Source organism: Labrus mixtus, chromosome 19, assembly GCF_963584025.1.
Source record: "Labrus mixtus chromosome 19, fLabMix1.1, whole genome shotgun sequence".
Taxonomy (NCBI): domain Eukaryota; kingdom Metazoa; phylum Chordata; class Actinopteri; order Labriformes; family Labridae; genus Labrus; species Labrus mixtus.
This window is the reverse complement of record NC_083630.1, coordinates 5,122,931-5,186,669: the sequence shown is the minus strand read 5'-3', so window position 1 is coordinate 5,186,669 and position 63,739 is coordinate 5,122,931. Positions and strand designations below refer to the sequence as shown.

Here is a 63,739-nt window from a genome sequence, read left to right as displayed (position 1 = left end):
AGAAGAAGTTTCTGTAGCAGTCACATACAGTACAAGAATATCAGCAGAGCAGGGAGCTCTGATGAATGTTTGTTTGGATGTAATGACAAATCTCGGATGTTAGATTGTGACAGCAACAGTTATGACTTTTGTTACAACAATGTCAGCACTCCTGTCTCAGGTCCTTGGTCCTCCAGAGTAGGAGTGTACCTGGATCACAGAGCAGGTATTCTGTCCTTCTACAGCATCTCTGAAACCATGACTCTCCTCCACAGAGTCCAGACCACATTCACTCAGCCTCTACATGCTGGACTGGAGTTTAACTGGTCTCCTGGAGACTCTGCTGAGTTGTGTAAACTGAAATAGACAGAAGTCATTAACGAGACAGATGTTTAACTTGCTGTCTTTTAAATCTTCAACTTGATTTTAATTCATGCTCGTTGCTGAGATCTGATCGTCGTCACTTGTCAATCAAACTTTATGGGCAGTACTTCGACCTTGTCTGGTCTGTTGTGTAAATTATACATTTTTTTTGTTGTATTGGCCATTTTGTCACCTCTGAAGACGATTAAACTGCTGCTCTAAATCTGAATTTGACTTGTGTTGCTTCTTTGGGAGTGGGAAGAGTGGGGTTCACTCATCATGTTGTATTCAGGTTCCTCTAGAGCGGAGACATAACACGCCTAACTGAAACAGCTTTGTCTCTGAGGAATGAGCAGAGCTTTTCTTTCCTATATTTCACATGTGACCTGATTGCATCATTAGATTTACAGGTTGTTGAGACTCGTGTGAACAAACTGACAATGTGATATGACAGATATTTAAATCTGTCTTTACTGATGTCGTCTGAAGCTGACAAAAGACTCACTGAAGTTTTTACTCATCTTCCTGCAGTAAATATCACAATAGCAGCTTCTCAACACAAGAGGGTGCCCAACCCAAGAAGCTCACCTAACAGACAGCTAGCAGCTTCCACCTGTCACTCAAAGAGGCCACACCCCTAATTCTACACCACTTTAAGCCTTGATATAAAGTAAACAGGTGAGTTGCATAAAAATCCTGTTGTTGTGAAGAGAGAAATGAGCTTTAAAGACCAACACTGTTTTTGAACGAAGCTGTAAACATCTTTATTTCTGATGTAATGATGAACATTTTCATCTCAATCAATCAATGGAACAATCTTTATTTGTATAGCGCCACTTCATAACAAATGTGATCTCAGGACACTTCACAGAAAGAGCAGATTAAGACCTTACTCTTTGTTATATTATGTTACAAAGACCCAACATTAATCCACCACGAGCACAGCACTAAGCAACATTTAGCAAAGTTACAGTGGAGAGGAAAAACTTCCTTTAAGAGGCAGAAACCTCGAGCAGATCCAGACTCATGATGAACAGCCATCTGATGAAACTGTGTCCGGGTTGGAAAGTGGGATAGAGGGAGATTCAGGAAGAAGGAGAGAGACAAACAGAGCAACAACAACAATGAATAAAATAGATTTAAAGCTACAGTGTCAGTAATAATGGTAAAAGTATGCTATAAGCAGTAACAGCTAAATGTGATAATAGACTCAGTCAAATATCAACCACTGTAATGATGATGAAACAAGGAGGAGTGATGATGTTCATTATAAAGGTTGAAGTTGAACAGCTTTTATATTTACATTAATATTTATAATAATGATAATAGATGTAAGGCTGATATTAAAGAGGACATATTATACCCCTTTTCTACCTTTTCAAACAGTCCCCTGTGGTTCAAATGAAACATATGTGCTGTGCTTTGGTCAAAATATAACATGAATCAAGCACCAGAGGAGGTTTGTGACCCTCTTAGAACACTCCGTTTTGGTGTATGTTTCTGTGATAGTTTTAACCCTACTCTTAAAGGTACAGAATTTACTTCACTACGTCTTCAGCGTGAACCTGAGTCTTCAGAGGGTCCCTGTGATGTGGAAGACGTTCTGGATCGTTCCTGTTCCGAAGGAGCCCCACCCCAGCGACTACAAGGACTACAGACTGGTGGCACTGATGTCCCACATCATGAAGACTCTGGGGCTCCGGCCGATAGTCAGGCACCAATCAGATCCTTTCCAGTTCGCCTACCAGCCCCAACTGGGAGTGGAGGATGCCATCGTGTTTCTGCTCAACCGCGTCTATGCTAACCTGGACAAGCCGGACAGCGCTGTGAGGGTTATGTTTTTTGGCTTCTTCAGTTCTATCGACACCGTCCGTTCGGCTCTACTGGGTGAGAAAATGACAACAGTGCAGGTGGATGCTCCCCTCGTGTCCTGGAGTGTTGACTACCTGACTGGAAGACCACATTATGTTTGCCTTACACACTGTGTGTCGGACAGAGTGGTCAGCAAGACTGGGGTCCCATAGGGGACGTTCCTGTCTCCATTTCACTTCACCCTCTACACCACAGACTTGATCATCAACACAGAGTCCTGCCAACTTCAGAAGTTTACAGGGCTGTTGTGGGTGACTTTGTTACATGGTGTGAGCAGAACCATCTCCAGTTCAATGTGACAAAGACAAAGGAATTAGTGATGGATCTGAGGAGGAAAAAGGCACTGGTGACCCCTGTTTCCATTCAGGGGGTCAGTGTAGACATTGTGGAGGACTGTAAGTACCTGGGATTGAACTTAAACAATAAACTGGACTGGTCTAAGAAGACGGAGGCCATCTGCAAGAAGGGCCTGAGCCACCTCTACTTCCTCAGGAGGCTGAGGTCCTTTAACATCTGCAGGATGTTGTTTGCTGAGTCTGTGGTGGCCAGTGCTATCCTGTTTGCTGTTGTGTGCTGGGGCAGCAGGTTGAGGGTAGCTGACTCCAACAGACTCAATAAACTGATCCGCAGGGCCAGCGACATTGTGGGGGTGGAGCTGGACTCTCTGACGGCGGTGTCAGAGAGGAGGATGCTGTCTAAGTTGCGTTGCATCTCGGACAATGTCTCACCCACTCCATGGCATGCTAGCAAAAATAGTATGAAATAGTGTCCTCGCTCAAGTCCAACTATAATTACTGTTTGTTGTTTATGAGACACACCCTGTCTCTTTAAAAAGCTGCTCTTTGTGGAACGCAGTCAAACCTGAACATCCATCCTTCTGTCAGTGATCTCCACCCGATGAAACTATTTCCCTCTTCCCTCCCCGTCACAGACCTTCAGGTATGACGATGGGTGTGAACTATATACTGTGAATTACTGGAACTGAAAAACCTCATTCACTGCAGCAAGTCAACAAGAGCAGACGTTTGTTGTCCATCAGAGCTCTGACTGTGTTTCTGTCCAGAGAAAGAGGAACTATTTGACGGTCACGACCACTGAGAGGAGAAATGGCTCAGCAAGGAAACCAACTGGACCGTGAGAAAATCTGCTGTCCCATCTGTCTGGATCTCCTAAAGGATCCGGTGACTACTTCCTGTGGACACAGCTACTGCATGAAGTGTATTAAAAGCCACTGGGATACAGAGGATGAGAAGAAAGTCTACACCTGCCCTCAGTGCAGACAGGACTTTATACCGAGGCCTGACCTGAGGAAAAACACAATGTTAGCAGATTTAGTGGAGGAGCTGAAGAAGACTGGACTCCAAGCTGCTCGTGCTGATCACTGCTATGCTGGACCTGAAGTTGTGGCCTGTGATGTCTGCACCGGGAGGAAACTGAAAGCCCAAAAGACCTGCCTGGTATGTTTGATCTCATTTTGTGAGAAACATCTTCAGCCTCATTATGAAATACCTGCTTATTCAAAACACAAGCTGGTGGTGCCCTCCAAGAGGCTCCAGGAGAACGTCTGCTCTCGTCATGATGAGGTGATGAAGATGTTCTGTCGTACTGATCAGCAGTCTATCTGTTATGTCTGCCCTGTGGACGAACTTAAAGGTCATGACACAGTCTCAGCTGCAGCAGAAAGGAGCGAGAGGCAGAGAGAGCTCGAGGCGAGTCTACAAAACATCCAGCAGAGAATCCAGGACAGAGAGAAAGATGTGAAACTGCTTCAACAGGAGGTGGAGGCTATCAATGGCTCCGCTGATAAAACAGTGGGGAACAGTGAGAAGATCTTCACTGAGCTGATCCGTCTCATGGAGAAAAGACGCTCTGATGTGAAGCAGCAGGTCAGATCCCAGCAGCAAACTGAAGTGAGTCGAGTCAGAGAGCTTCAGGAGAAGCTGGAGCAGGAGATCACTGAGCTGAAGAGGAAAGATGCTGAGATGAAGAAGCTGTCACACACACAGGATCACAACCAGTTTCTACGCGACTACCCCTCACTGTCACAATTCAGTAAATCTACGCACTCATCCAGCATCAACATCCGTCCTCTGAGGTACTTTGAGGATGTGACAGCGGCTGTGTCAGAAGTCAGAGATAAACTACAGGACGTCCTGAGAGAGAAATGGACAAACATCTCACAGACAGTGACTGAAGTGGATGTTTTACTGTCAGGACCAGAGCCCAAGACCAGAGCTGAGTTCTTAAAATATTCATGTGACATCACACTGGATCCAAACACAGCACACATAGGGCTGTTATTATCTGATGGGAACAGAAAATTAACATCAATGAGTAAACATCAGTCTTATTCTAGTCACCCAGACAGATTCACTAATTACCGGCAGGTCCTGAGTAAAGAGAGTCTGAATGGACGTTGTTACTGGGAGGTGGAGAGGAGAGGAAGAGGAGTTTGTGTAGCAGTCACATACAAGAATATCAGCAGAGCAGGGAGGTCAGATGAATGTGGTTTTGGACGTAACGACAAATCTTGGGAGTTAGATTGTGATAAAAACAGTTATAAGTTCTGGTACAACAAAGCCCAAACTCTTGTCTCAGGTCCTCAGTCCTCCAGAGTAGGACTGTACCTGGATCACAGAGCAGGTATTCTCTCCTTCTACAGCATCTCTAAAACCATGACTCTCCTCCACAGAGTCCAGACCACATTCACTCAGCCTCTACATGCTGGACTCGGGTTCAATTATGTTGGAGCCACTGCTGAGTTGTGTAAACTGAAATAGACAGAAGTCATTAATGAGACAGATGTTTAACTTGTTGTGTTTTAAATCTTCAACTTCATTTTTATCCATGCTCATTGCTGAGAGCTGATCGTCGTCACCTGTCAATCAAACAGGCTTCTACTCGTCTGTTCTGTAAATGTTTGAGTGTCTTTAAGTGACATTCCTTTCTGTGTAAGACATGTTAATACTGTGAACTTTAACAGCAGTGTAGGAGTGAGTAGCCTTTTTGTTTGTTCCTTTGTTTTCTTCTCTTCATGTGTTTAGGAGCTCAGGTAAGAAAACTGTCATTTTTTTGTTTTCTGTCAGGGAAGATTAGGGATTTGATTAGTTACATTCTGTTTGTTGTTTTGTCCATTTTCTCATCTCTGAAAAGGATTAAACTGCTGCTCTAAGTCTGAATCTGACTTCTGTTGCTGGCTTTCTTGGGGAGTGGGAAGAGTGGGGGTCACTCATCATCATGTTGTGTTCAGGTTCCTCTAGACCAGGGACATAACACTCCTCACTGAAACAGCTTTGTCTCTGAGGAATGGGCAGAGCTTTGCTATCCTATATTTCCCATGTGACCTGAATGCATCATCAGAGTTACAGGTTGCTGTGACTTGTGTGAACAAAGTGACATAATGTGATATACCAGATATTTTAATCTGTCTTTGGGTTGTTGACAAAACAAGGGTAAAGAAATGTTTTTTCGTAAAAAAACATTTATGTACAAAAATTATACAAATCAATCTTGAGGGAAGTCTGATATTTAGAAAATATAAATGATCACCACTTTTTGAATGTTCTTCAACATATTTTTGAACACTTCATCTGCATTGCACCATAAACTTGTCCTACAGTGTGACATTCAAGAATTTCAGAAAGAAATAACCAGATAATAGCATTAGACATATTGTTCTTGATAGTAAGACACTTATTTTCTTAGTAAGTGTGTCATTTAATTTGAATTATGAGAAAAACATTTTTCTCATCATGACTTGTTGGACCCATGGGATTCTTTGCAATAAATGCAAGTCAAACTTTGCTGTTTTTCTTTCAAAACTGATTAAACTTAAACCAATTTTTAAGTAGTTCAAATTAATAATTTGCCTTAATTGCGATTCTTAACAGCTTTTTGGGATACTATCATGTAAAAGTGAATTTTGGCTTCTTTTATGTGTGTCACACCGTAGGACATTATGTCACACTACAGGACAAACATGCAAGTTTTTTCTTTATTATTTTATTCAATTGTTGTTGTTTTTTACAAGGTTTTATTAGTGAAGGAAGAAATAAAGAGATTACCTCTTGAAAAAAATCAAAAAATATCTAAAAGTCCAAAATACTTTCCAATGTCAACATGGTTCTCCAGATAATGTGTTTACATGTTCGATGTAGAGGACAATAATCCATTAAAATACATAATGTATCATACTGTGATATCCTTACAGTAATAACAATAAATATGATTTATGTTTTAACTTGTTTTTGTTTTTTGTTGGCCAATATTATACTTTCTGACTATTGGAGGGTTATATAGGACACTTGAGTATTTGTATTGTGCCTCAGCTCACTAACTTTATTCTATGTGGATCCTTGATATAGTTAACTCTTTGGTGTCCTTTCTCTCTTACTTATCCCCCTCCTTAGTTGTTTCAGTTTAAAAAAAAGTGTGAAAAATAGTTTGGAGTCTGACCCTGTTTGGCATCTGCTAAGCTAAGATGAAGTGGAAGCTGTGTATGTAAGCTAAAGTGGTGTAGAATTAGAATTAGGGCCCCTTTAAGTGACAGGTGGAAGCTGCTAGCTGTCTGTTAGGTAAGCTTCATGCCCGGTTAAGAAGAGGAGGGCGCCCTCTTGTGTTGAGAAGCTGCTGTTGTGACGTTTACTTCAGGAAGATGAGTAAAAAACTTCTGTGAGTCTTTTGTCAGCTTCAGATGACATCAGTAAAGGGGTTGTTGACGTGACATGGCCTTTTCATTGTCACATGAGATGAAAATTCATATAAATTGTGCTTTTATTATTTAAAATTAGGGCTGGGCAACGATTAAAAGTTTTAATCGCGTTAATCGCATGAGTTCCTGTGATTAATCGCGATTAATCGCATTGTTATACGCAAAATCCAATAATGAATTAAAAAGTAGTGTATAGCGCACTTTTATTGTAAATGTACTTCACAACTTAAACAATGTAATCAAAGCAAATAGATACAAAACTAAAGCTTATTGCATTCGTTGCAGTCTGGATGCAGAGTGGTGTGGGTCTCCTCTCTGCTCTCTGACTGCAGCTGGGTCTGCTGCGCGAGGCTAGACTGACAGCCTGTGAGAGCTTTTGGAAGGGGGAGGGGCTCACGGCAGCACCCGCTGCTCATTGAGGACAGTAACTGCAGAGCAATACATGCTTTCACGTCAGTTTCTTACACCAAAAAAGTCTCCAATAACACCAGAAAAAGTCGCTAGATTTGTCGCTAGTAGCTGTTGACAAAAAAAGTCGCCAAGGGGCTTTGGAAAGTCGCCAGATTTAGCGAGAAAGTCGCCAAGTTGGCAACACTCTTTCCTCTTTCCTGTGAGCGCCGCAGCAGTAAGCAACATACTAGGCTCGCTCACGATGGAATTTTACAAAATAAAAGCCAGTGAGCAACAGACTTTTACAATAAGAAAATAAATAATAAAAACTGCGTTAATGCGAGATGAAATAATTGTCGGTGATAATTAATTAATGAGTTAACGCGAAAATAACGCGTTAATGTGCCCAGCCCTATTTAAAATGCATTAAATGGTTGAACATTACCTTGTTATACATGAAACTGCTGTTATTAAAGCTGCTGTGTTTTTAGATTTTTTACGCTTTTGAGCCAAACCTCGAAATTGTCCTATGGTGTGACTGTAACCAACATGCTTCAATATTTACAACTTCTATAATTTAAATAAAAAGGGCAGATGTGAGAAACACCTTTCATGATTTCACGGCAGTTTAAAGGTTACTATCAGTAACAGGAAAACAAGAGGCAGAGAAATATGGAGCCATAAACAAAAGAGAGGAGTATGGAGCAACTTTTAACCGAGGCTTTTTTGTCAATGAGGAAACAAAGTTGAATTCATCAGCGCTGCTCCTCTTCCTGGAATGAATACTTTGATTGCCCCTCCCTCTTCTTCCTGCTCTCACACAAAGCCTGCTGCACTCTGTCTCTTCTACTTTCTGGTTCCCTCCCCTTAGATCTACACTCTGAGGATGGGTGTAACCAACCAGAGCTGCACATTCTCTGCACAGCTGCATGTTTTGTAGCTCAGAGGTGAAACTAGTCTCAGTTCTGAGGAAGTGAAACTCTAGCAGTCGTTACTGAGAGGAGAAATGGCTCAGCAAGGAAATCAACTGGACCGAGAGAGATTCTGCTGTTCCATCTGTCTGGATCTACTGAAGGATCCGTTGACTACTACCTGTGGACACAGCTACTGCAAGAAGTGTATTAAAAGCCACTGGGATACACAGGATGAGAAGAGAGTCTACAGCTGCCCTCAGTGCAGACAGGACTTCATACCGAGGCCTGACCTGAGGAAAAACACCATGTTAGCAGATTTAGTGGAGGAGCTGAAAAAGACTGGACTCCATGCTGCTCCTGCTGATCACTGCTATGCTGGACCTGAAGATGTGGCCTGTGATGTCTGCACCGGGAGGAAACTGAAGGCCTGTAAGTCCTGTCTGCAGTGTTTGGCTTCTTACTGTGACAAACACCTCCAGCCTCATTTTGAAGCAGCTCCATTAAAGAAACACAAGCTGGTGGAGCCCTACAAGAAGCTCCAGGAGAACGTCTGCTCTCGTCATGATGAGGTGATGAAGATATTCTGTCGTACTGATCAGCAGTCTATCTGTCTCCTCTGTTTAATGGACAAACACAAAGGTCATGACACAGTCTCAGCTGCAGCAGAAAGGACCGAGAGGCAGAGAGAGGTCGAGGTGAGTCGACAAAACATCCAGCAGAGAATCCAGGACAGAGAGAAAGATGTGAAGCTGCTTCAACAGGAGATGGAGGCTATCAATGGCTCGGCTGATAAAACAGTAAGGAACAGTGAGAAGATCTTCACTGAGCTGATCCGTCTCATGGAGAAAAGACGCTCTGATGTGAAGCAGCAGGTCAGATCCCAGCAGCAAACTGAAGTGAGTCGAGTCAGAGAGCTTCAGGAGAAGCTGGAGCAGGAGATCACTGAGCTGAAGAGGAAAGATGCTGAGATGAAGAAGCTGTCACACACACAGGATCACAACCAGTTTCTACGCGACTACCCCTCACTGTCACAACTCAGTAAATCTACGCACTCATCCAGCATCAACATCCGTCCTCTGAGGTACTTTGAGGATGTGACAGCGGCTGTGTCAGAAGTCAGAGATAAACTACAGGACGTCCTGAGAGAGAAATGGACAAACATCTCACAGACAGTGACTGAAGTGGATGTTTTACTGTCAGGACCAGAGCGACATGCCAGAGCTGAGTTCTTAAAAATTTCATGTGACATCACACTGGATCCAAACACAGCACACACACAACTGTTATTATCTAAGAGGAACAGAAAAGCAACATTTATGAGTGAAGAACAGTCTTATTATAGTCATCCAGACAGATTCACTGAATACTGGCAGGTCCTGAGTAAAGAGAGTCTGACTGGACGTTGTTACTGGGAGGTCGAGAGGAGAGGAGAGGGAGTTTGTGTAGCAGTCACATACAAGAATATCCACAGAGCAGGGAGCTCACATGAATGCTGGTTTGGAGGTAATGACAAATCTTGGAGGTTAGATTGTTACAACAACAGTTATTACTTTTGTTACAACAATGTCAGCACTCCTGTCTCAGGTCCTCAGTCCTCCAGAGTAGGAGTGTACCTGGATCACAGAGCAGGTATTCTCTCCTTCTACAGCATCTCTAAAACCATGACTCTCCTCCACAGAGTCCAGACCACATTCACTCAGCCTTTACATGCTGGACTCAGGTTTGTTTATGATGGAGACTCTGCTGAGTTGTGTAAACCGAAATAGACAGAAGTTTTTAACAAGACAGATGTTTAACTTGCTGTGTTTTAAATCTTCAACTTGATTTTTATTCATGCTTGTTGCTGAGATCTGATCATCGTCACCTGTCAATCAAACTTTATGGGCGGTACTTTGACCTCTTCTCGTCTGTTCTGTAAATGTTTGAGTGTCTTTAAGTGACACTCCTTCCTGTGTCTGTTTAGCCGTGGACTCTTTCACTGCTCCGGATGACTTTTGTTCACCTGAACTGATATCTCTCTGCATAAAAATGTCAACGTCTCTCCGCTCTCCATGTTTGATTATTGGTATTCATACATTTATATGCTGTTGTTTCTGTTCTGATTCATGAGTCTGAAGAGAGAGAGCAGCAAACTTTTCTTTAATGTTGATTTTCTCTTCTCACCACTTTGTACATTTGTAGAAAATCTATAAAATCACACTTAAAGAAATTAGTTTGTCAGAAAGAAATGTTCATATTCAAATGGATGTAAAAATGTCCTCTGAGCTTTGTTGTATTGGCCATTTTCTCACAACAATTAAACTGCTGCTCTGAATCTGAATCTTACTTGTTTTTGCTGTCTTTCTTTGGGAGTGGGAAGAGTGGGGTTCACTCATCATGTTGTGTTCAGGTTCCTCTAGAGCGGGGACATAACACTCCTCACTGAAACAGCTTTGTCTCTGAGGAATGAGCAGAGCTTTTCTGTCGTATATTTCCCATGTGACCTGAATGCATCATCAGAGTTACAGGTTGTTGTGAGTTGTGTGAACAAACTGACATAATGTGATATGACATATTTAAATCTCTCTTTACTGATGTAGTCTGAAGCTGACAAAGTGTTCATGTAGAAAAAAACAACTACTGAAGCTCACCACAAGAGGGTGCCTTCATCCTGCCAACCAGGGAAGTAACAGCACGATTGAACCTTTGAACCCTGCTAAGTGTGTGTTTTAATGAATCATGGGAAGTCAAAACACTGAAAGTGATCTCCCTCTCATCTTCATTCATTAAAAGCTGTCCCTGAATGAGTCCAATCTTCTCTTAGGAGGTGTCACACTACAGGTGACACAAAAACAAAGTAGTAATAATTTCATGTTCAGTGTTTTTGTTTTAAACAAAAAAAAAAGGTTAGGAGGTTTAAGATTGATTAAAAGGAAACAAACCTAAATTAAAACCGCAAGCGGTGATGAAGGGCCTTCGCACCCCTGTGCATGTCGGGGTGTGTTGCGACCGCGGGAGTGCAGCAGCAGCGGAACGTGGCTAAGCAGCAGACCGTGCAGTTCGATTTGTGTAAAAGTCGTACTATGGTATGCTGAGATAAGCAGCGTAATGAAGATCACAGAAAATTTTGAAGTAGAACAGTTCAGGTTGGCACTGTCATGATAGTTATGAAAGATGGAGCAAATTGAGCATTGTGTAGTACTTATTCCTTGCAGAAGGGGGCGCTATGGTTAAGGCAAGGCAAGGCAAGGCAAGTTTATTTATATAACACATTTCAACAACAAGGCAATTCAAAGTGCTTCACACAAGACATCAAAAGCATCATGTCAGAGGAAAGAAAAGAAACATTAAAATAGAACTTTTTTTTTTTTAAATCACTGGAATTATTGAATCTGAACATATGTTCAAGTAAAAATAATTCAAATGAAATTAATTGAAATAAATAAAGTAAAAATATAAAAAGAGTTAAAAGTTACAGTGCAGAGTTAAAATTCAAAATCTTATTAAACCTGTTTAACAGGTGTGTCTTCAACCTCGATTTAAAAGAGCTGAGAGTTTCAGCAGACCTGCAGTTTTCTGGGAGTTTGATCCAGATATAAGGAGCATAGAAACTGAACGCTGCTTCTCCGTGTTTGGTTCTGACTCTGGGGACAGAGAACAGACCTGTCCCAGACGACCTGAGCGGTCTGGATGGTTCGTAATTAATCAGGGGGTCACTAATGTATTTTGGCCCTAAACCTTTAAGCGCTTTATAAACCAGCAACAGGATTTTAAAGTCTATTCTCTGACAGACTGGGATCCAGTGTAAAGACCTCAGAACTGGACTGATGTGATCCATTTTCTTGGTTTTGGTGAGGACTCTAGCAGCAGCGTCTGGATCAGCTGCAGTTGTCTGACTGATGTATTAGGCAGACCTGTAAAGACACTGTTGCAGTAATCAAGACGACTGAAGATAAAAGCATGGACAAGTTTTTCCAGGTCCTGCTGGGACATAAGCCCTCTAATTCTTGATATGTTCTTCAGGTGATAGTAGGCTGACTTTGTAATTGTCTTAATGTGGCTTTTAAAATTGAGGTCTGAGTCCATCACTACGCCCAGATTTCTTGCCTGGTCTGTAGTTTTAAGTCTTACTGACTGAAGCTGATTGCTGACTCTTAGTCGCTTCTCCTTTGCTCCAAAAACAACAACCTCAGTTTTGTCTTTGTTTAGCTGGAGAAAATTTTTGCACATCCACTCATTGATTTGCTCTATGCATTTACTCAGTGCTTTTATGGGACCATGGTTGCCTGGCGATATTGTAATATATATTTGTGTGTCGTCTGCGTAGTTATGATAACTTATTTTATTGTTTTTTATAATCTGAGCATGTAGAGGTTAAACAGAAGAGGCCCCAGGATGGAACCTTGGGGAACGCCACAAGTCATTTTTGTTTGCTCAGATTTGAAGTTACCTATAGACACAAAGAAGTCCCTGTCCTTTAAGTAGGATTCAAACCAGTTTAGTACTGTGCCAGAAACTCCCACCAAGTTTTCCAGTCGGTCGAGTAATATATTGTGGTCAACTGTGTCGAACGCAGCACTGAGATCAAGTAAAACTAAGACTGAGGTTCTGCCACTGCCTGTGTTTAAACGGATGTCATTAAACTCTTTAACCAGAGCTGTCTCAGTGCTGTGATTTTGTCAAAAACCTGACTGGAAGACATCGAAACAGTCGCTCAATGTCAAGAAGTTATTTAACTGTTGAAAAACAGCTTTTTCGATTATTTTACTTAAAAAAGGAATATTTGATATAGGCCTGTAATTGTTCATTATTGACTTGTCTAGATTGTTCTTTTTTAATAGTGGCTTGATGACTGCTGTTTTCAGGGCCTGTGGGAAGACACCTGAGAGAAGAGACAGGTTTACAATTTGTAACAGATCTGGAGCAATGACTTGGGAAACTTTTTTGAAAAAACCTGTTTTGGAATTTAATTGTTGTATAATGTCATCCAGGTTTTTAAGGTTGATTTGATTAAATTGTGTCATGGTGCTTAAGTTGGTTTTAAATGGACACAGCACATATCCTGATCCTGATGATGAGTTACTGACAGTTTGTCTAATTTTCTGGATTTTTTCAGTAAAGAAGGTAGAAAATGTATTACAGGCCCTAGTAGAATGAAATTCAGATGCTATTGACACAGGAGGGTTTGTTAGCCTGTCGACAGTAGCAAACAGGGCACAAGCATTATTATTGTTTCTGGTGATGATGTCAGAGAAGAAAGATTGCCTTGCATTCCTCAGTTGTGAATTATAAGTGTGAAGTCTCTCTTTGTAGATGTCATAATGAATCTGGAGATTAGTTTTACGCCACCTGCGTTCAGCTTTTCGACAATCTCTTTTCCGTTTCTTACCAGTGTTGAATTTCTCCATGGAGATTTTTTCTTACCAGAGACAACCTTCACCTTAGTGGGAGCAATGGAATCAATAACATTTGTGATTTTAGAATTTAAGTTATCTACCAACTCACTGACTGAGCCCCAGGACAGGGCAGCTGTGGAAGAGAAAACCTGGTTAAATATTTCACTGGTGTTTTCAGTGATTCACCGTTTTGTGATCACTTTTGTTTGAATACTTTTGTACACTGACATAGTACTCTCAAATAAAACACAGGAGTGATTACAGAGGGCAACATCTGAAACAACAACCTTGGAGATGTCCAAGCCCTTGGAGATGATTAAGTCCAGAGTGTGCCCTCTGTTGCGTGTGGGCTCTTGAGTCAGCCCAAAGCTATCAAGAGTGTGAAACAGTTCTTTAGTCCCTCTGTCCTGGGGGTTATCAACATGGATGTTAAAATCACCAACAAGTCAACTACCTTGACTTGAGAGAGCGTACCAATGGATGCAGTATTTCGTGCTGTTTCATTTGATACCTGTATAGCCCCTCTAGCTTTAAAATTGAAAATAGTAACATTTATTTATTTTTATAAGTTTAGCTAGTTAACCGTTAGCTAGCAAGAGTTACAGCCACTTCCTGTTTATGGCGATGTGATTTGTGGACTTCCTGTTGGATTTTGAGCATGGGTGCAAGAGGGTTTATTGTAGGTGTTGTCAAGATGGATACGCATAGTAAAATCCTGAACAGTAGGTTCAACGTGCTGTTGAACGTTTGAAATATTGTAGGGGGCGCCACTGAACCATTAAGCCACGCCCACTCATTTAAACGGTATCAAATGTTGACTTTACTACCAGGATCATATGTATGAAGTTTCGGGACTGAACGACAATGTTAAGCCCATGAAAAAACTACTTCCTGTTCAATGGCGACAGCGCGTCCGTATGGCGACAGCGTTGGACATAGGCGTTTGAGCTTGAAAGTCTTGTATGGCCAAGGTGTTAGCATGGTCCACACCAATTTTGAGCGGGAATTGAGCTACCGTGTAGCAATGGCTAATGCTAATTGAGTAGAAGTAACTTCCTGTTGTCAACAGGTGGCACTGTGACTTATCCAAAAGTTTCAAACATGGATGTGTTCAGGGCAGGGTCTGTATCATGTATAACAAATTTGTATATGATTGAACCATGCATGGCAGAGATATAGGCATTTACTTTTTTGGCAAGTTGCCAAAATGCATATCAAACTTTGCATGCACACCACGGCCACGCCCTTTGACGAAATGACGTGCAGAGCACAACGGGATATGTTGAACGTGTCTAGAACACACTGACACTGAGTTTGCGCCGATCGGATGAGTGCCCTCGGCCAAGATCCTTCAAATAGGAAGGCTGAAATCGCGATTTTGGGCCATTATTTTGAAATTCAACTTTAATTTGTGGACTTCCTGTTTTGTTTTTTGAAACGCTGCAAGAGGATTTTTTGTCCGTCCTGACAAGCTTAATATGTTTAACAATTTTCATGAATGTACGTGAAAAAACCCTCTATGGGGAGGCCATTTTTAAAATTTGAAGGGGGCGCCACTGAGCCATTAAGCCACGCCCACTTACTTAAACGATATAAGATGTTTGAGTTTAGTACCAGGATTATATGTATGAAGTTTCGGGTGTGTACGACTATGTTAAGCCCATGAAAAAACTACTTCCTGTTTGATGGCGTTCCTGTCCGTAAGGGAACAGCTTTTCACGCAAGACTTTGTGCTTGTAAAGGTTGTATGGTCAAGGTGTTTGGATGGTCAACAGCAATTTTGAGGGAGATTCAAGCAACTGTGTAGCAGTGGCTAGTGCAAAGGAAACAGTGCTCAGACAGAGTGACCTCCTGTTGTCAACAGGTGGCGCTGTGACTAACAAAAAAAAATTAAATCATGGATGTGTTCAGGGTGGGCTCTTTGTCATGCATGCATTTTTTGGTGATGATTGAACACTGCATAGTAGAGTTATAAGCATTTACTGTTTTTGGCGTGATGCAAAAAACGACATCAAACTTTGACATCACGCCACGGCCACGCCTTATTTCGAAACCTCGTGATTTGAGCACAACTTTTATTCTTCAACTTGTCTACTTTCATTTGACACCAAACTTGAATTGATCAGATAAACGCTCTCAGGCGGATGCTTTCAAACAGGTACCCTGCAAACGGTGAAAATACAGACTTTTTAGACATTTAAAAAATCATAGCAGACTTTCACTGACTTTTTTGTAGGTCTCGGCCTGCTCTAACATGTAAAAAAAAATTCATGTATGTAGGCAAAAAACCCTATTCGTAAAAATCAAAAGGGGGCGCCATCGAGCTAATTTGCAAACTTTGTTCATGAAAATGCCAAAATATTTTTTTTTTCGCCAGACCCGATGGCCGTGCAAATTTTGCTGAGTTTTCGGGCACGTTCAGGCCCTCAAAATTGGCTGCAAAGTGGTGGAATAAAAATTAAAATTAAAACCGCAAGCGGTGATGAAGGGCCCTCGCACCCCTGTGCATGTCGGGGTGTGTTGCGACCGCGGGAGTGCAGCAGCGGGACGTGGCTAAGCAGCAGGCCTTGCAGTTCGATTTGTGTAAAAGTCATAGTACTGACATGTTGAAATAGGCAACGCAATGAAGATCACGTAAATTTTTGACATAGAGCAGTTCAGGCTGGCACTGTCATGATAGATATGACATTTGGAGGAAATTGAGCATTGTATATAGCATGTAGTACTTACTCTTTGCAGTAGGAGGCGCTATTGTTGAAGTTGACTAATGTTATGTCAATGTGTTCAGAGGCCAACCCTGATCATACAAGTGAAATTTCAATCAGATCAGACAAAGTATATAGGATGTATTACTTAGTAATTGCAGTAGGGGGCACTATGGTTGAAGTTGACTATTGTTATGTCAATGTGTTCAGAGGCCAACCCTGATCATACCTGTGAAATTTGAAGCAGATCAGAAAAAGTATCTGAGATGCAGTACCGCCTCTTTCCAGTAGGGGGCGATATGTTAATTGAATAATTGTATTAGGTTAGATGTGATCATGTTAGTACTGACATTGTTCATGTGAAATTTTGATCAAATCTGACATTGTATATGGGAAAAAGTACTTATACTTTGCAGTAGGGGGCGCTATAGTTAAACTTTATTATTGTTTTGGGATGGTGTTCAGAAGCGAACCCTGATTATACCTGTGAAAATTGGAGCAGATCAGACAAAGTATATGAGATGTAGTACAGTGTCTTTCCAGTATGGGGCGCTATGTCAGTGGCCCAATTGTATTAGGTTAGATGTGAGCAGGCCAGTACTGAGATGATTCAAGTGAAAATTGAATAAAATTTGAGATTTTATATGGGAAGTAGTACTTAGTCCTTGCACTAGGGGGCGCTATGGTTAAAGTTGACTATTGTTATGTCATTCTGTTCAGAGGCCAACCCTGATCATACCTGTGAAATTTGAAGCAGATCCGAGAAAGTATGTATGATGTAGTACTTAGTCCTTGCATTAGGGGGCACTATGGTTAAACTTTATTATTGTTTTGTGTCACTGTGTTCAGAGGCCAACCCTTATCATACCAATGTAATTTCAAGAAGATCAGACAAAGTATATAAGAGTTACAGCCACTTCCTGTTTGATGGCGATATGATTTGTGGACTTCCTGTTGAATTTTGGGTGTGGGTTGACGAGCCTTTTTTGTAGGTTTTGTCATGTTGGAAATGCATAGTAAAATTCAGAATTGTAGGTTCAACGTGCTGCGGGGGCTGAATGTTTGAAATATTGTAGGGGGCGCCACTGAGCCATTAAGCCACACCCACTCACTTAAACGGTATAAGATGTTTGACTTTACCACCAGGATCATATGTATGAAGTTTTGGGACAGTATGACTATGTTAAGCCCGTGAAAAAACGACTTCCTGTTTGACGGCGAGCGACGCATCCGTATAGCGACAGCGTTGGACGTAGGCATTTGAGCTTGAAGGTGTTGTATGGCCAAGGTGTTAGCATGGTCCACACCCATTTTGAGCGGGAATTGAGCTACCGTGTAGCAATGGCTAATGCTAATTGAGAAGCAGTAACTTCCTGTTGTCAACAGGTGGCGCTATGACTAATCAGAAAATGTCAATCATGGATGTGTTCAGGGCGGGTCCCGTATCATGCATGAGAAATTGTAATATAATTGAACTCTAGATGGCAGAGATATAAGCATTTACTTTTTTGGCAACTTGCCGAAACGCTCAAAAAACTTAAAACGCACGCCATGGCCACGCCCTTTGACGAAATAACGTGCAGCACAAAACAAGATATGTTGAGCCTGTCTAGAACACACTGACACTGAGTTTGCATCGATCGGATGAGCGCCCTCGGACAAGTGTGTTCAAATAGGAAGGCTGAAATCTGCAATTTTGAGCGATTTTGGGCCATTATCGTGAAATTCAACTTTAATTTGTGGACTTCCTGTCGGGTTTTATGAAATGCTGCAAGAGGATTTTTAGTCTGTCCTGACAAGCTTAATATGCGTACCAATTTTCGTGAGTGTACGTGAAAAAACCCTTTATGGGGAGACCATTTTGAAAATTTGAAGGGGGCGTCACTGAGCCATTTTTGCGAACTCCGTTTACGAAACCACCAAAATATCAAATTTTTCACGAGACCTGATCACCGTGGAAAGTTTGGTGAGTTTTTGGGCACGTTCAGGCCCTCAAAAGTGGCTGCAAAGAGGCAGACTAAGAATGAGAAGAATAAAAATTATAATCGCTAGGGTTTCAAGAGGGTCCTCGCACGGTTCGTGCTGGGGCCCTAACTATAATAAATTATAATAATAATAATATTAATGATGATAGCAACTGTGGGTAAAATATTTAAGTAAGGAAATTCAAAGCAAAGGCAATTGGATTAAAACATAAATCAGAAGACAGTTACTTGAAATTAAGAACAATAAGTGCAGCCTATAAAAATACAACATAACTAGTAACTAAATATTTGGGTGTAAACAAAAAGATAGCCATTATTAATGTTGGTCAGAATGAGTCAGGCTTGTATGAAACAATGCACCTGTGTGAGTAACATGTGCATGTGTCTGCCCATGTCTCTGCAGACCTCACAGGCTGCTTCAAGTTTAATCAGACACTGATTTAGCCCCGTGTAAGCAGGTGGCACAAACCTCCAGCCAATCCGAGGTACACAATTGCTTAATTAACAGGTGTACTGAAAGTCAAATCCACTGTGGGAAAGCCGAACAGCATGAATAGTTACCTTGCTTTGAAAAGAAATCTATGTATATTAGCTGTAGATGCAGTAATCTTCATACGCCTGGGTTGTACCTTTGTGGCTAAACTAGCTCATCTATTTAACACAAATGCAACGTGAGTATTAAAGTCCCCTTAGCATGTCTCCTATAATGCACATTTCTCTTAAATTAAAATGATACAGATGAGAGGTGTTAATAACTAAACAGTCCCTTGGCTCTTGTTCATGATGGTGTGTATTAGTGTTTATCCATACATTATAACCGTCCTCTGTGAGTTTGCCTCTGAATGATGTTTATGAGTGTGTTTATTGCTATAGTCATTTAGGCTCACATTAATCTATTTAACACCCTCCTCTGTCCAACTTAATGGATAGTTAGACAGTAATGGTGCAAGACCAGAATGATGATGGTAGCAGTTTAGGGGAACGGCTATCGACATCCCAAGGGGAAGCATAGATGTCTTTACTGACTCGTTCATGTCAGGTGTGCTCTGTGTGTGTATGTCTGTTTTAGTTTACATGCCTCTGTGTGTGTGTCTGTGCTTGTGAGATGTTCATTAAGACACCGTGTTCATTAGAAGGTTTTAATTAGTGAAGAAATCAAACGAGTTGAAGGTTGTTTCAAGAGCGGCGTCACAGTCTGAACGATTAACGTGACATTAGTGGCTTCCTCCAGGCGTCGAGATATAAACGTTTGTAAAAGAGATGAAAACAGCCTCTTTTATTCAAAATGACTTCAGTGAGTTTGACTTCTGTTTGTCCTCACTTATTTTCTTTTTTATTTTATTTCCTATCTCCTGATGCTTAATATATACTTGATGCCACCCCTCACTGTTTCCTTTATTCCTTCCTCCCCCTCCTCCTCAGGTGCTGCCGGGGGGCAGAGGGGCTTCCTGGGATGTATCCGAGCCCTTCGGATGAACGGCATCACCCTGGACTTGCAAGAGAGGGCCGAGGTCACGCCTGGGGTCAAACCTGGATGCCAAGGCCGATACCAGACTGCACTGACACCGTAGACGAAGAGGAATATTTAGACAAGACCATTTAAGTTTCTGCATCATGGCGCTAATGCTACTAAAAGTGATTTTCATCTTCAAAATTCTAACAGAAAGACAAATCTAGCTCCCATTGTGTGGTTTTTCAGGTATTACTTTTACTTTTATTTCCATTTTCCATCCCTGCAGGTTTTTTTTTTTTATTCTCTAAGGTTTGTAGCAGATATCTTATTTTTCCCCTTTGTGCAAACACATTATCATGTCGAGTCCCTCTTCAGCTCACAGAGCCAGAGTCAAATAGCACCAGAATTACTGCTGGAGTGTTTATGTTTCAATGAGCCTCACTGCCTGACAACCTGCTCTGTTTTTTTGCTGTGCTCCATGATTGTCCACACTTCCTATGCAGTTTGGAACTGCTGGTGTTCAAAGTGTTTAGGTGTATGGTAAAAAGCATTGAGATTGATATTGTGCTTCCCTACCGATTCTCCTCGACTTTAGAACGCTCTCGCTGAATGCAAAAGCTCTGCAAATGGGAGTGGGGAGAACAAACCGACAAACAAAATACAAGACCTCTTAACTGGCAGCGTGTCGAAATTCAGAGACGAGAAATGTCACAATGTGGCTCTGCTCCTGCACTGTCACATACTGCTTAAACATCATTTTCCTTTCAAAGGGATTAATTAGAAACTGTATTAAAGTCATGCATCCCAAAAATGTAAAAATACATTTCAATATAATCCTTAAAAGCAACAAAGGAGTGTTTGGATTGCTATCCAGCTGCATGCACACTCCAATCAACAACTTCATGATCACACAATCTGAGCCAGTGTTAGCTCGACGGTCTGCAGCATCCTTTCCCCGAGATGAAACTGCTCATCTCCTGCCACTGTTTATCCACTTCCAGTAGACAGCCGTCTACTAAGTATAGTAGCAGAAGGGCAAAGCATGGTTGTTTGTGTGTGAGACAGAACTAGAGAGACTGCGCTTGTTTGCACTTGTGTATGACGTTGCATTGGAACATGAATGTGTGTGTGTTTTATTGTTTGTGCACCCTTGAGTTGTATGCAGGTAAAAAAATAGCAGTGTGGCTCAATACAGCCCAGACTCTGTCCTTAGCTGACATGATGGAGTGAGGAGCCAGCACAGACTTTGTCCCGGGCTAACTAAAGGAATCCACCTTTAAATCTTAAAAAGAGTATTAATTGCATCTGAATCATAGTTGGAAGTCCTGTAGAATTCCTTATTTGAATACCATGTTTACACATCATTGTCTCTTTTCAAGTTGCATGCATTATATTGTTTTTTAAACATAAGATATGAACTTAAATATCATTATAAAGAGGACCTATGTTCTTCAATTTGAAACGTGTTACTTGCATTAGTTTTAGCTTATGACATGATAGAGTACATGTGTTTTTACAGACATAAATATGCGTTCTTTCTAACTCTGGATACAGTGGGAAAATAAAAGAAAGTCAACCTTTCTTGCAATAATCATGGGACCTGATGAATCTCCTTTATTATTACTTTCATCAAAGTAGAATAACATGTTTGACAGGATGAATCACACTTTCAAACTCTGCATCTCCTCTTCTACAAAAGACCTTAGTCCTCTCTGTGTCACATTGCATGGACGTTCATCCATAGTAGAATCTCATCACCTTCAGTCAGCAAAAAAAATAAACAATCCAACAGCTAGAAACTGAAACTGGAACAAAGCAAATCACATCCTGCAGCTGCTGATCACCCCAATGGGAGCACTTGTACATAACACATCACTTTTTACTGGCATGGGAAGTGATTGGAGCGAGTGGAAGATTCTCTGCTTATGCATGCACTTCTTCCACTACTTGATTGCAGCTCGGTTTTGTCCAGATAAAGATGCAGAGCTCAGTGTGCGACTGAAATGCTAAAAGTTCAACCAGCACATCTCCAGTTTAACACTCCCTGTGTGCACAGAGTGTACTCTGAATAACAATCCTTTGAATCATTTTTTCTTAATATACAGGTTCAGAACATTAAAGAGTGCTCAGAGAATAAGAGGAACACTGGTGGGCATAATGTGGTCATTTGGATTGCACAGAAAAATCAGCAGGGGAAATGTGGGCGAGAAAAAAAAGTTTAAAGATATAGATGAAAAATAAAGATTTAGACGGTGTGCTAATGAGGATATCTTTGATGAGTGAAACTTTTTTCCATGTTGCCTCGGGGCTCTTTTCCTAGTACAAACATGTTCTTCATGCACAAGTATGATCCTTTCAGGTCAACTCTCTACAAAGGATTCATGATAGGGAAATGTGTCTTTTTCATCTGTCCACTGCACTTCTCTCCTCGTATCTCTCCATACCTCTCACCATCTGCTTTCTCATTCCCAGGAGGGCTTTTAGTGATTCTTTAGCCAAGAAGCACAAATTTAGCTCTGTATCACTCTAATGAGCTGAAGAATGAAGAAACTGGAGATATTCTGCTCAGGATGAAGGGAACAAGAAAAACACAGAAAAAAAGAAAAACAAATCAGGATTTTGGATAAAACAAGAGGTGCTCAAATAATCATAAAATATCACATTCTCAGAAAAGATCATATATTATTTAACAGCAATGTTTCTTATGTCGACGTAATGACTTAACAGTGAGGCAGTATAATGCATGCTTAATCATTTCCAAGGAGAAAAATTGAGCATAGTGTTAGTTAGCGTCACGCTCTACTATCATGCCAGAGTTTCAGTAACAGCTGACCTCACACAAGCCTCATCAGCTGATGGCCAGCTGATTTACTGCAAAGCATCCTATTGGCTAAAAAGTACTTATGCCGCCTTATTTAAACTGCTCTAGCCTGCCTAAGTCCTGCCTGGACGATCATCAGAGACGGTTTTGTAACATCTTTTATTTGAGATACAACATCACAGAGGCAGAGATTTAAGTCGGATCCAAAGAAAAGTCATTGATGTGATGCAGGTGGCCCCCCCGATATATTAAATCTAATTTCTACAGAGAAAGAGTTAGCAGAGTGCTTACATAAGGCTGCAGGGGGCTCTCTTCTCTGCTATCAGGGTTGACAATCTTAGAGGCATTTAGACAAGAAATTCAAGACATGACCGAGAACAAGTGGGAGGAGTGTAGTGATAGTCAGAGAGAAACAGGAGCAGAGGAGAAGTGGAGAGCAAAAAACAATACAATAAAAGAGTCAGACGTTGAAAGAGAAACATCCTGTCCTGATTAAAATGAAGTAAACCCACAAACTATGATAGCAAAGATCAATTTGATGATCTGGGTCATCTAACACCTTCAGAGCTCTGAGGCTCAGATTTACATTTTCACAAAAACACATGCTGAAACATACACACAGCACACAGAGTTGTGTTTGGTCTTTTCGCACTCTGTGAGGTCTCGTCAGGTTAGCTCGCTATCAAAGGAGAAACACAGGGAGATCAAAATAAGTTCCCATCTCCCCATCTCAGGTTCTCTCTTCTCTCAACCTCTCACACTCCACCAGCATGTGGAGATAAAAGAGAGGAATCCCTCCAGTCAAACGAGTCATCTCAGCTCTGTTTCCTACTCATCTCTCCTGGACTCTCCTCTCCTCCTCTTTCCTTCCATTCCCTCCTCTCCTTTCCTTTCATTTATTTTCATCATCTCCTCCCCTCTCCTAAAATCTCCACATCTCCTCTCTTCTCACCTCTTTTCCAGTCTTCTTTCCTCTCAACCTCTCGTCCTTCTATTCTCTGCTTTCCACGTTCACTTTCACTTTCACTTTTCTCCTCTCCTCTCCTCTCCTCTCCTCTCCTTTCCTGTGGATTGATGTCTAAAGCTCAGACAAGACAGTACTTTGGCAGTTCTCTGGTTTAACTATTTGTGTAAAAAACGTACCATTTGCATTAGGTTCTCTAATGTTTTTACAATCAGACTACTTTCTGTCCCTACGATAACATGAAAGTAACAGAGCTGACACAAAAATAGTGTTCTCTGTTTACTGTAAATTATTGTGAATATAAACAGAACATTGACTAAATTAGATTCTCTCTGAGCACATATTTAGGAAATATATTCCTCCCATTGTTAATTCTCTCCTGTTGTCCAACCGCTGATTACTCTGCTAATGTGAGCTTTGTGTAGACTAAGAGGCCCAACAGAGTAAAAAGGGGAACATTGTGTTGTCTAAATAGCTCTTTATAACATGAAAGCATCCCAGTAATTGTGGTTGTAATTGACAAAGTTAGTCAAAATGAGCTTTTCCCCCTGCCGTCTTCCGCTGTGGACCTTTGTGTGGGCTTTGGAGTCTCAGACTGCCGTCCCCCTGCCTGTGCAGCCGATTTGATTCAACAGATAAAAGTAAATAAGCTGTGCAAAATTAAATTGTGCCCCATTATCCCACCCTCCAGTCACAGTGTAAAACAAAAGCCACACAGCGCTCCTCTGAGACCAGCCTTTTGGGAAAAAAAATCAAATTAGGGTGTGTGTGTGTGTGTAGAGAAAAAGAAGTCTAAAGGTGGAGGGGTTGCAGAGATTCTTCTTCACAGAAGGACTGATTAAAACCCGTAAACAAAAACAACTCACATGCATGTCATCCCCTTTAGATACAGTCCAGTTCAGATGCCAGCTGACAGGCGACGACAGGTATTCAACACATCAATGGAACAAATTACCAATGAAACACACACAGTAACAAAAGGAGATTTTTTTCAATCCCTTTAAGTCTCCTGGCTTGAATTCTGCAGAGCGTTGCATGCTGAGATACAGTCCTCCTGTGAGCAAAGAGCAGGGAGAAATATCGTTTATTCCTGCAACTCACAGAAACCAATTTGTGGGTCTAAAATGATTCTCTTCAATGGCAGCGACTGCAGCCATCAAGTTAATTACAATCGTCAGCGAAACAGCAATAACAAGTTAATTATGTTGCCAGGATATTAAAGTTGTGTAATCCCTCCCTCCATCAGCTCTCTCACATCCCCACAGACGTTCTTCTCTGTAAACATGGCGCTTGTTCTCTCCTTGTTTAAAGTTCTTTGAACCCAGCGCAGGCTTTATAAATAGCATATTGTTACATAATGTATGATCACTTATCTGTAGTCTTGTTTGCAGGGTCATTATGGAAGATTTATTTTCAACTTGACTAATCAAAAAGGGAAAATACAATCGGAAGCTTTCTCATTTCTCATACATATTGGAGGCAGAGTGTTCGCATTGCTATTGTGATTAGGGTAAAGAAGAGACTGTGCATTTTCTCCTTGCTTATATAGAATGACTGGGGAAAAAAGATTATGGATGAATGATGACAAAAAGGAGAAATGAAATATCATCTTGTCTTCATCATCTTGTGTAATATGTTTAATGGGCTGATGCAGGTCTAAGGCTGGGTCTGTGCTCAACAGTTTTACACACATACTCTCTTTAAAATGTTAATTCATTATCTGTGTCTGTCTCTCGCCCACTGTGCAGCACGATCATTTCCCTCCTGTCGGCTACACCCTCCCAGACTCCGCAGTCACACAGTTCAACCTGCTCAAAAATCTGTTCCTGGGCAAAGTCTTTGGTAAGTAAGTCAGCTCAGCTGACCTTTTCTGTTCACAACTTTAAGAGTGAGCAATTGTCAATTTTTTTTATACTAGATCGACTTTTACCACAACATTAGAATCTTTTTCTTATCCTTTTTTAACTGGACCACTTAATGTTGACCCCGTCATGCTTCAAAGTACTTCTTCAGGAAATGTGTGGAGTGTTAAAAATGTTAATTTCTGATTTTCTTGCTACTCATTTTACTTTTCAATGATGAAGGAGTCTGATACTATCAGGCAGTGGAGGCTGAGCGTCAAATGGTTCTGGCCTCCACGTCGTCCATTAATGCCTGATAATGGACACCTCGTCGGGCATTATCCCTTACATAATGGGAAATAAAAAAGATGCTGATTTTGTGTGGTGAAGTACCTATAACTATGTGGCTACAAAATAGTTTGATATAATAACAATAGATTACTGGGGATTTACATTTCAGCTTGAATGTTTAAAAGCAACACATAAGCCTAGCATGTAGAGTCATAACCTCACCAACAGGCCTGAGAGCAACAGGCCCAGGTGCTCTAAAGTAGACTAGCTGATTCCTCTATGAAAAAAGGAGACTGAACCAATAAGTAGAAGTCTGATTTTCAAAGTAAGGAAGTGACCGTCACAATACACACTGGCATTTTTATTGATTTAAGATAAAGATTTTTTCTATTAAAAAGGATCCCTGCATTCACTCCAAAGAAAGATCCTACATATATTACTAATGATATGTTGCTAACACTGGCAATGCATTAGCTGATTTGAATTAGATTTGTGACCTTTTGCATCAGTTAAAAAATGTCTAATTGGGTTTATTCAACTGTAAGTTTTAACAAAACCCTATACCCTCTTCTCCAACAACTTAGACTCTAATTACTCTAATTACTCTAATTACCCCGATCATCAACTGCCAATTACCTTCACCTATTTACATTCTCCTAAGTGAGACAAGCGGTTTAAGACGTGACTTTAGTTTGTTTTTAATTGTGGTCTTTAATTAGTCACAAATTACCTCTGATTGAGGATTGTCCCTTATTGTTTGCATTCGTCTACAGCTTTCTCTGTTCTATTCTTTCTTCACTCTTTCCCCTCATCTCTCTTTTTTCCTTTACTGCGAAAAGTCAGTGAGGTTAAAATAATATATGACTTAAATCACCAGCCAGAACTATCGACTGGTGCACACACAGGAAGAACCCATGGGGATACGACACGAGTGCACGACACACACAAACTCACGATCATGCACACACACACACACACAGAATAGAGCCATCCAATTTTACATAACTAACACTGCACACATACTTGGAGGACTTACGGGACAAAGTCAACAATGATCACAGAATAGCTAACAACTCAAAGACATCTGCTCATATACCACCTTAAATATTACACATCACAAGACATAGTGAAAGAAGTGACTTTTGTTGCAGTACACAACAAATGGCAATAATGTTTATGGACAATTATTGTATAATAGAGGAGAGACAAACATGTCTAACTCTTAGCTTCTCAAAAGTGATTATTTACTTATTTTTGTCTGCTTTTTGTTGTTGGAGGTTTACAATCTTTACATGACTAAACACATTTCTTGAAGACTTTTCTTTGGCTCAGAAATTAGTTAATCCACCGAAAGTAGTTGTGGATTAAGACTTTTTGTTGGAACATTAATCCTTCAAAAATAGTACATGTTGTTACTGTGGGAAAGACATGTACGAATAAAGCCTGTCTTTATTGAGCCTGTTTGTCAGTGGATCCCTCAGGTTCAGGGTCAAGAGATCTGCTGTTTGCTCTTCTGGGTAATTGTTCTCTTGGGGTATTGATCATGAAACACAAGGATGACTCAACATAGGCTACAGTTTCCGTTACTGAAGATGCTGCAGCTCTATGCTTAATGCAGTGGGTGAAGTTAACAGTTTTAATGATATCATTAGGAAGTTTATGGGTTGGTTGATAATTTAACATGGGGATTTTTCCCCCTTTTTTTTAGGGCCCCTGTAAATCATGGACCCTTAAAATGGCCCCTGTAAATCATGGACCCTTAAAATAATCCCACATTTTCTCCCCCACACATCCTATATAATCCAAAGATTGGACAGAAAAGTATTACAAGGCTTAGTGGCATCAGTAAACCCTTTGGTTTACCCGTGGCCCTGTGTGGTTAAGTTATTCTCATTGCAAACAGAGTGGGATAAAATAAGAGGAAAGATACTAACGAGGAAAGGACTGTGACTCAGAGACAAAGAGTACAAATTGTGTAATTTGAAAAGGTGCAATTTTGCCTAAATTGCCATGGCAATAAGTGGGCCTCAGGAAATTTTCACAGTTATGGTTGATGTCACAGGAAGGCAGTTATTGTGAAGTGGTAGCACTCAGACAAAGAGACTCTTAAAGTGAAAGAACAGAAACAAGGGCGAGACGACAGTGTAGGCATGAACAACCTTTGTTAAAACAGCTTTTGTTGCTCTGTTTTATGGTTATAAGATGTACCTTACATCCAGGAACGATTGTTGAAAAATGAATGAGATCTTAAAGACAAAAACTCAAGTGTCCACTTGAGGCTGGCTCCAAAAGACCCGGGAGTCCCCATATGCACCCGATATTAAAATGTTGATTTTGACAGTGAAGATAATCATGTTAGCAGCCTGGTACATGTTTGTCTGAAAAGCTCATTTTTTGATCGGCCAGTATTGGGGTGGTGATTTATTTTTAACTCATCCTTTTTTATTTTATTGAGGAGAAGATTTATGCATATTTTAGGGGGGGGGGTCTGATCTTTCTGCAAACGGGCATGCTGTAGCTGTTTGTCAGGATGCTTAAGGCCCGCCTCAGCTGTACCTCTTTGCCTGTCCCAACCTGACGAAAAGTTTGGTTGAGACAGAATTTTTCAACATGGCGATCGCCATTGATGATCTTCAAAAGAGCGCTTGAGAAACCAATGGGTGACTTCACTCAGACTTTGTGTTTTATACAGTCTATGGCTTGGGCAAAGTGGAAAGTCAATGAGAAGTGGGAGTGGAGAATACATTTAAAATCTCATGTTTACTTTTGGTATCTGTGTATACAAAGTCGTGATAACATTTTTAAAGCTCCTGTGAGGAACTTTTGATTTGTATCAACTTTGGCGCCCTTTGGACAAAATTGTACTTCTTATCTCTTTGCGGATTTTGTCCTGTAATAAGTGTGTCATTGTGCTTTACCTTAACAATGAAGACCATCACAAAAAGGAAATCTTTTTCATGAATAAAGTCAAAGAAAAAGGCTTTTTGGACAGCATGCTGTTATTCACTCATCTGACATCTGGCTTAAGAAGTTTTAGGCATTAATAATAATTATATATAAAAACACAATATAACACCCGTTTTTTTAACCTGTGGTCTGTTTTCTCTGCAGGTATCGTTGCCTTGGGGATCTTCACCATCTTATGTATGCTGGTATTCCTGATCAGCTACATGTTCCGACATACAGGCACGTACCACACCAACGAGGCCGCAGAGAGTCTGCAGGAGAGTCGACACCGACAGCCATCATCGACACCGACAACCCACAATCTGTTGGTGAGTCCAACAAGGAGTCGTTGAACTAGCAACCAATAAACAGAAACTTTTGGAGGAAGTGATTCGCCACTCAACCTGATTTTTTTTTACTTTGTCTGTTACCTGACAAAGCGCAGGGTGAAGTAGAAAAACTGTGTGGGAGTGTGCACAGATGATGCTCAGACCATGGCAGGGAAAAGGAAGAGATTGCTAATCAAGAGGGACTCACCAAATGTGCAATGATGTGTGCAATGTGCAATGGACACATGATGCTTGCATCCCAGCAGATTAGCCCTCTACACTTTACAGCTGTCACCTAGTACATGAATAGGTCTTGGCAGGCCGGGCATGTCTTGCCTACCCCAGCCTTGTGTGTTCTCTTTTAAAAGGCCTCCCTGGCAGCCGTTGTGTTTTTCTCTGAATCTTAGGGTCCATTAGAAAAGTCAGAAAAACTCCCTTCTATCCACTTTCCATTGAGCTTGATAAAAAAACAGCACAGAGTCAAGGAAATGTTAAATCAAGGTGACAGGAAAAGACATCCCCAGCGATATGGGAATCTGACTGCACTTACAGATGTTACTGATGTAAGGGCAGTTAGACCTCAGATGGCTGTGGTAACTATGAGGCAACTGACAGAATCAGCTGTGATGTATTATAAGTAGGGAGTCTGTCCAACATTGGAGGAGGATGAGTCCGATGGATTACTCAAACACAAGACTTTCTGGTGTTCATGTCATCAATTAAACTTTCAAAACACAGCCTGCTTAATTAATTGTTTTTCCAGATGTACTGAAAGCTAATTAAAGCTTCTGTTTGTGCTCATACACTGATTATAATTGGATTAAAAGACGTCCTTTAAACAAAGCTACTGTCACTATATTAGTAAATGTTGTAAAGTATAAAGGGTAAGTAACAGCTGACCTCAGTCATTTACAATTCTAATCTTTTAGAATCACTTGTGATAAAGGATGAAATCAGCCGCTGCCTGTCAAATGTGACACATGGCAACTTAAAGAATAACACAGAGTCAGTCTCTATGATCCCAGGTATACTCATCACAAACAAAAAGGTCATTATCTCTGCCGATTACCTCTGAATGTGTATCACATCACACACGTGTCTCCTTTTAACACGACATGTCATTGAGAGGTTGATTGAACTCATTCAGTCAGAGGGAAGAGCCTCCACTCCTTCAGGACAGTGTGCCATCAAATATGATCACATTTCACAGTCGGAGGGAGAAAATCATTTTCTTTAAATCATGTTTGTTCAATACTGAGCTGTCCAATTACTGAAATGAGGTGAATGCATGACTGTGTTTCACACAGATTGTTCTGTTCTCTTGCCACCTTCTGAAGGACACGGTGAATTGTTGGAATAAACTGACAGAACAGAATCTGTAGGTTAAGATAAAAAAAGGAGATTCCATAAAAAAAGTGGGGTTAAATTTGATCTAAGGCCTTAGGGACACCAAACACGCTTTGGGAATAAACTGTCCTTATATCAGACAGATGATCATTTTGATTATTTTATTTTGAATGACTGTGGTCCTGAGAATTTTCAGCAGATTTTATTGTATAGATTTTGAGATAATTAAAGGTAAAACCTCCTCAAATTGCATTAAGACACTTTGATATTTTAGTAATTTTGATTATTTTATTTTGAAAGATCTGTGAGAGGTGATAAGAGACGTTCAATAGATTCTTGTTCCTAATGTCCCTGACTGTGGTCCTGAAAATCTTCAGCAGATTTTACTGTTTAGTTTTTGAGATAATTAAAGGTAAAATCTGCCAAAAAAAGTGTGGTGTATTATTTTCATGTGTCCAGATATTTAAGTATTAAAGCAGTACAATGTATGTTCAGATAATGATATTAAGTAATATGATGACATATACAATAATACTTTAACATGCATATGTACATATTTACATATTTTACAGTTCTAATGAGCATATGAGAACATATGAGATCTGATGCTCACTGAGGCTGACCTGCTCACGTTTCCCTTCCAAAGAAAGGACGTTTTTGATGGATTCCTCCTGTGTTGCATAACCATTACGGCAATGTGATATTTGAATTGGCGAGTGATGTATCAGGTTATCAGAGGCGTGGAAAACCTAATCATTGGATTATCAATATGAGTGACAGATGATGAAGAGATAATATATTGGAAAAAAGAAGTGCTGACTCGTGAAACTTTGATTTATTTTATAATTTAACTATTTTCTGTCAAAATAAAGCAATTAATTAAAAGTTAGTTACAATCAGCTGTAACTTTTTTTTGTCTTCATTGTTTTCTCCAACTTCCACTTCTCGGTTGAGGCTGGTGCTCTAATGAAGACGTACACTTGAATGCCCCTTGCTCCACCAGGTGTGTGCAAAGTGGACTGTACCATGTTGGACTTAAGCATGGGGGAGGATATAACAATTTCCTTCTTTTATACTTTGTTTTCAACCTCCTGAAGATAAAAAAAAATACCTTTAGTTTAAAGACTGTGTTGTAGAGTTGTTGCACATTTACCTCATTTATGGAAAGATTGATGTCACTGATATTCTTTTTGACGTAGTTTGTTGAACTCTATCCATGCCAGTAGCAACTTGGTTTAACCAGGAAGTTTTTAAACGGATTGTTTGAGCCTCATGGCAATTTTGACCGTTGGTTGGGGATCCCCTTTTCGCGTGAGTTTCCTTTTGTTTGTGTTCCTGCCACATGTAGGATGTATGCTAATGCTAACAGTAGTGATGGTGAAATGAGGCTTTGTGAAGCAATGAGGCTTTCCAGCCAATTGTATCGCAAATAGATTCATTACTCGAGGCCTCATTTAACACAGTGTACACTAGTGACACCTACTGGTCAAAACAATTTAGAGCAGCCAAATTATTATTGATCACATGACATGCCATTGCATTACTGACATGTTATAGCAAATTGTTCTACTGCGGTAACCAATAAGGATTCACGTGATATTACTTTATAACATACCTTAGTTAATATAATCATATTATCATTCGGTGATCTTTTTTTATGATTTCCTATCAAGATATAGCCTATGAAACAATAATATATATAAATCTATTGTTCAACAAGTTTGAGGATCTATGTTAACTACAAGTCCAGGAAAAAAGGAAGATTGAAAGATCCTTAAAGCACTTCACCTTCAAATCAAAATAATAAGCCATCAATAATGAACACAGATAGTGATGATAGTGACGGAAATAGTGACAACTAATGGAAGAGATTCAGCATGGCAATACATGAAAGCTTTGTAGCATAATGGTTATGGCAACGCCACATTGACATACAGGCTTGGGTTCAATTCCTGATACCAGCAAAGAAATGTCTTGTTTTAACGTTTACCTTATTGGGAGATGATAACTCAAAATGCTCCCAAACAGGAGACATTTTCCTCTTTCTGGCAGGCTCCATTTCTCCAAAAAACAGAACCAAAACTCCAACTCTCAACAACCAACTAACGCAAACTCACGAGGAGACATGACAAGTGGGTTTCGCTTCCTTTTATCCACAACCCGAAACACAAACAAATCAATGACGTAGTTCTACTCGAAGTGAGGCCTCGTTTGTCATTGATGACGCGCTTCTCTGAAAATGACACGAGCCTCGATACGGGGCCTCGGCTAGAAAAGCCCCTCCTACTCGACACACGCTTCAAAGCCTCGGTGTCAAACGTAACATCACTAGCTAACAGTAAAGCTGAGCTCTGAACCAAGGTCCTAGACTGTTGAGATTATTTAGAAAGAACAAATCCACAAGATTGATCAAAATGTTTTACTCGTCATACAAGCCACCTTTTGCAAATACAGCAACCATGTATTGACCCTTAGAAACCTCAACTCTTTTTTTCAAATTAAATGCAGAAGTTATGGGTTCAGTCACAAGGAACTGTAACAAAAACCCTGCACAATGAGCCAAAAATATAAAATGTTGATTTATTGGTCCTTAGCCAAGTCACACCTTTGTGGAGTTATGGGGTAGATTTGTGGCCCCATCTACTGGATAATAGTGGAATTACCCGGGGGTGGCACATACCTGGTAATGAAACAAAGACACTGGTGCAAGCTATCTACAGCATAGTAGTCTGCGTATCCAGACTGACGGGCAAAATGTTTCTATTAGGTTGATATTTTCTTTTTAGCTTGAGCGCTACATTATAAAAACGTTTTTTCCACAATATTTTCCGTTCAATCAACTTGGGTGCTGCGAAAAAGTCAACATTGATCCCTGCAAACGTTTATTCGGTTAAGTCGTTTTTATGACCCATTCCTAGGCTGAGCTAAATTGTGCATGGGACCGGAATTGTGGATCATGTCTACAATGTTTTGGTTTTGGCTGATGGTGGGGAGTTAGCCAGTATTCATAATATGACCACTGATACTGCTCACAAATATGTTTTCTTTTTCTTTTTTATAGTTTCCTAGCTCTTCAAGAAGAGGGTGAAGGTGGGATAAAGGATTATTGGAGGGGACACATTATCATATTTAAAGGGGGGGAAGCAAGTCTCAGGAGTGTTGAGGAAAAAACAGTTTTGAGATATTCCACTCCAAAATGGCGGGCACCACGACTCACAAGAATTATGATGTCATGCCAGAAGGTGCTAGATGAGAACAGGAGGAAGGGACAGGATCCTCGTTCGTCTCACCACCACATCTCATCCGGTCAAGATTCAAAAAGAGGATCTCCTTCATCCAGCACCCATGAAGATCCTGGATTCGAGAAGATGAGGATGTCGAGCGAGGAGGAGAGCATGGTTGGAGAGTAGAAGTCCGGGATCCCGGGTCAAGGTTCAATTGTTGCTTATTGTTTGTCATTATTAAATTTGTGTGTTTTGAAACTTGTAATAGAAAATATTTGCATATTCATGGATGTATCTTTCAAAGGAAGAACCATATCAGCCACACTTCAAAGAGTATTTTTATGGTCATTATCTGTCCGGTCCCCTTGTAAGTAACACATGTAAACCTTGGTAGATGTTATTTCCCATGTCCTTACATTATTTATTCTCTATAAAGGTTACATTTTTAACAATAGAACAGTGGTATATATAACAGTATGTATACAATGTGTTCAAGACCTTCTAAACAGGGTGTGTCACAAAATTGAAGTAAACGACATACATACCTATGTTGAAATAAATGACTTGCATACCGATGTTGAAAAAAATCAACATACATGCCTGCCAAAAAAAAGAAGGAAAGACGACATACATACCGATATTAAGAAAATGACATACCTATGCTGGGAAAAAAAAGATTTACATATCTATGTCAACAAAAACAACATACCTATATCCAAAAAAATGACATATATACTGATGTCGACAAAAACTACATGCATACCAAAAATGGGATACATACCTATGTTGAAAAACATACCTATGTTTTAAAAAAAGACATACATACAAGATGAATAAAGGACATACATACCTATGTCGAAGAAACCGACTGTTATGACCAGCTCGCCTAGGCCAACACAGACAATGGAGGTCCACACAGTAACTTGCATAGGTATATAGGTATATTTTAGTCCTTACAAAACTAAAATACACCATGTCAGAAGGTTGAAAGTCTTGGTGTCCAGAGGGAGAGGGGGCCAGAAAGCTGTGGCAGCCTGGCTGTAATGCCCTGCTACTCAGGTGAAGCCCATCTGCTATCAACAGGTAGGTGGACGGGTCTCCAAACAACCAGCAGGCATGCCACCACCAACCACCAGATGACGCCAAAACCCTGAAACACAAAACAACAAGCGTACCAGGCAAAACACCATGGCCAGGGCCGTCACAAGACATATAAACCTATGTCGAAAAAATGACATACATACCAATGTCGAGAATAACGGGGAAAAAAATGACATACATATCCATGTCTAAAAAAACAACAGACCTACCTGTTACCTGTCGTATTTTACTTGGTCTTGGATGACGTACGCTAAGAGAAACGTTTGGATAGCGTGCGTGTGGATAACATACAGCTCATTTAAAGTGAGTGTTGCTCTCATACAGTGTGTGTGTGTGTGTTTCGTAGCCTATACTCCTAGTTGAAGTTTTTCCTGACTGTTAGTAAACTGTAAAACTGCACATGTTATCCCTGAAGCCCTTTACATTGTTGTAAAAGGTAACATTATGTAGAAAGTCATGTTCAAATTAGAAAAACATTCACTTTTTAAGACAGCTTGCATTTCAACCCGCAGCTGTTGAACGGCCACGTTTGCCACCGAAGTAATGGCAGCTTGTCAACTTCCTTTTATTCCCTGGATGGGTCTGAGGTCACATAGCTTCTCATGCGAGTTCTCTGGGCAGTGTCACGTGTGGTAGGCTGCGATCGATACGTTTCTCTGCTCAGTTAGGCTAAGTGTGGCATGAATCACCCCTCATATAGGGACGCCGCCGGCGCCTCAACACCATTATGTCACATGTGATGTTTGTTATACATTGAATACAATGCATATGATGAGAGTGTCACAAACACAAGAAGTTCCCTGGTATCCCAATATTTTTTTCTGTAGGGTTAACTTAAACGCAAATACAGGCAGATAAGACCTTATACAAGTAATAGCAGTAAATTAAAGAAAGTAATTTTATTTACAAATGTCAACAAACTGCTTTGCATAACCCATCCCTTTTTATTTGAGCAAGTTTGGCTGGATAACATATAGTTCAGGTTCCTCATTTAGAGAACATAAATTAACTAGATTTTTTTTAAAAACACTGGGCTTCAAATGGGATTTACTGCACTTGAAGATTGTTATAACTCACCTCAGTGGTTGTGCTGTCTTTTCTCCAGCAGATGGTGGTATAGGCCTGTGCTATAACAAATGAGAATATCAGCCTATGGTAGTCCTGCTTAAAAAGTTTAGTCATGTCATTCAACTACTTTATAAACTGAGTTTTCACAACTCCCAATACAAAGATATTAGATATGAATCCTCCCTATGTTGGTGTTATTATAGATCTTTGTGTGTGTTTGTGTGTGTGTGTGTGTGTGTGTGTGTGTGTGCATGTGTGTGTGCATGTGTGTGTGTGTGTTTGCAAAGCCCCCTAATCTCCCAGGACTAACAGTGGATGATCACAGTGAGGTCTTTGTGATGAGTGCAGAGCCAACCGGTTGAAAACTTTTGACCTCATCAAGAACGACGATGAAGAGTATAAGTGCAGGGTTCTGTTTTATCTGAATGTATATGTGTGTGTTTGTGTGCGTTTGTGTTTATGCCCATGCACAATGTGCTTGACCTGTAGCACAAATCTTTGATCTGGGGTCGGCATGCCAAAAAAAGATTAACCACATTTAAACCTTTGAGGATTAAGTGATTTCCAAACGTTGATCCATCAGTCCTTAGTTACAACACAAACACACCATGAAGGTCATATGTTCTTTTTTATGTAAAATTACAGATAACCAAACTACATAAATATCCATGTTATTCAAGTATTTTTTTTATATTTGCCTAAATAAATGCAATAATAACTGCTCAGTTTCTCCATCATCACATACAAATATGGATAAGAGCAGGACCTGCTCTCCTCCGCAAGCCCGACAAAGCTGCATCTGTGCCTCGCTGCAACCCTCTCGTTGAATCCCAAGAAGCCCCTGCTGCATGTGAGTAGCACATTCAGTAGCTGACATTTCAACAACCAATGGCACTCTTCCTCGAGGGCAGCATTTTTACTTCCAGATGCACTGCTGCAGATAATGATTCTGTGAAAAGGGAACATGTTCCTGCATAAGCCTTGATTAAAAGGACAATTGTTTATAAATGATCATTGTTTACTGTTGAAGTACACACAAACAAATGCAAACTTCATGAGGCAAACCAATATGAGTCTTGACTCTTTCTGGCTCTGTGGCCTGTGGGCAGGGATCAATGCCTGTTGGGGAGGTCAAGGATTAAGATGCAGCTCCATCCCAGGAGAACCTGTGGACTGGTCAATTTAAACTAAGCAGGACCAAAGCTTTTCATGATATAGCTTATGTGCTCCAGCCTCCATCACACACAGGACGACAAACCAAGTCTGTATCTGCAGAAAATATAATCAAATTCCAGCTTACAGCCCAGGAGAATAAGATAATACACCCAAACCACCGTTTGACTCTCAGCCACCACCATCGGACTTTGACTTCCCCTCAACCACCGTCGTCCTCATTCATGCACGGCCTGCTCCGACCTTCACCTCAGCAGCAAGGAAGTGTGGACAACAGGAATACAAAGGAGAAATCCTGCCTGCATATTATCCCATGTTTTTTTTTGTTTTTTTTAACCTTTATTTTACCAGGCAGAATTGCTTGAGATCAAATTACCTCTTTTTCGAGCAAGGCCTGGCCAAAATGGCAGCAGCAAAAAAGAAATATAAGACAAACCCAAAAAGAAAGCACAGACATGAGAAAAAGAGACAAATACAGTCCAGAAGGTGAAGAAGAAGGAGGAGGAGGAGAAGGAGGATAAGATCATGTTAAACAAAAACAAAGCACAACACCACAATACACACTAAAAGAACAATTATGTGATGATGATAAAATACTATGCAGTGAAACATTTACACACTCCAAAATTAGCCTTTAAAAAACTTGTGAGCCGAGTTTTAAAATCATTAATAGTGATGAGTTCCTGCAATTTCAGTGTTTTTTGAAGACTGTTCCATGTGGAGGGAGCAGAGTACATGAAGGCCCTCTTCCCAAACTTAGTACGAGTTCTGGGGACTGACGTAGATAGAAAGTCCAGAGAGCGCAAACTGTATGATGGATTTGATTTAAAAGTGAGGTAGGTGCAGAGTTATGAAGGGAGTATTCCAGTAATAGCTTTATAAATGAAGGTGTACCAGTGAAGAAGCCTACGAGCTGACAGGGACAGCCTACTTTAGAGTACAGGGTGCAATGATGGGTGAGTGATTTACAGCCGGTAATGAATCTTAACGCACAATGATAAGCAGCATCCAGCATGTGCAGTGAGGTAGAGCAGGCAGTCATGTACAGTACATCAACATAATCTAATAATGGAATAAAAGTAGCAGCAATAAGCCTCTTTTTAGAAACAAAAGAAAAACAAGATTTATGTCTGAAATAAAAGCCCAATCTCACCTTTAGTTTCTTTGCCAGGTTCTCAATATGGGGTTTAAAAGACAAATTGTCATCAAGGATGATACCAAGGTATTTAAAAGTGGAAACGATCTCAATAAGAGTACCTTGAAATGTAAATAGAGTGGGCCGACAGTTAGTTTTGTCCCTGGATTTAGTGAAGATCATCATTTTAGTTTTATCTGCATTAAGTACCAGTCTTAAAGACAGGAGTTGGGCTTCTATTTCTTTAAAAGCAGCTTGCAAGCGATCAACAGCCTCTAAGACAGTCTCTCCAAAACAATAAATAATAGTATCATCAGCATAAAAATGTGCATTTGCATTTTGGACATATTTCCCCAAATCATTAATATAAATCGTAAACAACAAGGGACCTAATATAGAGCCTTGTGGCACCCCCTTGTGGACAGCCAACGTATCAGAGGAGCAGCCATCAATTTTAACACATTGAGTCCTGTCTGAAATATAGTTAGAAAACCAACCAACAGCAGAATTAAACAATCCTATATTAGACAGTCTATGCAATAATACATCATGGTCCGCCGTATCGAAGGCCTTGGCAAAATCAATAAAAAGACAAGCACAGTGTTGTTTGCTATCCAGGGCCATAAAAATATAATTTACTATTTTAGTAGCTGCTGTGACTGTACTGTGTGATTTTCTAAAACCAGATTGATAACAAGATAAAATTTCATTAAGACTCAAGAAATCCTTCAACTGATCACTAAACAGGCTTTCTAAAATCTTGGCTAAAGGAGATAGATTTGAAATAGGCCTGTAGTTATTGAGGCTCAACGGTTCACCACCTTTTAAGAGGGGAAGAACGTGAGCCGTTTTCCATATTTTGGGGATTTTCTTACTAGTTAGAGTTAAATTAAAAATGTAGGTCAGTGGCTCTGCAATAAAATCTGTGGCGAGTTTTAAAAAATAAACACCTATATTATCTGGCCCTGGTGTTTTTTTTAAATCTAATTTCTTAAGAGCTTTATGTACTTCAGCAACAGTGAAGGGTCTAAAGTAAAATTCATTCTCCAAAAGGGGCTCAGCAATAGCAAGTGGAGCCAGTGCAGTAGAGGGCGTATTTACTTTATCAAAAAGAAAACCAGAAGAAACAAAATACTTATTAAAACAATTGAGCATCTCAGCTCTGTCATGGATAGTGGCAGACTCTGACACAATGCAAGTTGGAAGACTAGAGGAGTTATTTGGAGATAGAGATTTGATTGTCTGCCAGAATTTCCGTGGGTTATTAAAATTTTCAGTTGTAAGGGCAAGAGAATAGCTAGATTTGGCTTTCTTGACTAAGGTAGTACATTTATTCCTTAAGCATCTAAAAGTAGCCCAGAGAGCATCATTGTTCAACTTTCTTGCTTTTGCCCAATAATAATTTATTTCTCTGAATGAATTAGACAATTCTTCAGAGAACCAGGGACTTTCCCTGCCCTTAACTCTTTACCTTTTATAAGGGGCATGTTTATCAATGATTGACTTAAGCATTTCAGCAAAATAAGACCAGGCTAGTTCAACATCAGGTATTAAGGAGACCCTGCTGCTGCAGAAGGAGGTCTGTAGCAACCAACAACAGTAATATGACAGCCCTTGGACAACTCAACCTGTAAAGCTAGAATTTCAAACTTATTAGGTATTGACTTCTTGACCAATACTTTAGTGTGGAATTTACATTCAGAATACACAATTATTCCACCACCACGTTTAACACGATCAGCACGACTTATATTGTAACCATTAATAGAAACAGCACTATCATTAATACATTTGTTCAACCAACTCTCAGAAATTACAATTATATCAGCATTAGTTGTCTGTGCCCAAACTCTAACAAAGTCTATTTTAGGTAGAAGACTACGGACATTTAAATGAATAATACCCAGACCAGATCTTAAGCTAAAATCAGCAGCAGTTTGAATACAATTAAAATCAGGGCCAGGGTTAGACTGAACATCGCCAGATAACAATAACAGCAACACAATCAAGCACCGTGATTTAAACATTTTGGTTGAGTTACACTTAAGGTTCGCATCTGTGCAATGAATCGAAAATAAAAGAGCATTCGAGGGAACAATGAAACATGTTTTAAGCACATAGCAACACATCAAACCGATAGACAGTTTAGCAGGTAAAATAGTAGCAGTTCAACTCGGTGATTGTATCGAGTTGATACGGAAAATACATGTTTGGAAGTTGGGTTTGGAAGCTGGGTAGAACCAGAGAGGAGAGCAGTCTCCCCGGCTCACTCGCACAGGGGTTGCCAGCGTAGCCCCAGCATGCTATCGCAAGTAGCAGGGCTACGAGGCGCCGTGTCGGCCCCATAGTCCATGATCGGGTCCGATAAAGAAAAGTACGAAGAGGAGGATCGTGTGTGTGTGTGCGCTGGCAGGAGCAAGGAGCAAGAGAGCAGAGTGGGGAGAGAGGTACCTGTCCCAGGCTAGGAGTGATAGCAAGTAGTCAGGCAGGTAGGCAGGCAGGTAGGAGCAGGTGAGCGCAGGCTGCAGGTGGAGAACGCCAGCAAGGCAAAGCAGAGTAATAATCCAAGCAAATTTCCAAAATTAATCCATCCATGTGCTCTTTTGTAAAGCGTCTTGAGATAACATTTGTTATGAATTGGCCTTTTACAAATAATGATTGATTAATTGATTGATTTGTACCCTTGCCAAGCTTGCACTCTGAATGATGAGAAGAAATATACGAGGGGAAGTGAAGCAACCTAGATTTAATGGTGTTGCCACAGGAATGCTGCTAGTTTTTAGATGAAGCAACCGACCGACCTCTGTGTTCAAAACCCTGCACACAGGGGAACAGCGGGCCATTCAAACATCATTTCACCGCAATGTTTTTTTTCAGATTTTAATAATAAAAATGCAGCTTCAAGGATGTTTTATTGAATACAAAACAATCTATTAACTTAATACAACCAGAATTTATTCCCAAATGCACCGATGAGAACAGAAGAGTTACTTTGTACATTCGGGGAAAACCAGTGAATGACTCAGTGCCATTACTTAGTCAAACATCCAGTTATACTTCAATTTTAACTGTCCTGCGTCGGTTAACAATGTTTGTTTAGCTTTAATCATCCACTGTCTCATATATAGTTCACTTTATGACTTCCTCTGCATCCCTGTCTGAAATTCAAACCGTACAACCCCCACTTCTTTCCCACTCTCAAGAACATGTAGAGTTTTCTCAGTGTTTATTCTCTGCTATATGAAGCGGCGTGCAAGCTTTGTCTGCGTAAATACAGGTGAAATTAGAGATCTGCAGAGAGGAGGGGGGATATAAGTTAGATTTAACAGGACATGCCATAGTTATTTTACTTTCTCCTTAACTTTAATCCTTATTCCAGAGGACTTGGCACGCATGAAAGCTTTCAAACACTGCCTGGCGAATGTTAATACAAGCACTTAATCTCAATTAACAACAAGGAAACATATTCTGTGGCTCCCAAGGAGATTTATCCTCTGCGGCAGACAGGCTTGGGCAAAAGTATTAGGGGAGGATAGAATATGGAGTCTAAACATTGTACACGTTATAGCTCATTAAACAGCCACCAGCTTCAAACACAATATCTGTTGTGTTTTTGTATTTATCTGTGTGCACTGGTGCTGATAACAGCCTCTTGTGTCTGCAAAAAAAAAGCAAACAAAAGTCCCTCTGGTTAGCACTGCGTGCAAATAGTACCCTGAATGTTGTTTTCTTTTAAAATCTATTGAAAATTGTACCTGACGTCCCTCAAATCCAATTTGACTTGTTGAAATATGCCATTGAATAAATTACTCTGTAAATCCTACATTTTGAAAATAAAAATAAAACACAGGAAAGTTTGTTTTTTCTTGCATAGATGACTTGTGTACTGTAAGAAAGTATAAGCTAATACTCAATCAATCAATCAATCAATCAATCAGTCAATTGTTATTTGTATAGCGTCAACTCATAACAAGTGTTATCTCGAGACACTTTACAAAAAGCAGGTAAAATACCTTACTCTTTGTCTGTTAACATTACAAAAGAGCAGGTAAAAAGACCTTACTCATTGTTATGTTACAAAAATCAGGTAAAAGACCTTACTCATTGTTATGTTACAAAAAGCAGGTAAAAGACCTTACTCATTGTTATGTTACAAAAATCAGGTAAAAGACCTTACTCATTGTTATATTACAAAGATCCGGCCTATCCATCATGAGCACTTTAGCAAAGCAGCAAAAGTTACAGTGGTAAGAAAAAACTGCCTTATTAAAAGGCAGAAATGTTCGACCAGATCCCCAGCTCATGACGAAACAGCCTTCACAGGCCTAGACTGCGCCAGGCTTGGAAAGGGATAGGGGGAGAGATGGGATAAGATGCAGGAAGAGGGATAGGGAGCAAGGGGGTTAAAATTGGTACTGCAGTCCAAATTTAAACATTGGTCAGAGCATAGCTGATTTGACTGACAGGTGGGTGCATTGTAGCTGTAGCACTTTCCATGATTCTAGATTTATCCAAAGTTAGAGTCAGAACTTCCAACATGGTGGCCCATCTAAAACGCCTCTCCAGAAACAAATGGGTGATGCCTCTGAGACTACGTCTTTTTTTATAATACTTACAGTTAATATCAGCAACAAATGTCGACATAAGAAGATGTCTAAATAATCTTTAATTTGAATAATGCAAAGATCGCAAGTAAACACCTGCATTATAACTATGCTATATTTCACCAAAGCTGTTGTAACCGCCATCTGATCTCTGACATGAATCATGTATCAACCGTAAGCTTTGAGTTTTCCACCCTCACTGTCTCCTTCTCTGAGATAAATGAGCATTCAGACCTACACTGACCTTTGACCTCACAGCGAGGTGGTGCCTTTTCTTTCTATTTAGACAGCCAGCATTAACATGAGGCAGGGAACCAAACACTTATGGTGCCTACATTGTTCTCAGGGCAACAGGCTGCTGTCAATACATTCTGGTCATCGTCCTCCTCCTCCTCCTTCTCCTCTGAGGCTTGTCTCCCTGTCTCTTTATTCTCTCTGCTGTCCTCCTCTGTTCCCTCTGTGAGGACCGGACACACCACTGCTTCTCTGAGTCAGAGGCCACCCTGAGCAGGACTTCAAAGGTTGCTTCATGTGGACATTAAAGGTGGAGAGATGACTGATTGTTCCATTGAGCCACAGTCACCCCAAGGTTGCAGAAAGGGTGAAGGAATGAATGAAAGCTCAAGCTTTGTGTAATTGCAAGTTAGAAGTTCTATGATGTCACTGGTATGAGTTTTACTCATGTCGATGCACTTCAGGATTAATAAAATGAACTTTCCAAATGCAATCTGGGTTTCTGCTTAAATCTTAACACAGCATCTTTTAACATCTGCAGCAAAGGCAAGGCAGCCAGGTCACTCCTGGAATAAACTCCTCAGTAGTTCAAGAGTAGACTGTTCTGTAGAATATGTTGTCATAAAGCCTGACCAATTAATCAGCCAGCCGATAAAATAGGCCAGCAGATAATATCGGCCTATATTAGCATATCAAGTGACTATCGGTATCGGCTAATTTGATCGCATATGCGCCGATATTTGTCGATTTATTCACCAGTCAAAAAACATTTCATTTGAGTTTAATTGCATTACTCTATCAGTTCTCTTTCTGGCTGAAGAGTGATGATGCTTGTTGAAAACCATATAGCACACTTTGCTGGTGAGTGTCGACTTTCCAGATGTGTTTGAGAAGTGCATTTGAGGGATCAACACAATAAATGTGTATATCTACATCTATATCTCTACGAATGTAGCATAGATCCAAGAAATATATCTGCCAATATATCGGTATTGAATGTTTATTCTCCGCGATATCGGTATCGGCCCCAAAAATTCCATATCGGTCGGGCCCTATGATGTTATATTGTTCATGTTAAAGACATGTTTGGTAAGTCAAATGAAATGATTTCTGAAGATCCACATACAGTGGACCATCAACTCAACCGTGTTCCCGCTCCACAGCTCCCAGCCTTCACTTTGTCCAGTTCCCAACTCACATTGGGCTTTGTCTTTGTCTGTTTGCATGGCAAAGGGACTCTTTTTAGTGGTTTGTAGACTGAACAAACATGTTTGATGTCAAAAACAAAAGAGACGACAAAAAGAGTACAAATACAGTTTGTAAAAAGCAGGTGAATTCATGTTGGCTGTTCGTGCTTCTGCCGACCATTTTTGGTCCTGTGTCTGTAAGGTTTTTTTGTTTGCTTTCAGTCACATCCATGGAGACTCTTTGCATCTGCATGTGTGTGATCGTCTGTCCATGCGTGTTTGCTTTGCGCTGACATATGGTGCCGTGGCCGTTTATCTACGTACACCTTAGACACACAGGCTGTTAGGAATGTGTGTGGGAGAGGACAGCGCTGAGCTAACAGACTGTTCTTCCAGCGTCATCTCTGTTTACCTGTTATTGTTCACAGCTTCTGTGTGGAGATGAAGAGAATGGAATGATTTATGTGCGCAGTGACAACAACAAGTGTTTGGGCTGAAGTGACGCCAGTGCTCGTCTTTATCCGGTGGAATCGGCTGCAGCCTGGAGGCACTGTCTCTTGTTTGTTTGTGGAAACTTTTACAGAATGCCAGACTGCATATCAATGAATGCTATTTATGCTGTGACATTTTTTATGCGATTAGTTACAGTCAACTTCAAAGCGAGGGACATTAAAGAAAATGCTTTTGATTTTGTGTCTCCTTTAAAACAACGCTCAGCAAGCCAAGAATTCCATGGGAAGAGACAAGCATGGTTTCTTAATGAAGTCAAGTCGCCCACCAGCCAACTTTAACCCCCCCCAGCCCCCCCTTCCTCTTTCCTATGCTGCATCTGATATTGTCGATGTTGTTTTTCTTTCTTCCTCTATGAAAAATGAATAGTGGCTCTGTCACGTCGAGGAGTTCTGGGTTTTTTCCTTCCTGTTGCCTGTCTTATCTCGCGCACAGATCCTGACCTGGCCTGCTTCACCCCCACTGTGGAGACAGGGAGGGTGGGGGGTAGGGTTTGTCTGTGGTGCCCCTCAAAATTTCATATTCCACTCCCTGAGAGCTGAGAGCAAAGGCAGGAAGTTCATACGTTTTTTTTTTTCCTCACTGGGACACTGGGGTTTGCTTTTAAATGGAAAGACGTGAGATACAAGACGGGGGGGGGGGGGGGGGGGGGGGGGGGGGGGGGGTCGGTGTGGGGGGGCTTCTACTTGAGGCCCCACCATGCGGTCCACATTTGTTTCCGGGGCCATTACTGTGACAGACTGTTTACTATCACCGACAGATTAGGTTTACTTTAGGATTTATGTTATTCCTTTAGCTGAAACGTATAAACACGGCTGATGCTTTTCCACCACCCTGCTGTTATAAATGATTACTGCCTGTCAAGACCAGGGGGCTAACTTTACTTTATGTGGATTTTCAGTCATTTCCATCCGATTCCAAAACAGCAGAGGGGGTCAGTCGACTCATAGATGGCTTCAATGAACTTCAAATAATTTAATTTAAACGGTTAATCCGTTCATCCATTTTCTTCTGTGTTGCGAGATATTCTGTATTAATATGCATTCTGGTTGTTAAAAAGTCTGAACTTGTGCAGTGTGCAGAAACCATGATGTAAGATACACAAAATGTTAGTGCAAGAAAGAAACTTCAAGCCATGAAGTCGCCTTAAACTCTGCCTAGCTCCCATTCATAGTTTTACCCAAAGCCTTTGTCAGAGTGAAAAGACACAGGACACTACTCGATGACTCACTGAAATCTCTAAACAGTAGTTTCCAAAAAAGCTTTGCATTGTTTCTGTCCTCCTGTTTATCCCATGCAGATCTGTCCCCGTCCTGCAGCCCTGCCTCGGGAAACCAATTGCTCCTCTGATCTCTTTAATTACATATCTGGGCTCAATGCAGCCACAAACGAGCTGTGCAGCATAGAGAGCACTAAGGCTTTTCAATAATCAAAACAGAAAATGGCATCATCCATCTTCCCCCTGCTTCTACAGAAAATAAGGAAGCGGGAAAAATGTGTATTATTTTGCCAGACATTGTTTGTCCTGCTGATTTATAACTTCCCGAGAGGAAATGATAAACATATGAAGCAATTACAATACACAACTGAATTCAAACGCTCTGCTTTTAAGTTTATGACGCTGGATCAATGTTGTCATTTTCATTAAACTGCCGGGCAAACATTGGAAGTAAATGTTGTTAGCTGCAGTGGCTGCAGTGGGAAACAGTCCTAATGGATTTATGTAACTCCTCACTGCCTTTGAACTCACTTCCTTTATTTTATTATTTTTTACAATAGTTGTAGTCCAAACCACACAACTTGAAGTTTATTCATGCTCGCCTATGATCCATGTTTTTCAAATTTCAAAGATCTTTGGCTCACCTCCTGCTCACCTGCATGTGGACATTTTTAATTAACACACTCCGTTTTTTTCCATATGTCTGTTTGTTCTGAAAAAATAAGCGAGAGGAGAAACACAGCATCCTGGGCGGCTTGGTATCCGGAGTGAGGTTTGGCATGCAGCTCAGTGAAACCACAGATATTCCCTCGGACTTCCATCTTCCTCTTCACTCCCCTCACCAGTATCCTTCCTACTTCGAGTTCTTTTACACTCACACACTCTCTGCAGTGCTCTCTGCTAACACTGTAGCACATTCAACACTGTTCATGCTGAGGTTGTGACCTTTACTGACAATACTGCACTCTTCCTTTTCTTAAGACATGTGGAGAGTCAGGATGCTTTAACAGAGAAGATTGTCTTCTGTTCACACCTCATGGAGACATGCACACGTGTGAATACAAAGAGCTGTTTGTCTCATTTCTAAATGCAAACAACTGCAGTCTGTATGTGAGACTGTGCAGAATAGATTTATGGTGTAAGCTAAACCAAAGAGAGCCTGTTCTGTCATTCATTCTATCCCTGTATCAGAACAAGACATATATATATTTAATTCAGGAACTCTCTCGCCATAGAGATACAGTTAAACTTGGGGCTGTAACCTCTCCTCCTGGGTTTGCCGAGCAGCATGCCAAAGCTTTTCATGGAGCACAATGCTTAACCCCCGTGCAAGGGTGGACCAAAGGCATTTTGGCTAGAAAGGAAGATGCTGTGTTGTTGGAGACAACGCTTTTGCCAGCAGTAGCATAGTGTGAGCATTTTTGGTGTAGCAGGGTTCTAGTGACAAAGAAGTCATGGTTAAATGGACCACAATGTTGTAGGAATGAGCTGTGATTGGTTAGTGCATGATAAGAAAAAACAATTCAATCAGCTGGTCCCGCATTTTTATTCTCGCTAGTGAAGGATTGATGTCTACCGGGAAAACTCAGGGGGGGCTCATTTAAAGAGACACACACACCAAAACGGAGTGTTCTGAGAGAGCTGGTTTATACAGGGTCACAAACCTCCTCTGGTGCTTGATTCATGTTATATTTTGACCAAAGAACAGCACAGATGTTTCATTTAGACCACAGGGGACTGTTTGAAAAGGTGGAGAAGGGGCATAATAGGTCCTCTTTAACAACAGCAGGTTGGTTTGGATGGGCTGTCTTTCAAATTAAGATTAAATTGCCCAACACAAATAGAATGAACGGCCTAAAAAATCAGCATCAATCTAGGCAGCAACCATGGGTACTGGATGGGTCCAAAGTGGGGTCTTCCGACATAGACCCTGTATGAAGCCAAACAAGGGGCCTTCCACTGAACTCATCTGGACCAATACATTTGTGAGCTCCATGGACAATGAAGACAAAATGTGGTGGGCCTCAGTTAGCTATCCCAGTTTGGTCCAACCTGGATGTGCTGTCTTGGGCATTTGGTCATAATGTTTTGACTTGATAATGGTGAAACATGAAACAAATAAAATAAATCTTCTGGGAACCATAAACCACTTTCCTTAATGTAATGGAAACAGTGCAATCTATTGAGACATTCTGCTTGCACACACAAAAAATGCTAATTGGGCATTGATTTGTGATAATAGTCTTAATAATGTCACAATTTTTGTGATTCTATGTTTGGAAAAATGATTTGCACTTTGGGCCGTGTGTCCTGCACTACAGAGCATCACTGGCACATGTGTTAACTATCAAAAAGTTACCACTCTCGGGATTTGTTTTTGTGATTGGTAACCCTGTAAAACACATCCTGGGCACAGGGGCCAACACAATGAATATTGTGCCAACACATCTCTGACACAGCCAACCTCAGGGGGTCAGAGAAAGACACAGTGGCCCTCATTGAGAAAAAAAACCCCTAAAAATCCTGGATCTGAGAGAAAACACTGAATCAATGTTGGGTTTGATCGAAATGGCTACAGGCGGAAACCACTGCCTTGTGTGCCACATTATTTAACCACTGCCAATTCCAATAACACAGCAGACGTTTCTTTCATAAAGGCTGGTTTATGCATCTCGCAGGAAGCAAACAGAAAGAAGGACTGGATTCATGAGTCTTGGAGATACACAGAAACAAGTCAAGTTGCTCCTTGTGAGGAAACAGAGAGGAAGGGGGAGGGGTACAAAAAACATGGCAGTCAGGAACTCAGCTGACTCGTTTACATCCCCAAGGCCACACCATTGTACTGTTGGATGCCCCAGTGTATTTTTGCTTTTCCGTTGCTCTTCACTTGGTGAAGTGATAAGTGAATGCAGCTTTTTTAACTCAAAGACAGCCAGGCCTGAACCGGGGTCCAACCAAAACACACACCAGAGACACAGGGACAATCCCATCCCATCCTGCCTTTATTCAGCAAAGGGGCAGCAGACGCCTGAATGTGTGATTTGGGGAGGATGTTTGGCTTGGTAATAGATTGTATTTAAACTGACAGGAAACACGTTTTATATGCACTGGGGAGGCATGTTTAAATCAAAATAGTGGGCTGCTATTTGAAGATAAAGTCTCTTTGTTTGAAAGACATCATGGACACATTTCTGTCGTCTGCTGATTCAGCAAGGTTAGAGGCGAGTATATTTAAAGTGTTGAGGTTAGGATATTGCACAAGACTTGATGTCGTAAAGGACAGGATAAGTATAGGACAGAGCTAACTAGTGTTAGCACAGAGGTGGGCTTGTTACCTAAAAAAACATGAGTATTTCAAAGTGACTCGTTTGAACTTCAGACCCTGAAGAGACAGAAAAAGCTCTTGCCCCCTCATCCACCTGACCACCTCTTTGTGAAAAAAAAAGTGGCATGATAACCGTAGATAACCGTAATGCCCTCTATGCTGGACTTTCTAAAAAAATCAATAAAAAAACTACAACTCATCCAAAACACTGCAGCCAGAGTGCTAACTTGGATAAAGAAAATAGAAAAAATAAAAGACCCATCCTAAAAAAATCTTCATTGGCTTCCAGTTCACCAGAGAATCAAATTCAAAATATTACTTCTGGTTTACAAAACATTAAATGGAATGGCACTTCAATATATTTCTGATCTGCTCACTGACTACAGCCCAATAAGATCCCTCAGATCAGCAGGTATGGGTCTGCTGAATTTACCAAAAGTCAAGACAAAATCTGGTGAAGGTGCATATAGCCACCATGGTGCAGTTTATGTGGAACAAACAACCCGCTGACCTGAGGTCAGTAGAAACTTTAAGTTCTTTTAAGAGCGGTCTTAAAACGTTGCTTTTCTCTCGTGCCTTTGTTTGCTAGTTTACCTTTGTGTGTGTGTGTGTACATATGGTTGGTGTATGGTCTCTGTGTGCACTGTGTGTGTTGTATAGGATAGTGCATGTTCCTTTTACAAAATGCTTTTTGGTTTAAAGTAAGCTCTGGAATCCATTTGTTCATTTTTTCATGTTATAATGTTTGTTAATGTTTTTTTTTTAATGAGTTTGTATTGTGTTTGTTCATCTTTGTCTTCTGTAAAGCACATTGTGTTTACGTTTGTATGAAATGTGCTATACGACTAAAATTGAATTGGATAGAGAAGTGTATTGTATAAACCAACAGCAGCACCAAATTGGCTATCCTGTAAGATCCATCCAACCCATGAATCTTCATCTCCACGGCTCCCAGGTTTGTTGGTCATGGTTGCTGCCTTTCTGTTGACCTGGGATAAAACATGGTGGAAGTTCCCTGTCTGCCACCTCCAGTTGCTTTGTGCTGACAGCTGATAAATTCATGCTCTTGTGGTGGGGACTGCAGTGTGTGTGAGAGGGAAAGTGTGTGTTAAAACATGTACTGTGCAGATCTGGGTTGATTTTATGCTTCTTGAGGAGAATCACATGTGTGACTGCGTATTGACACTTACACCCTCAGTTCTCAGATGTTATACACTGTGCAGATATTCTAGACCTTTTCTAACACGATCAAACCAAAAAGGTGGAGTTGTGTTACACTGCACAGTAAGTTTTCCACATGCCAGAAATTCAGTAGGGTAGGAAATCAAATGTAATGTATACAGAAGCCTGATAGTCAAAATTGTCTCAACATCACAAATAAGTTTGAGGGATACCAGATGCACTCCTGTTTTCTCTCAACATCACACATATTTTTTAATTAATCTGACGCCCTATTGTTTGGGCACTTATTTCACTTTGGAAGGACAAAATGTGATGTCATTGGAAAGAGAATTCACATGGATATTTTAACACAGAAGTCAAAACAGGACAAAAAGTCCTGTGATTCAAGGTAAGAATAATACCGACTGATGCTGATTTATGGCTTTTTTTAAATGTGTTTTTATGTGGGGTTTTTTTTGTAATATGTTTTTAAGAAACAAGAATGCTTAGAACATAATGGATAGGATAAGGTAGCCTAGAGGACACATACTGTACTGCAAAGTATGGAAGGTCACACAGGCCAAAAAGGTTGGGCATAGAGCATGGCTCGGGCCCAAAAAAATAAAACCTGACATTTTATTTTTAGTTGGCTTTCATTAAATTTTTGGGACATTTTTGCCTTTATATGACAGCTGAAGATAGAAAGGAAATGTTGGGACTAAAGATTGGGGGATGACATATACAGCAGAGGACCGGGGCTGGATTCAAACCCATGGCCTCTGCAGTGAGGACTACAGCCTCTGCACATGGGTGCGCAACACAACCACCAGGCCATCCAGCGCCCCATAAGTTGGCGTTTATCATAAAAGCTTTAAGTTGTTTTGAATCTGTTTAGATGAGATCTTAATGAGTGCAACACGGAAGCATGTAGGCTATCATTTATTGAAACTTACCTGTTGTTTTGTGACTCTGCCTGTGTTGTTACGCACAGGGTCTGTGTCTCGGACCCTCACCTGGTTCTGACCTGTCCTCCATCATGTGCATCTGTTTGTTGTTACCTTACAAGATTTTAGTCTTTATTGTCACTGTGCAAAACAAGCAAAACAGCAAAGCATCTACCTGCAGAAATAGAGAAATAAATCAAAATGTGAAAATATATATCAAAACTAAGAATTTACAAAAAAAAATAAAAAGGTACAGCCAACAATTGTCATTGTTATTATTGTTGTTGTTATTATCATTATATTGATTAATAACACAGAGTAGAGGGACAGTGATTATGTAATAAAGACTTGTCTGCTGTACCTCTTTTTGATTGAGCGTATCGTCCAAGTTTAAAGTATCAACTATTCAATTTACGGCTTCTACGAAATTCTTTAAATACACTTATGCAACAATGTGCCTTTCCTTATACTGTATTTGTCGGTTTGATCATCTGTGACCAGTGTATCCCCCCTCACTCCCTCCTCCATCACCTCCAGTCTGCTGGGGGACTTTCAGGGCCCTCAACCTGCTGAGCGTGTCTGGCCACTGCCTTAGGAGGGGTCCTGGTTTCAATATGGGCTTGTGCAACACACACACTAAACTACACCTCCCTCTGACTGCTCCTGAGTGATGGTGTCAGCTGGACTTGTCTTCAGGCAAGCCGATGGGGGTCTCCCACATTTCTCTCCCAGCCCTTCCAGTCTCTTAATAAGGCCTTTCTCTAGGTGTCAGGGGGAGGTCGGGGTCACACACAATGGAAAGTTGCCACAAACATTTGGACAATTTAACTTTTAAATAAACCCTATTTATTCATATTGAAATATATCTGAAATGATTTTACAAGTGTTTACACAATGACCATTTTTTTAAGCCTCAACCGTCTGTGAGTTATTAAACTTGAACTGTTTGATTAGTTGTGAGGCATCCATCATACAAGAGCAGCAGTGACCTTCTCAAATTCCAGCCTTTCAGGGTGCGAGCTAATAGACGGTGTGAGCACAGAAAGGTCAACTTATCAACAAATAGAAAAAAAGTAGATGACAATCCCTCGAGTCTGTGTCTCCAAAGCATGACGCGACTTGTTGTGAAGGCGTTGTGAGGGCAGTCTTTGGTTTTACTGGCAGCATATTAAAAGTGATAAGTTCTGATTCTCCAGACTCAGGGCCAGTTTAATTAAGAAAACTGTTCAAGGAGGAAGTCACACTGAGGTGGAAAATAGGATTATAATACTAAAGAAGGCAAAATGCAATGTAGGCAATTGTTAAGGATTAGAGTAAAAAAACACAGTGAGTGTTTTGGGGACAGAACTTTCCCACACACCCAGAAATCTGTGTTAATCTTAACTCAGTCTGAGTTTAGATGAACCATGCTTCCACACAAAGGCTGGTTTGTTCCAAGTTGTGTTTGCACAGTTTATTAAAATAGATGCTGCGCTAAAGTGATCAAACCCCTCCACTCGCGCTCTAAATCTAAGTTGTCACTCTAAAAATATTTAATATGCACCATTAGCGCAAAAAAGCAATAAGCAGCCCTCTCAGCCTCCCTCATGGCCTGCTCTCTTTAAAACAACACACACACACAGACGTTGAGGAATGCAGCTGTATCTCCCCAATAAATCCCCAGCTTTTGATTTTTCTGTGATGCCTCTGGTGGAATTATACCCTCTCTGCATGGAATGTCTCAGCAGCATTTTTTTTCTAGTAATATCGGTCACATATGAGCATATGTGACCGATATTACTTTAGAAAAAACTGAATGCAGACATTGTTAAGCAGAGAGAGAGAGAGAGAGAGAGAGAGAAAAGGGCCAATAATGTTGGTGTTGTGTTGGCCCAGACCTTCCTTTACCATGTGAGGCTTTATCTTCTTCCCTCATCAGGCAAAGTCTGCTTTGGGTTATTATCGCTGACCTCTGGCTGCTGTAGCCGGCAGACAGAAAGCTTTTAACCCTTCTATAATTTCCAGATTGTGTACATCATGCCTACACTGTGTACACATACTGGGTTTAAGTTATGATCATTACTCGAGGGCAGTTTTTTGACGCTGCAACTTTTGTATAAACGCTTTCTTCTAGTGTAAATAATTCCGCTGCACAGGACTTTACAATACAGGGTGATTAATCCCATATACTCCATGTGACCAAAGTGAAAAAGGCCGCCGCTCTGCTCCCTGTGAGGAGGAATAAGAGAAAACATCCATGTTCTGCTCTACCCAAAAAAACAAACCCGACATTCATAATATCTACAAAATAAATGAGCCCGCTCCCTCTGAACTCCGGGGGAGCCGTTTACAGTGTAACATAATCTTCATTCAAAGTGTCGGTCGAACAGGCCTCTGCTCTGTCCCTCAGCGGCGCCCTCCTGCTTGACTCCAAAAAATGACACACACCCAGAGCAGCACTGTCATCCCCTTGTCCTGTTCTCACCCCAAACCCTAACCCCCCCCCCCCCACCCGCAATCCAACCTCGCCTAGCCTTTCATCCAAAGAAAGTGCCCATTGTGTGAGTAGATTGTTGTAAAAGAGGGGTGTAGCTGTGCACCGTTTGTGGGTGCTGAGTTTCCATCTCGGAAGAGAGGACATCCCTGACTTGTTTTGACTTCAAACTCTTTGGTTCAGTACTCAAAGGACGGCCTTTCTGTCTTGTTGAGACATTGAGAGCACCTATTTCAAAGATAGTGCAAAACAAAAAATGTATTCTGAGACTTTTCCGAGTGCAACCAGTGTTGCCACATCTCTTGAGAGAAACAAGCATCCATGTCTATGGAAATAAGCCCAAAACACACAACTTGGCTCTTGCCAGCCATGCCAAACTCCCCAAATCAAAATCCAGATTAAACAAACATGTTTAGGCTACTTAACAATCCTTTAAATGTGTGCATTTTTTATGCATAAATTAAGATAAAACTAAAAGGAGTTTGGGGTATCACTGAAATTTGTTTGGGGCATGGTCAAGGCAAACTTCATGCTGTACAGATGCACAAATCACCTTTGCACCATATATCTCAGTAAATGTGGAAGCAGTGTGCATTTGGTGGACATTACATACAACCCTGCAGACACCAGGCAAAGACAGAACAGTATGTTTATTTTTGTTGACACCCTGGGATTTAACTTGTAAAACCATTTTTACAAGAATATGAGGAACGCTCTCTTACAAGAGTTGATTCTTCACAGTGTGAGCCACATTTTACTTTCCCCCCCTTTTTAACTTTCCCTCTCGGAAAAATCCTCTTCAGCTGGGCACACAAAGCCCGTCTTCACGGTGGAGGGGAAGGAAGCTGTGGAAGACTGGTATACCAAGTCTGTCCGCGTCAGAGCCTCAGAATGGAAAGTCATTACAGTATAATCCCCACCTAGGAGCTGGCATAATATTTACAGTGTGTTTGTGAACACACCGGAGAGCTTACTGTAGGAAACACAGCCTGTAGCATCATGGCTCAGATGGGTATGTATCAGGTCCCCTCAGTGTCCCACTGTTACATACGCTGTCAGGTGATGTTGTCATTATGACCACTTGCCAGGTTTCCATGACCCCAACACTGCTGCTACACCACCTCTTTCCACACCTACCGTTCGCATGTCCATTGACAGTGATCCATGGTGGATGTAGCACCCTGTGCATTTTTGTTTTAATTCCTATTCATGAATTCTGAGTATAATTCTGCCCTTGTCCCACTTTATCCAGTCTTGGATACTATCTTCCCCTCTTTCCTCGCTCTGTACTTTCTACCTGGTGGTCCTTGCTGGGTGAAGACCACTGCAGCAGAGAGATGAGTCCCTCTCTTTGAAGTTGAGCGCCTCTGAAAGGCGGCCAGACTCTATTTGAGTGACAGAGCCTGCCTGGCAGACATCAAAAAGACAGGTCGACCAGTTTCTACAGCGTCGTTTCACGCCCCCCTTTCCCCCTCATGCTCGCCTTCTGGACCTCTCAAACCCCCGTCCACATCAAACTTGAACTTTTTTTTTTTTTTAAGCTTGTAATTTAAACCAGGCAGCATGCAACAGAGGTGAGCTGTTTAGGCTACAGACGTGCTGCTGGGGTCAGAGGCCATGTCGGGTTTGAATCCCCTTTTGTGGGAAGAGAGTGGCCTCAGATGAACAGGGGCGCAGAACACACGTGGGATTTAACAACGAGAAAAGAGGAGGGTGTGTACAGCCAAATTAATGTTGTGAACAGAGCAAACTAACACAAGATGTGTCCTAAATTTTGAGTTTAGGGTTGCTGCTGATCCTTAAAAATTGCTACATTTTGAGGTGATGTTGAGACAGTTATATACAAATGATTAAATCTACTTGTAGTAATGAATCAAAGGTTCAGGGAAGAAGAATTGGCAGCTAGCAAATCTAAGGAAATTGGGCTTTCAGATGAAAAGTCCCAGGAATTGCAATCTTCACGAGTTGCAACTGTGCAAGATGTGTAATCTTGCATTTTGTGGCGGACATAAATGACGTCAGTTGATTTTCATATGAAGGAAAGCAAGAAAGCATCATTGTCCATCTGATAGAGTTTTCCTGCTTCTTTACAGGCTAAAGTCTTAAAGTATCATTTAATTCTGCACAGGATGAATCTGCACCTTTCAATTTATACAGGTCACACCCCCTTTTTTTTTTTTGTCTTTTTCAATGTCTCAGGTACTTTGACTCTGTGAACTTGGACTCTGTTTTGTGGAACTGGAACGGTCGTTAAACCTACCAGTAAAGGGTTTGTGTGACCTCAGTGTAACTCTCAAACATTTGAAGTGATGACTCATGTAAAAGCCTTGAAAACAACAGGAAGTCACAGGGTACAATCATCAGAGCAGCACTCATGTCACAGACTCTTTGGGGTTGGAAAACTAACATTGTCAGAAAAAGAAAAACACACTCATCTTCAAATTGAACTTCTCAGGGTATTTTATGAGGAGTGTCTGCATAGACTCCATATTGCGTGAAGCATCCTCACGTCCTTTAAGTACAAGTGAGTAAACAGAGCTAAACTACCCTCTGGTTTTTGTTTGTACGAGTCATAAAAACGTGACTTTTATTAGCTCTGTGTTCCTTTTCATGGGGGCTTTTAGCTCCATTAGTCTCTTAAGTTGCCTCTTTATATGTCTGAGAGTGTTTATCTAACTATGTTGATCAGGGGTGGGAGAGGGGCAAGATGAAACACAGCATGCCAAAAAAATAGTCACTTAGCAGCCTATCGGTGACAAACCATCCAGTCTGAGATGTCAAAGTACGCCTTTTGCCGGTGATACCCCTTGGTCCGCCCCCTCAACATATTTCAGCAAGTCAAATCTCTACAAACACTGGTTACCTTCACTAGTCCTCTAATTGCTAATTTGCCTAATGGATGTGAACTCAAGTGTCTATAGTTATCTGGGCCGGGGGGACAGAAAGCATAAAGGGGTGGAGGTCACTGGAGACCCCCCTCAGGGGAATTTCTGCCCCGTCTGAGCACTTTACAGGATTATTTAGGCTAACTTTCATCTCTGTTGCTGCGGCTAGGAGCTCTTGGAGTGCTCTGACATCCTGACCTCTGCCTCTGTTCCTCTCTCTCTTCGGGAAGAAAAATTCCAACATGTGAAGTGTCTCTCCAAAACGCTCTCGCATTAGTCTCATTCTGGCTAAGCTCCGCACCAGGTTTGCCCTGCAGCCAAAAGACAGAGTGTCATTACCGAGGTAAGAACCAACAAGGTCAAGTTTGCACAAAGGCCTTTTCTCAGGGAGGTTAAGAGGAGCTTGTGTGGAGCTGGAGGAGTGTCTCTTTGTGGGACATTAGTGATGAAAGCAGGATACCACTGCCCTTAATTCTTCCTTTATTAAGTTCAAATTGCCAGTCCACTATGTACACAGTATTGCCTCGTGCAGACTAGAACAGGTGAAAATGCTTCATTAACTGGTTGAAGTTTATATACACAATTATCGGTTTGGAAAATTGTCTGTTAAGTAACATTACTAAATGAGTTAACACAATGTTGAATAAGGTTGAGGCTTATGGAGGCCTTTGCATTTGCAGTATTATTTGGCATTATGAAATGAGTTTAGAGTAGACATTCATAAGATGCATCAAACATCCAGAATGTTGAAGGTCGACCATCGAAAGAAGAAAGAAGCCATACATTTCCTCCAGTCTCTGCTTGGTCATGAATTACCAGCAAACTCAGAAAAGACTGATGACTGCAAAAGATTAAATTAAAAAAAACAAGTCAAAAATCAAAGAAAAAAAACATATTCAATATTCAGATGAAGATCAACGTTTAGAAAAGTCAGTAGCCCTAATCAGACTGCCGTTTCAAGCTGCGATATTTACGCCCCTGTGAGGTTCTCCTTCGATCTGAATCGAAGAAAACAAGCCAAGAGGAAACCACACAGGAGAACAAGGAAAAAACTGACATCTGACATGGGGAAAAAGTAACAATGAACTGACAACAAGAGGAAAGGAACACTGAGACTAAATAGTCTCAGCGTAATCAAACACATTTGAGACAAACGGCACAGGTGAAGACAATGAGGACAATCAAGACTGGAGGGAAACACACACAAATACAAGAAACACTGAGGACAAGAACTACAAAATAAATCCAGAAACATTTTACTTTGGAGTTACTTAAAAGTCCAGAGCATTCCAAGTATTGGTATTAAATGTTTCACTTTGGGATGCCTATAGAGTCACGTTCACCTAATGACCTATGGTCTATGTTGGAGATCGGCATGCAGCCCCTTCACCCCCAGTCTCCCACCGCTTACATCCTTATGAAGGAATGTAATTGTATTTTGGCTGGACCTTTGAGCATGTGTATCAGATATTGAATTGGTGTGGGAAGATGAGGCTTGGTGGGAGGGTTTTAGAGGATCAACCCAGGAAGGACAGAGGGGGGACTGGAGACAGAGGGGACAGGTCAGGGCTCCTGACATGATGCCTGAACAAGGATAAATGACAGCCAGTATGATTTTCTGTGACTGTCTGAATAAAAAAGCAAGAGTTGCAGTTGAATATGAAGCCTGCTTTCATAATTATGTCCTTGTTTCTCCCTGATTTATTTCCAATAATTTCTTTGCCATCTTTGTAGTTCATTGAATTGAAAAAACTGGGATAAAGTTGATCAGGTTCATGAATCTTTTGGCCATGGTTTTGAAGCCCTAAATTTGACATTTGTTCTTTCACATCTTGTTTTCTTAAGCAGGAGCCAGGGAGGAGGACACACATCCACAAATCAGCGGCACAAGTTGCTAGGTAACCTAAACGATGGTTGGGAAAATAGTTGCTTTTTGGATGCACAGTGTATCTGTCCACTATTCAGGAGAAAGCTCTGACCTTTCTCCTGTTGAGGAGTAGGAGACGAGCAGCAAAGAAGAAGAGGCTGGGGGTTCATGAAATCCTCAGGGCATGACAGGATTTGAGAGAATGAATAGGCTCTTCATGGAGCTCAGGAGCCCACCGTATCCTATCTGAAAGGCCATTACTGTAAGAGGGAAGTGGCGATTACGATATCCATCCTGCCTACAGTACCAGCACGCAGCCTGCAAGTAATGAAACTGCTTCATAATGTTTCCATATTTCCAGTATTTTCTTCTTTGCTCTTCTGTTGATACGGTGAACATCTCAAACTACACGTTGCATTGATATAAAGGTGAAGAACAAAAGAGTCCATATCTTAGGACTCTTTTGCTTTGTTCACCATTTCCAATGTGTCTTTGTACGTCATTTCCTCCCTCCATGGTCTCCTGTGCGAACAGCTAACTCAGGAAGATGTTAGGGCCGGTCTGTCTGGAAATTGAATAGACATTTTGAGGAATGCATGTGTGTGTGAAAACAGCTTCAGGTCTGCCTTTTTAACCAGGGATGTTGCCCCCCTCCTGGCCATCGGAAAGAATGCAGGTTTAAGGCACTTCTGCAGTGATTTCACTTCAAAACCATGAGGCTAACTCTGCTTCTTCAGTAGAGTCTATGTTGTTCATACTGGTAGATTTGCCATTACATCAGCAGGAATAAGTGGAGCTTCCAGAGAGAATACAGACTCACTGTATTCACTTTGCAGATTTTCTCTGATTAGCATCAAAATCCAACAAACCTGGATATAATGTTCAACTGCCTTCCTTTTTCAAATAACTACACCCACCATTAGGAAAGCAATCATTGTCCATATGTAGGGTTTTCATGGTAAATGAAATAATGGGAAAGTAGTGAGCCAGAGGGCCCCTCCTAACATCACACAACTGAGAGTTGGAGTCAGGTTTAGTCCTGTTACCAGGATACCAGGGTCACCCCCTGTGGGCAGCAGAGTTCATTGGCCAGTCTGTGGTTGGGAAGAAGAGAAAGGGGAGGTAGAGCACGAGTGCTGATCAAAGTTTAGCTGGAGCCCTGCTGCTCTCCAAATAAATCCCCCCACCGCTGTGCTCTCAGTGCCAGCCTTGTTTCAATAAGTCTCCCTTATTGTACACACAGCCAGGGGTCTTTGAGCTGAGCCATTCACTGTGAACTTCCCACAGGATTACATATCTAAATATATGATGTGAGAAGAGCCACTGCAGCCCGTGTGTTTGTGTGTGTGTGTGTGTGTGTGTGTGAGAGAGAGAGAGTTACCATGTGTGTGTTTGTACATGTGTGAGAGGCGTTTAGTGATTCTGTTAAATTAACCAGAGCTGAGGAGGATCAGCATGTTGAAGGGGCCCCGCCTCACACTGGCTGCTCCTGCATTAGTGGGAATTTACCAGTGATCCCACTGCGTAACTGCTGTGCATAACTTCAGCCATAGCAAGTGAACTACTGATGTTTTACTGTCAGAGAAAAAAAGTGAAACCTGTTTTTCTTAATGAAAAAAAATACAACTCAAGGTAATTTTCCCATCATTTGGTTTGGATTAGAGGATGTATATCAGTTTCATCTGTGTGTCGGTACACAGACTGGTCCAGAAAGTATTTAGCCAAAAACCTCCTCCTCAAGCTCAAAATCGCTCATCACTGAAAATGCAACTCAACCTTCGATTTCCACATACTCCGTTTGCGCCGCAGTCCTTCAGCGTCGCGCACTAAGCATTAGTTCGCTGCCACTACTCAATCATTGTGTTCCTACAGCGAGCGCTGCTGTCCATCTCTGGAGCGTGCCACCATCACCACTACGCTCTGCGCCGTTTCAAATAGGCTGCGAGTCTATTTTAAATGGAGTACGCTGCAGGCACGCGTCAAGCTGGACAGAATATGACAACCTGGACAATTCAGACAAGGAAACGCACAGACTGTCCGGTCAATTTCAAAATAAAACACAATATCGTATCAGGATCATATTTTTTATCACTTTATCAACATTACGCCTTTACATCCTTTACGCTGGCTGTCGAGGATGAGGGCCTGATATGTTTTCAGCCTTTGCTCATGTTTCTCCTCAATCCTCTCTTCCCAGGGTACTGTCAGCTCTGTCAGGACCACCTGCTTGTACTGGTCTAACCTCAGGATCTCATCAGAACGCTGATATTCAAACAATCACAATAATTGAATTAAAAACATGTGACTGAACCAAGGAACAGAACAAAATAAACATGTTTAAAATGCAATTTCACCGACTTCTTGAGACTTTTTACTGAAAACTGAGCCACGACCCACTTTTAGGTCCCAACCTACCAGTTGAGAACCACTACATAAGCTCAACAGATGCAGAAGGCCACCCCAAATGATGTAATACGCCCCTGCTTGGACTCCCACACTATTAGTATTGCATGTTTTTATACCAATACCAATACTTAAATTTGACTAATTTATACCTTAACAAATGAAGAGGGCCCCAAGATGACTTTATCCACCACTGAAGATTTGTATTCAGTCTAAAAACATTACGGGAAAGGATTTTGGCGTACAATCTATGGTCGCAGGGAATAAACTTCACCACCCATCCCACTTGCTCGAGGTGAATTCTTACCATCCTGCTGCATTCTCAATTCAGCTAATTCGGACTTTCTGCTGAAAAAAACACTGGTTTTTTGGCTGTTTCCGCTGTTTCAGAGGTTTTCTGCAACTGTGAACAAGGCTTAATTCAGAGACTTGGCTTAGCTGAGAGACCTAAGATAAAACATCCCAGCATTACCTCAGTACTGAACACAGACAGATTATAGTTTTAAAAAGCATCCTTTCCTGAGGATCTAGATAGAAAGTATTTCCGCCCACCTCTATTTTGTTGATACCAGCATACTTAGATGCGGGTGATCGGTTCAGGGGGGGACAGACTTCTGGGGTTTCCAAATGGCACAAAACACTGTAGATATGAGTGCAGACTAATAGTTAGTCAGTTGGGGTTCCTGCTGTCAGCCTGATGGAAGCCAAACGCTGCAGTGAGTAATTTCATAAATATAGTGGCAGGTGGGCCTTGTTGGACATGCCTGCTCTCTCCTTTACAAATGGTGGGTAATGTTCCTGACCTTCTCACCTCAGTGGGGGCCTCAGCAGCTGGGGCCCCTCAACCGACACAACCCATACCGCTGACTCCCCTGTGTGTGTCCTACGAGTGTGTATGAATGTGCATTTGTGCCTGTCTGTATTTATAAATGGCCACATGGTCACCTGAGTTTTCCCTTATCCTGGCCCATTTCTCATCTACGCCACACACAGACTACAACACCTATCGCTCCCTCCCATTCAAACACCAATAATGAATGTTCAGCGTTGAACCCAGAATGTGATTCCTTCTTGACCATTCCCATTTCCATCTATGATCAGAAATAAACAGCTTTTTTTAAAGAAATAGTTCAGGTTTTGGAAGTGAGGTTTCATGAGTTACTCACAATATTTCAGTTTATGTGCACATGCCCATTTTTGGGGGGACTTTGTTTCCATTCTTGACAGGCTCATGCTGTCTATATTCTACTGTGCACCTATCATTGATAAGTGTTACAACCCTGGTTGTATACAACCCCACTACCAAAAACCCAAACTGTCCATTTAAGAATCAAACTTAAAAACCTTTTTTCAGCTTCACTTATACAAATATTAAGGCAAATGTCTCAAATTCATCCGGTAAAATAGTTTCAGATGAAAATGGATTCCATGAATAAATATGAGCTTGTTTAGACAAAGTGGTGAAAATAGGCCTATATGTTGTGCTATTTAAAATGTCATTGCAGTGGGAATAAAGGCTCTTTTTTTAAGTGATCTTCTGAGCCAGAGCATGATAAAAGCTGTGTCTTTATACTTTAAAGGTCTGAGAGCTGGGTGTGAGTGATGCTGATCTTGGTTGCATGCTTGATGCATTACAAAAATGGGTTCAAAAAAAGGAAGACGCAATCAAATTGTGAAATTGTTACGATAAATGAGACAAACTATTTGCAGAGGGCCGCATTTTTTAAACGGGTAAAAGTATCTTGTGTTAAATAAGCTTCAGATATCCCAGACTTTACAAGTTGTTGGTTATATTATCCTATTTTTGCTAATAATATTTTAGTAAGGTAATCACAGAAAATACAGGTTGGCACATATGAAACACTTCTAAAAACAGCTGCCTTGTCAGACAAAGAAAATAGCATAGCTTGCATTGATTTAGGGTTATTTATTTTTTACTTAGATTTCCCGTCTTGCAGTGTTATTTGTCTGATCAGTCAGCACGGCCCTATGTTCCATAAACGCTCTGTGGTGACACCAATGTGCCGCTGCGGTAGAGGGGATAAATCACACTAACACTTGGTGTAAACATGTCAGTGGGCCGGCTCGAGGAGGACTGAGGAGATCCAGGGCTACTGCTGAGGTTTCTGAGAGGATGAGGAGGGGCGTATGCAAACTGACAGTAGGCATGGGAGGTCTACAAAGATAAGAAGATAGAGACTCTGATGATGTTCAAATGTCTCAAATCAAATGCAAAAAAAAGGGGAGACTAATATTTGTCTTCAGACACCTTTTTTCTTTAGTCAGTTTTTGTTCAAAAAATGTTCTTCATAATCATTTTTATAGTTCTGACTATCCTGTTGCTTAAAGATAAAATTAGCTATTTGTTTGTCACAACTAACAGATGCAAAACTGTTTTTTCAGATTAGAAATGTTTTTTTTATTCTAGTATCTGCTTCTTTAAAGTATTCATAAAATAATGTTTAAATTGAGTAACAGCACAGTTTCATAATTGATCTTAAATTGTAAATGGACTTGAGCTTGTGAACACTTTTCTAGTCTTCTGAATACTCAAGGCTCTTTTACACTGCAGGTCACACCTACACATTCACACACTGATGGTAGAGGCTGCTGTGTAAAGTGTCCATCAGTGTTATCTAACCCTATTCATACACTGCCGCCAAAGCAGAGGGAGCACCTGTGGGTTATCTCTGCCCATGGACACATCGGCTACACAGCTGGGGATCAAACCCCAGACCTTCTGGTTGAGAGATGACCTATACTCTATCACTGAGCCACCCTTACACAACAGCAATGTGGTCATGTTTTCATGAAGACTTACAGAACAAAGACTATTATTATATCAGGGGAGTACATTTTAAAAAAAAAATGTTGTGCTTTGTAAAAAATGTTTTTCAATTTATTATATTCTCTGGACAATGTTTGCCTAGTCAATAACTT

The 63,739-nt window shown here is 41.0% G+C and overlaps 2 protein-coding genes across 2 annotated transcripts; both read left to right on the top strand.

The window, feature by feature from the left end:
• The first annotated feature begins 3,012 nt into the window (after window positions 1-3,012).
• Window positions 3,013-5,393, top strand: LOC132994397 (tripartite motif-containing protein 16-like). Its single transcript, XM_061064725.1, has one exon. It carries the CDS (start codon window positions 3,321-3,323, stop codon window positions 4,992-4,994), a length of 1,674 nt encoding a protein of 557 aa, XP_060920708.1. The 5' UTR covers window positions 3,013-3,320; the 3' UTR covers window positions 4,995-5,393.
• A 2,801-nt stretch (window positions 5,394-8,194) lies between these two features.
• On the top strand, window positions 8,195-10,508 carry LOC132994358 (tripartite motif-containing protein 16-like). Its single transcript, XM_061064670.1, has one exon. The coding sequence runs from the start codon at window positions 8,322-8,324 to the stop codon at window positions 9,993-9,995; it is 1,674 nt and encodes a 557-aa protein (XP_060920653.1). The 5' UTR covers window positions 8,195-8,321; the 3' UTR covers window positions 9,996-10,508.
• The last annotated feature ends 53,231 nt before the right edge of the window (window positions 10,509-63,739 follow it).

Excerpts from the sequence above, each read along its gene's own strand:
- LOC132994397 (XM_061064725.1), top strand. The coding sequence starts at position 3,321 with ATGGCTCAGCAAGGAAACCAACTGGACCGTGAGAAAATCTGCTGTCCC.
- LOC132994358 (XM_061064670.1), top strand. The coding sequence starts at position 8,322 with ATGGCTCAGCAAGGAAATCAACTGGACCGAGAGAGATTCTGCTGTTCC.